Raw genomic sequence first — 67,224 nt, 5'->3', positions numbered from 1 at the left:
TTTGATGGTCTTTTACATTTGGGTAAAGACAAACTGCAGAAAATGTGCTCGATTCAGATGGGGGGTTAATATGTAAAAGATCTGATTGCTATATTACCATAAAAAGATCACTGTGAGGCAAAGCGCTGTATAATTCATACATTTTGTTTGCTTACCGTAATATACCTCACATGATCCTATAATAAGTACTCACATAGTATTTAGTATTAAACCCCTGACCTAAATGTTGGTTGGTGCTTTTGTGTCGCATGTCTTTGACCTTTCCCTCCATAGCCCCAGGGTTTAGTCCATAGATTCTGACCTTCTCCTAGTGGCTGAATAACAAGCGTATCCTCAAGCCACCCTTACGCACTGTGGACGTGTGGGAGCAAAAGGGGAATATATTAAGAATCGTGTGTCCATTTCTGGAAATCTTAATCTTTCTGATTTGTCTCCGGGGAAGTAATGAAGAATGTGCAATCCGCCAAATCTCCAATCCAATACGATGTTCTTTTAGTGTCTGGAAATATCAGGCTTTAACAGTTTAATCCTACAGTGCAGACAGTAAAAAAAGATGCAGTCAGTCTTGCTCTGGGGCTCCGCTGTCAATGATATTAAGTGACCTGCTAACTAAAAGTGGAAAGCAACCTCTGAAGTCCATACCACAGGAGTATTTCGATAAACAAAGCAGCCAAGTTTACGGAGCCAAGTGTTCAGGCAAATGAATGAACAGTGGAATCGAAAATACCTCAATGAACTCCACAAAAGATACTGTTTCCCCGTTTAACTTACACTAAAGCATGGGCTAAATCTGACTCCCCCAAATGCAAATGGAGGCATTGCCGCGGGGGGGATTGCACCGAGCACCTCTGCAAAAAGCGCATAAGGCACAAAGGGCAGAGTGTTCCATTAATTGTGTTGGTTCTCGCTCTTGCCCTTTAGAAAAGCCACTGGACTTAATTAAATTAGCGACGCACGCTCGGAGAAGGGGAGGACAGGAGTGCGAAGCCATTACGCGTCATCTAATGGGACCGAGAGGACTGGACTTAGCGCCTCACCTTTGGGAGGAAGACACTTTTGGATTTCCCGTGGAACTTACACAGTGGAATGTATTAAACTCAAACGATTATGCAAAGTACTTTATTTTTGTCATGGAACCATTTAAACGCTTATTTAAACACTATTGGGTGGAAGTTACGCGGTGGGACTTTAACGTGTTTAAAGTACCGTATTTTCTGAACTATATATCGCACTTTTTTCATACTTTGGCTGGGGGTGCGACTTATACTCAAGTGTGACTTATATATCAATTCCACGTTTGCTATTTTCAGCCACTAGAGGGTGCACTAGGCAACTAGGGTCACTGCAATGAAGAAAACAATAAAAGCTAATCGCAGGCTAAAAGCTAGCGCCTCCATGCCCTTGTGGTTGCCAAGGCTGGTGCGACTTATACCTCGGAACGACTTATATATGTTCTTTTCTTCTTCTTTATGCATTTTTTGGCTCGAGCGACGTATAGTCCCAAAAATACGGTAAACTGTTTTTCCGCCTGCAATGATAATACTTATATCATCCCCACAAACCCTCTGCATTCACGTGATAGAAACGCCGTTGCCAGATCCTTGTATACCGCTGCCCTCAGACCCTCTAGGCAGTGCTGAATATAAGCATGCTTTTTCCAGGTCACCTCTCATGCTCGCCTGGGCCAGCTGCGCCTTGCCTCCCACTGTTAACCCATGTGGGACAATTACAGTCAATCCGAGAGGAAAAGGAAGCCCGGGCGCGGGACGGTTAGCAGCCATGACACGCCGGCCCCATACATCATCGGGCAGATTCGGATCGCATTGGACGACAAAGCGGGGCGACTTGGCCGAAGATGACAGGCTGAATCGTGACGTACGCGCGAGTAAGCAATGTGCCAAACCTGCTGAGCGGAAATGGTGTAAAATATGACATTTATGAGAAAAGTTCAAGAGGAAGGCCCATGATTAGACATAATATAAGTCACGATTAGAAAATCCACAATGGCATCTACAATGAAATCATGTCCATCTTTGCATAAACAAGCCAATTACTTTCTATGTAGAGACTCCGACTTCCAGTTCCTTGATTACTAATGCAGGCCCCCTGGACATGGCACTCATCTGGCATCGCAGTCAACCGTGTATGCATACAGACCATACATGTAAGCTATGGCTACATATGTGTTGTTATTGGGTCCCATGTACAACATTGACTCACATATGGGACATTGTGTGTCTCCTGTGGTACGAGTCAGAACGTAATAATGTTGGTAAGTATTCTCAAAATGGCCCGAGGAAAGAGATTATTTTCTTGTTTTCGTGACATTTTTATCTGTTGTTTATTCGTATGGGAAAAACATTGGATTTCATGATGCAATTGTCATTCTGTTGTCAGGATGATTAAAGATGTAGAGAAGTACAGGCCAAACAAAGCATTTTGGAATTGCAATCAAGAGGCCTTAATGCAACAAAATGCAACTCTTTGGTATGTTTCAGATGGGGAACAAGACGAGACCACCATTTTGTGAAAAATTCCCACGCTTACAAGTAGCGTAAAAATTGACTCCAGACTCCAGAGTTGGGACATACCGTACTGCTTTGAATCTGATTGGTCTGAATGTTATTTTTGCATAATAAACACCAGCTCTCTCTCTGTTTCATTTTTTGCCGGTCCCCGTTGTGCAGATGGGCTAAATGGGTCACCGGTCTGGGACATGTGTCAGAGCCTCCTAACCCCGCCTGGGAGAAGAACTGCTGACGTCAACATCAAAGTAGCATTGACCTTATTTGTTCACTTTGTAACCGTACAGTACACAGCTGGGACTTTATGCAATTCTATTTTCGCCTGGGACGTGTTGGTAGCGTTCGTTTTCCGATGTAGGGCGTAGGAAAAGAGTGAAGAAAAGGGTTGAGGTTGGTGTAAAGTGTAAAGTCGGCAAAAGTTACTCAATACTTCTGCAGTGACCTTGTGGCAGGACCCTCCACAAGAACTCACTTCTGAGGGATAATTTCACACAGAAACATCCCATGCAAGAACACAGACTGGGAATTGAACCTGGGGCCACCTCCCTGTAAGGAAAGAGCGTTCTTTAGCGGACAAGATGGCCATTGTCCAGTAATAGCATGTGTATCTATCTGAAGTTTTAACATGTGCCGTAAAGGCCCATGGTGTAATTGTATTATGTATAGTTTCTCACTTATGAAATACGTGCTATAGGTCAATGTTGGGGCGAGTTGCACAGGACACAGATCAGAAGCTGGGACATAAACATCAGGCTAAATCTTCCAGAACTGTAGAAATATTCAATATATATTCAAATGCAAGACAGGTCAGCGGAAAAGAGAAGTGTTGAACTCGAGCTTGAGGAACACTCCCACAAAGCAAAGGTAGACCTTATTTGGTCACAAATTTAAATCGCTATATATAGTATCGGGTCATGGTGTACAGCCAAACCATCTCTGTAGTAAAGCCATAACCTTGGTTCCATAATAAATACTTAAATAGACTAATCCCAACACACTCGCTAATGCTAACATCCACTGCACCTGCTACAAACATAATTATTGCAAGGAAAGAATTACTTCTGCAGGCCTTCCATGTGCCTTTTAGAGTAGAATGAATCCCAACAGCTGTAATCAGAAGTACAAAGTTTTTTTTTAATGCATGTTAAGTAGCCCCCTCCTGGAACCGCCACCTTAACGTGGTGGAGGGATTTGAGCACCTGAATGATCCTAGAGCTCTGTTGTCGGGGGCTTCGTGCCCCTGGTAGGGTCTCCCAGGGCAAACAGGTCCTAGGTGACAGGTTAGACAAAGAGCGGTTCAGAAGCTCCTTATGAGAGAGCAACAGGCCTGAGAATCGTGAGGCCGTCCTTCTGTGGACCCACCACCTGCAGAAGAAGCCCTAGCAAACCCGGCAACGGACAAGTGGAAGAAAATGGATGGATGGATGGAAGTTAAGTAGCCATGTGCTTTAGGTGCATGCTGAGTCAGGCCTTCAAAGTAATGCAATGAAACTGTCAAGGCCTTTAGACGCCATTAGGAAAAAAATCCTGGGGAATACTTCATGTTTGTTCATGTGCAACTCACCTCAACATTAACATATTTCGGAAGTTGAGCAATTGTCCATGTCTTCGAATTACACACAGAACGTAAGCCAAACAGAAACAGTAACCACAATAAGAACATTTCCTGTCTACATAACATCCCTATAGACCAGTCTTGATCACTGTACACGTGTTACGAGCATGTCTTCACAGATTGGAACATCTTGTCCCGCACATGCGACCCACCCTGATATCTAAATCACCAGCAAACGTCTGAGTCACTTCCTCTCGATGCACAAAAGGCACAAAAGCGCTTTCTCTACGGATTCCATGTTTAACACAATCGGCATGCTAATACACAAGCGCCAAAAGTGTGGATGGAACGCATTAGCGGGCGTACACAAAGCTATTGAGACATCTGTAATTCGGATCAGCTCATAAGATCATTTGCACGTTCCCAGATGTGGAAGACGGAGGAGTTGGAGTGCACTTCCAGGTGACAAGCAGAATACATGGACAGGATTAGTACAGCTACAACACATTTTTACTAATTTCGAAAAACAAACTTGATTCCAGCTCCTCCGGATCAAACGCCCTTCTGAAAAGCCTTCTCCTGTGTGCCTTGCGAGATTATTCCAGCTAAGCTATCTCCCCCCCTCCGGCAACTTCACATCTCCAGATTATCTCCCAAAGCGTTCAAAGTGAGCGTCGTGGCTAATCTTCGGCGGAGAATGGGAATAGCCACGTAAGAAGCGCGCCACTTCTTCATCTGTTTCTTCACTAAACGCAGCGGAGTGGATGATTAGGCATGTCTCAGCCTCAAATTCCCAACAGAGGTGGACTTATAGGAGCGATCATGTTGTTAGAGCTCTTGGAAACGCTTAGGTCATTCGTTCGGAGCCCATCCAACAAGCGGAAACCAGCGCAAATAGATTCAATCGGTGCAATTTCGCAACACAAAGTCTACAAATGAGAAGAAGCGGACGCTAAAAATAGCAGCAACCACAACAACAAAGCTCTTGGATTTCTAGGTTTCCATATGCTACCTATACGGTTCATTAGTTTAGTAGGAGGGGACCTTTCATGGAAGTAGTGGCATATGGCGTTTTCACTGTCTGGATTTGTGGTGCGTGAGCCAAGGAAGGTTTCTGTGCAATCCAAATTCAGTCAATTAAAAATGTTCCAGTTCTAAAACACCTCAACAACAAGTTACACCCATATTAGTCCAGCGCTCAGGAGTCTTTCATAACTCGCCTGCACACTTAGCAGCAGCAGCATGTGCATGAATTACGTTACAGCAACGTTTTTCCTGCGGTCTGACCCCAACTGCTTCATGGGGCGTTTAAAGTCTGTAAAATAACAACTCCAACTCAGCTTGTGGTCAGCCTGTTTGAAACACAAAGGCTTTCGAGTTTTGACATTTGAGTGTAAACCGTTTTGAGAGCTTGGTTTTGGGCTCGAGAAGCTGATTCAAAACTTAAAACAGTCGAAACGAAAGCGCGCTCAAAGGGATGTTTCGGAGAGAAATCAATATCTTGTTGCGATGATCATCCTTCCGGTACATTATGTATACCGACCGATCAAAATGTATCGATTTTTTTCCATCTCTGTCTGCTGCTGTTTACATCTGTCTGGTCACGTGACACATGCTCTTTTGCTGGAGTCAAATTAAGGTCAATCCCATTCCCACTGGCATCTTATAACGGAGTTGAGGAAATAGTATGTAAGAAGTAAGTCAAGACGATAACAGCAAGGGAGAAGAGAATTTCATCCTATGTCTACACCTACGGATCTCTAAGTGACATCATACTTAGGCAGTTTGTATCAGCTTGTAATGCAACGGCACTGAAGCAAAGGACAGTTCAACTTGACATATGGCGCAATAAGCAAATGGCTGCGTAGAAAACATCCATTAAGGCAGTTAGTATAATGTGAATCTCTTGTTCAAAAAAGACTCCCGGGACGTTCGCTTACTCTGCCAGATGCTGCGACGTTTTAATAGATTTTCACAGCGGTTTTTTGAGGAGGGAGGAGACGGTCTTTCCCTGTAAATGATAGTCAAGATGCAGATCATTCCTGGTAAATGTGTGAAGAAAACAAAGAAGGAAAGAAAGCATTGTGGATTAGTGTTTTTGAAAAGTATTAGGTATTTCATTTACGCAGTGATTTGCATATGTTAATTTAACATTTTATCCAGGTTTGAGACTGCCCCAATGGCAACCCTGGCACATTGACTCTTAGCAGCTGATTAAAGTCCAATATCGGAAGCAAAGGAGGTGCATTTTCCCCCACAACATCGCACTGGACACTCTACAGGGCCATGCGTAAACTCTCCCCCCACCCCGCCACTTCGCGCCCGCTCTCCGCTCGCCTGATCCCGAACACATGACGAGCGCAAAACCCCATGGCAGGCAGCGCCGATGTGGAGAGGGAGTGGGGGGGTGGGGATGGGTGGGGTAGGGGGGAGAGGAGAGGAGCGCGTGCAGAGGAGGAGGCGGGGTGACGCGCCGGAGTGTTATGATTTGCTTGTTGCCTTGCGGTGCGTGGATGCTTTTGGATCGCTCGCTCCTGTCCTCCCGTTCACCTCCTCACCCCTCCCTCGCTACTTCTCTCTCTCACACTCTCTCTCTCTCTCTCTCTCTCCCTTCATCCAATTCTATCTCTTCAAGGTTACTCTATTGTTTTGCGCCCCTGCCTGATCCGTAGCACGCGTCTCTTCTTCCCTGTCGGAGGACCATGTGGGGGCTCTTGAGTGTGTAAGTGCTTCTTTTGTTGACGACTTCACTTTCACTATAGGGCAGTTCCTTTAGTGGTTTATTATGCACTTGCTGATTCTTGCTCTTTCTTCTTCTTCTTCTTCTTCTTCTTCTTCTTCTTCTTCTTCTTCTTCTTCTTCTTCTTCTGAGTTGCACGTGCTGCGTGTCAGAGCTGTGGGTGGGGGTATGTCGGGGGCTTTGCTCCATGTGGTCCAGGCGTGGGAGTTTGGAGCACGTGCATGCGGCGTTTATTGTTTAAGCGTGGCTTTTGTTGTAGACTTAACGCTGTATTCTGTAATCTTATTTCATTGTTAAAAAGTTGAGCGCATGGCTGTACTGTGTTTTTAACGCGGGAACTTGAATACATTGATTTATGGTAACTATTGACTCTTTTTATTTGGTGAAGCTGTGTATGAAATTGTAAGCTGGTTTTAATGTGTGTTTAATAGCATTGTCATATTTACAAACACTAGCAAGGGCGAGTTGCTAACACTGACAAAACAAGGCTATTGATCATATTTTCATCAGTCCATGCCACATCAAAAATAATGTAATTTATGACTTTAAAAAAACAAACAAACCTTCATTTTAATGTTTTTCGAAATTGTACAAAACATTTAAAAAAGGTTTTCACGGCAACAGCAGCTCAATTCATGTATCGTGTGTTATTGTAAAGTTGGCGTGCTCAATAAGCAACTGATGATTGATTAGCATTGTTGCGCTGGCTAGCACGCTAACACAATAATTACTCATGCTTGACTGCAGCGCACGTCATGCATAATGTATGGTGACATTTAGTCCGGTATAATTACTGCGTTGCCATGTGGTATTCTCCAGCCAATAAGCTTCGAGACTTAGATTACATTATTAAACAGTGGAGAGACGTTGTAATGTCAAATAGTGGAGGCACTGTGATTCCAATGCCATTCTCTTTATTTACCTCAGTTTGGACCTGGCCCAAATACAGGCTCGTGAGTTTTGACGTTATTTTGCAGCTTCCTTAGGTTAAGTAATGAGACTTGCAATTAACTCTTACCGCTTTTTGCATAAACACATCATTATTTCGCCCCATAATGAAGTATTTTTCATCTGGGCCCTTGCCGGCTTCAACAACATTAGTCATTCTCTTACTTTTGTGCCACTGGGCTGTAAAACACATGCAAATTTTGTGCTCGGGAGTGAAGATTAAAAAAAAAAGTCCTTCAATGATAAGTAGTTTTTATCCGCTTCAGGTCTGCGCGGCTGCCTCCCATGCTTCAGCGGGAGCAAAGTGTGTGAGGAGGATTACAACTGACACGGCCAATGAATAATACAAACAGTGTATATATGCCTTTATCTATTATGGAGAAGTTCACAAAGCGCCATCCGCGACACAAGAATCGATGGCGTGTTTACTGCCTGTTAGCGGCGGTAATTGAAACGTTAAGCTTGTAGCGTATCTCCCGCTCTTTGCGAGGCTTGGAAATCAGGGACGGCTTTTAGAACTTACAGTTGCGACAGGGCTTGGTAAACACACACCGGCATGAAATATTGAAAACGTAAAAAGCAGGAATGCACAGCAACTTCTGTAAGTGCAATGTCAATGAGTCATGGTTCGGTCGGATCATCGTACTGTATGTATTATCCAGCGAGAAGGGCACATGCAAAGTGTTGGCCCCATCTCGCTAAGTTATACTGGGAAAAATAGTCCACTCCCTGCCCAAAATCAAATCCCCATCTGGATTTAACCAACAGTTCTGATCTGGGGTTGCTGGAGCTGGTCAGGTCCGGGTTCAGTAACACTGTGTGGCCAAAGAGTCCAGATCTTAACCCCATTGAGAATCTTTGGGATGTGCTGGAGAAGGCTTTGTTCGCGCTCTCACACTGTCAATTAGAGCGTTTTTGTGGCTACCTTTATTTGGTCAGAGGTAGTTAACAGTTAATTCATTGCTGTCAATCTTTCGGCCAAAGCATTTTCCAAACGTTATAGAACTGTAATCGTTCTGTAACCCCTGCCCTTGTCTTTCAGTGGAAAAGATAAAGAGAGTTAAGGTGAGACACGGTGGGTGGATGTATTGATTTTCATGCAGTGGTTGAAGTGGAGATTTTTTGCTACTGTAGTTTCCACCCTTTACATCTTAGTTTTTATATCAAAGTATAAAAATGACAAATTTACCCTGTGCAATGCTTATTTTATGACGTTTTGTCTGAGATAGATGATGCTATAACCCAAATATGGTATTTTTCCTTCTGCGAGATACCCGGTAGAGAAAAGTGAAGAAATGTGTAGCTCCTGCACTTGGTACAAAACTTAATGGGACTATACGAGTTTAAAAGGTTAAAATTATGTATTTTCATCCCCCTACATGTTCCAGCAATGTCCTAATGTGTAGAATGAGACCTGACCTGTTCACCACAACTGCCTCTAAAATCCTGGACTGTCCGAAGTGCTGTCATGCACGAGCTTAATATAGAAGCTGCAGTTACGCATAAGACCTGAGGTGGCAGTAGTGAGCATAAAATGACCAACGTGCATCTAGCTCCTTTAAGGGCTGCCACTAAGCCCCACTAAGTAAGTCACTTAAGTAGACACCAACCTTTCCAGTCTTGAACTTAAGATTTTTTAGATTTTTTTCAGAGGGATTTTTCTACTTTAATATCTAACTCCCAGCATGATTTATTCAGCTTTGAACCCAAAAAATAAGGCAACAGTTGAGTTTTTTACAGATTTTTTCACGTATTATTAGCTTATTCAAGATCCACAATCCCCTCAGAGAAAATCTTTGTTCCTAAGATGTGAATAAAATAAAATCATAAGCTCAAATCTTGGTCTATCTGTTATGAAGTCGCTGAAATAGGCTTTTTTATGCACAAAATTCCTTATTTTTAGATGAAAACCTAAAACAACAGAAAACTTGCAATGCATTTTTTCCTCATATTTATATCAGTAATGTTGTGCAAGAGTTTCAGGTTGATATCTCTAAATTAAAATTTTTTCCCCGATTCACCTGCAGTGTCTCGCCTTAATCCAAACCATCTTCTTGAGTTGTGCACTTGGGGGGGGGGGGGGGGGGCTGTTACAAAATTCCTGGTCCACATTTAGGATTCTCCACGGATTTCTTATCTGGGCTGACAAGGAAAGAGGCGAGTGTTGGTGGATGTCTCGGGATGTGACAGATGGGTACCTGGAGCCGTGGCCACCGACTTAAGATGAAGTGAAAAGCAGCGCAAATGTGTGTGGGGGCAGAGGGTCGCTCGACGTGACACTAACCTGCGCATGGAGGGGCGCTCTTTGGGGGAGGCAGGAAGGCGTTTGGTGGGCATGGCTGTGAGGAGATGAAGAACTGAGTGGTTTGAGGATACAAAATTGCCACTGTGACAAAATTGCGAGTGCGGACTGTGCTTGCCAAATACAGAATCATCATATATTTTCCTTTTTGTTCAATCTTATTCTGAGGACAAAATATCTGTAATTAAGCTCATTCTGCAAGAAGGTCTTTGCTGTGGACAAACAATACCTTGTCCTATATTTACATGTTGCATAATGACTACAGAGGAAGAGACTGCACTTTGTTTGACAGTAATAATACATGGGCCAGGTTTGCAGCATCTGGTTGTTTTGTGAAATGCTGTTGCAAACTTTAATCATGTTCTTCCTTTCTGACTAACCCATACTTATACGTGACCTGCACTGCTTGGTAAAAAGTAGAACAAGTAAATAAAGAATGAAATAACGCTTGTTTCCAAGAAAAAACGGTGTACAATTACTGTTTTTGATTCAATGTTTAATGAATGTTTTGGCTTAGGAAGGAAGGGATGAGGAAAATCTGAAAGAAAAACAAAAACGTAAGACTTTTTTCCTCATAAATAGTAAGTGGATGAATTTTATTAAGTATAAACTTTCAAACTGCCTAAATAATGCATTGTCCCAGTGCGTGGTCGTTTTAGTTGCACTTAATGGAACCCTTTAAAAAAAAACACACACACTTTACTTGAGTCATTTTGCAAACATTGTTTTAATATTATTTCAGTCATAAATATTAATCCCTGTACGCGACCATAAAAGTACACTTACACATAAAAAAACTAATCCCATTTTCTTTTATAGACGCTTATCCATCATTCCTGTCTTTCTGTCTCATCTCTGTGCTCGGTTTTACCAGCCGTTTGTGCCATATTGTGCTCTCAGCGTGGACTCAAACTCGGAGGCCCCGGCACCCCGCGCTGCCAGTGTATCCAATCTTTTTCAAGCCTTGCCAAACTCTTACACACCGGCTATAAAATCCCATTCTCTCATGAGCTTTGGCATTTTGCGCTCCTCTGCTCGCCTGCTTTTGGACCCGCGCCCATTTTCAAGTCTTAAACCAACAACCAAGGAGAATAATACTTTTGGATCGAGGGATAGGAGATTAACTATTAGGCCTTGGGGTACTGGGTAAGGCGTGAATGGGCCGTTTTGTTCCACGAGTGACCAAACACGGCGGCGGAGTGTTTATCCGCACATTGACAAAAGCCCAGGGAGCCAGAGACACTTGGAGATGAGATGGAGCGTGAACTTGTCAAGTGGCCCGTTGTGTCCCACCAAGAATGGGCTGAGAGCGGCGGCCATCTTGATTTTGGCTGTTGTCTGTGGGTTGTTCTTTGAGCCAAGAATCCGGGACAATATAGGGACTTGTTGAATGAGGTGCGATGCTTGGATTTATGGCAGTGGATTTAGCTAATTAAAATAAGGTCTCGAAAAGAAGAACACATCTCGGTGTGTTCCTTGGTCGCAAAAGTTGAAGGAGTAGTCATTTGGAACAGGTACTAGATATGTTGAAGACTGTAGTCAAGAGTTCTTTAGGTGTCAACTATCTAGGGTTTTGTTCCTGTTGAGGACATTCCACCTCTCACACTCTCGAAAAGAAGAACACATCTCTATGTGTGTTCCTTGGTAGCAAAAGTTAAAAGAGTCGTCATTTGGAACAGGTACTTTATGTTCAAGACGGTAGACAAGAGTTTTTAAGGTGTCATCTATTTAGGGATTTGTTCCTGTTGAGGACATTTCACCTCTCACGCACCTGAAAAGAAGAACACATCTCTATCTGTATTCCTTTTCTAGTAGACAAGAGTTCTTAAGGTGTCATGTATTCGTGGTTTTGTTCCCGTTGAAGACATTTCACCTCTCACCTCACACTGCTTTGTTCGGAACCAATGATGTTTTGTAAACATATCTCGTTGGAGGCTTTTACATAATGGTACCACTCCCTTCCTTCTACACTAGATCGATATTTAGTATGCTGTTAAAAGTTCATTTGTTGCCTCTTCAAGTGAGAGGGCAAATGTCCTCAACAACCCAGTACAGACAAGGGAACATTTATATTGCGCCTTTCTACCTCTTTTAGGCATTCAAAGCGCTTTACATCAAGGAACCAGTCACCCATTCACTTTCTCATTGCCCAAGGACACAACAACTGTGTGCACCTGCGGGATTTGAACCACAAGACAACCCGCTCTACTATCTGCTCCACCATCGCCCCACAATGAAAACTGACACTTTGAGCTTACACAAAGCTTCTTATAACCAAGAAGCTTTGCCAAATCATGTCAGTTCTGGAGGTCAAACTATTCACAAACTTTATTGATCTACCTTTCTATAAACCTCGCCGTCCACACCAAAAACTTGTGTCAAGTGATCATTCTCCGCACATAATCACCAACCCTCGTATTATCTTTGCTCCTGCATCAGTATGCTATTGATCAACACTGTTGCCCTGTGTGCATGATGCCGCTGCATTAATTGGCTGCTTGATTATCCCAAAGTCAGAGTCACTGTCAGGGCAGTGGCAGAAATCAATGCCCGCGTCCCACACTTGGAATACACAAACTGTGAGCGCTGCCCGGGAGCATTTTGCAATCATGAGCAGAACACTTAGGCAGCTTTTTTTTTGTGTTAAACTATAGTAGCTCTGAGCACTAGCACTAAGCTCACCATTGTTCAAAAAATTGCAATAGTTGATGGCATCAGCAGCAGAAGTATTAAGACACAGCTCCTAAATTTCAGAAGTCTCATAGTCTAAATTTTCTTGCACCAATGATAAAATTACCATTGGTGTCATGACATCATAGTTCCGGGAAATCCGTGTTTTCCTAATTGTCGGTGGCAGGTTCCAGGTGCAGCGAGAAGTGATTTGTTAGCGCCGGCTCAAAGCATTCCACTGTGCACCCATTCATTATCAGGTTATGGCTGACTTCACAAATTGCGGCTCCGACTTGTTCAGCAGTTCTAATATAAATCAGGTCAGATCATAAAGGGGGGAAACACGCGGAAGGATGTGTCGGGCCGGCGGGGTGACAGTGAAGGAAAACTCGCGATGAGAAGGCTGACAAATTGGAGCATGGATTTTTGGTTTATGATCGACGTAAACAAAACTAATTGGGTTTGTCTTGTCTGAACAAAGTGGGAGAGCGAGATGGATGCCGGGTGTTGCGTGATGTGGAGTTCAAGGGGGGAAATTAGGGGGGAAATGTGTCAAGCTTGGAGATAATCAAAGTCGAGGGGTAGAGGCGGAAGAGTGAGCGATAGACTGAGGGAAGATCCATAAACTTTAAACCGGCTATAGGCTAGAATATTGCTGCAAGCCAGTTAACTTAGCAAGTGCTTCATTCATCTGGAATTGTCCTTGACCTGCACGGTATAGATGTTTCAAGTGTCCTCATCACTTTCAAAGCACTTCACAACCTGGCTGCACCAAACAATACATATCTGACCTCCTTCACAACGCTGCAATTTCAGTCCGTGTTCTTCTTGTGAGCCCAGCATTTCATCCGTATAAATCTATATATACGTATACATGTTTTCTATGTGGGATACAGTGACATAAGCTGCGATTGCGGGTGTAACAAATGATCCTGTTGCGGTCGGCTGCTCGCTTTAATCACCTCCCGTGTTTCCAAAGTTCAAGAAATGCTTATCCTTGCAACACGTGCCGCCGCCGTGATTAATCCCCACAGCACCGGACCACTTCATCAGCCTCCTCCTTTTGTTTGTTTCCAACGTGGACGTGGTCGAAAACAGGACCGGGAATGGATTGCGCGGAAAAAAGAAGATAAAAGAGAGAGAAAATGCAATGACGCGCAGAATTTTAAAGTTGGAAATGTGGCTCCGAAGACCAAATCAGGACAGAGAACTTTGGCCCCCAACCGACGCAACTTCAGAATCCCTTTCAATAACGTAATAGAATACCGCTAATGGCCTTATGGATCGGTTTGTTTTGGAATGCCACAACCTCCCTAAGTCCCTCTATTTGTAAAAGGGCCGTGGGCGGCGTATTGATCGCCCCCTTGAGGTCAGGATTTATCTGCGCAGAAGTTTTGAAGACAAGAGAGAGGTGTTGGCTCAGCCCGAGGGGACGGCAGTGGCTCAATAGCGAAGGCCAAACAGAGAGAGGGGAAAAAAGGGGGGAGGGCAGGCGGCCATGTTGGAGGCAAATGTCACCGGCTTTGAGACGCGGCGCTCCCCTGGGATGCTCGGCGGCGTGTCGTGCTAAAATGCTACACAGCTTCTGTCGATACAAACTAACAGCAGTAGACTATGAAGTGTTGTAAACTTGGAGGTTCTTGAGGACAGCGCAACAATAATAAATGGTGACCTTTCAAGTCAGTTTCTTGTTGTTTTTCGAGAAGTCTGATTAAGTTGAACATACACTACCTTGAGGAAAAATATCAAAATCCAATCGCCACCACAAAAATCAATGCATGTAAGATGTGACCAAAGGCTGGGATTCGAGAAAGTAGCCGGCGGTTAAGAGGCTTCTCTGTCGTCTCGGTTTGTATATGAGCAAGGACTAACTTTGAAGCTGCTGTCTTTGTTTTTCTTTTCAAAGCATTTCAACAAGAAGTGAGAAACTGGCAGATCAAATGAGGCCCGAAATCATTCGCAGAAAGCGTGCCCGTGTAAGCAAACGCACATAAACATTTGCGGGTTAGATTTTGTCCCAATTCGTTGCCAAAATACTGACATATAGAAGGTTGTCTTTGCGTCCATGTAGGACATAGGAGTACATACTTTAATGTTCTACTAGGGCTGCTCGATTATTGAACAAAAAATACGATTATTTGTTGCCTTAAAAAAAAGTCTTTATTTTATTCATATATTTATTAATAAAAAAAACTGCTATTTTCTGAACAGTCATAAAAGTACACATGATTTCAAGTGTGCCTCGATTTAGGAGAGGTCTCTGTTTCACACCTGCCCCCTGCTGGCCAGCCCTCACACCTGCGCAAGCAAACCGAGCAGCGCGGCCTGATGACATCATCACACAGCGCTGTTTGTTTTTATGTCAGGCAAAAGCATGAGCCGTGGCACGTGAAATGCGAAGGGGAAATAATGCCAGCGCAAGTCTGCTTTGCAAAAAAATTATTAAATAAAAAAAAATAATAATAAAAAAAATGTTTTGTTGTCCGATTATGCTAATTTTGTAATCGTTTAGTGGGGCGACAGTGGCACAGATGGTAGAGCGGGTCGTCTCATGATCGGAAGGTCGGGGGTTCGAATCCCACCTCCTGAAAGTGCACATTGTCGTTGTGTCCTTGGGCAAGACACTTCACCCTCCTTGCCTCCAGTGTCTGCGTACACTGGTGTATGAATGGGTGAGTGGATCCTTGCTGTAAAGCGCTTTGAGTGCCTAATGTAGGTGGAAAAGCGCTATATAAGTTGAGACCATTTACCATTTACCATTTAAAAATAGGAATTGTAATCGAATTTCGATTAATTGCACAGCCCCATGTTCTACCATAGTACCTCATTCTTACATACATTTAACTCCACTGCCCTTCCTTGGAAACGAGCCGTGGCCTCCTCGGTGTCGATAATGTCACACCTGCAGAAGTCCACTAATAATTAAAAGCATTAATGATCTAACTGAGATTTCATTTAAAATTTATCAATGCTTCTCACAGCGCCGCCCTGCCACCGCTGCTCCGACCTCTGACGCTCATACAAAATGCAAAAGTTTTGTTCAATCATACTTAAAAATTAAAGGTAAAAACAGAATGACATTTAAGTTTGGCATAGTTCGGTCCTTGCAAATTTTGCAAACGCGTGGGAAACGTAGCAAAGAAGGTAGTTTTACAAAGAAAGGGTTGAGTAAACTATTTTGAGACCCAAATACGACGTCAACTCTTCCTCCACAGGCCATAAATCAGAATACTTTTTTCACACTTGTTCCTCACGGGCTAAGGCAGGTACATTAACCACTGCATTACATTAAAGCACACACTCCGAGGAGCGCCCCACCGCTGAGGCAGGAGAAGGGGAGGTCGCCAATCCTGACTTTCTACTTATAAGTTATTCATGCGCGGCACAGCGGCACGGAGCACCTGGGAACACGTCCATTTTTTTCCCAGCAGGGCGTTCTGTGGCTGTAGCATAACAGTGTGGACGCCTCGGGGGCTCTAAATCGCAGTTGAACTTTAATTTGTGCTCATACTTACGGTATAAAGGTGATGAATTTGTCACAGCGCACGCAGCAGGTGACGGTCGCCGGGATGGAGGAGTTTCAGGATTTGTTGATTGAATGATTGTGGCGAGAGATGAGTTCAAAACAAAAGCAAGGGAAGCCTGTTGTAAAACCAATCATAGTACTGCAAATAACACAGCAACTACTATTAGCCACACAGCTTACTTATACATTATGTTGCCTCTTAATTAATGATAAGGAATTACTTGTAATGCAACAATGGCCACAGAGGTATTTTATGAACATATTTTGAAGCCACTCAACACATTCATTTGGTTTTCAATCTCTATTAGCTACAAGCCACTTCAGTGCCTTGGCTTACGTTAAAAGTCATTTACAAGCTAACCCAATATATAATTGATGTCATAATTGTCTTTTCTTTGCACATGCATGTACTCATTCACTACTACGCTGTTAGAGTCTATGGGGTCGGGGGATTGTGAACTACATAGATGTGAAGCAGCTAACACCCATGTACATAAAACTATACTCACTATTCTCGAGTAAATAATTCTTGAGTAAAAACAATACGTGTATGCTAGACTTTCTTTAGGAAACATATGTATGTGCGTAAAACAACAATGTACGACATATGTTGAGTGAGAGTGAGGGAGACGACCATAGAGACAGACGGCATCTCTGGAATCACCCATTTTTCTTTATTTATTTGACCTTTATTCAACCAGGAAAATCCCACGGAGATTAATCTCTTTATCAGGGGAGTCCTGGCCCCAGAGGGGAACCTATTGTATATGTTTTTATTGGTAGGGGAAACCAGAGTACCCGGAGGAAACCTACACAGACACGGGGAGAACATGCAAACTCCACACAGAAAGACCCCATCCTGGTGGGAATCGAACCCGGGACGTTTTTTTAATTTTATTTAATTATTCAAAAACTACTTTAACAAATGCTGAATTATGAATATAGTTTTCTACTAAATAAAGATGATAAATAACATGATGCCTCATGTTAGCATCGTGCTAACGCTAGCTAGCACTGGCTGCGACTGCCGTTTTTCGCTTCTACAGAGTAATCTGCTGTGAATAAACATCCATATGGACCCGATTTAGACTTGACTTTATTTATATGTGATAAATAAGTTCATATTTCGGCAGCAAACGGCTAAAAAGAGTGCAAAATGGTGTTTCCCAAAATATTCAGTTTTCAATGGCAGCGAGGCCACGCCCCCTTCTGTCTGTATATATACTCTCCCTTTACTGCATTGCTTGCTGTCAAGATCTTAAGTTCATCCCTTCTTTTGTCTTTATTGTGCGAGCAGCTTTTGACTTCACACTTCCCTGCATCATCGCGGCCTTATTACCCACAATGCAATCTGGCAGCTATACCTTCCCCCGCGCTCCATGTGAGAATATTTATAGATAATGCTACAGCCTGAAATAGCGTGGTTGTGTGAATATAAACTAGAATGACCGCCAGAGAGTCGACCCGAGAGGAGCGCGACACCTCAACACTGCCAGTAATTAGTGCTTTATACCCACAACTCAGGAAAACTGCGACTTCTAAATAAAGATGTTAATATGTCATGCAGCCCTGGAGGAGACACTACATGTTTACTATCAGACTCTTAATAGCGGACTAACATGTTTAGAAAAGCAATTGAATTAAAAAGCAATCTATTTCACGTACTGTATCTGTATTACACTAGTAGATATCTTTGTCTGAGATTCCCTGTGAACCGACAACACAAATAGAACAGATAGAGCTGTGTCTTGTTGATCCAAATTGCAGGCGATTTTGACAGCAAATGCTCAGATGATTTTGTCAAAGATGCTGACCGGAGTTTAGACCCACCCTCTGTGTTACATACTCACATTTACAGCAACAGACAGATATCTGATCTACTGTCAAAAACTGAGCTGCCTTTTTCCCAAGCACCACTCTGCCACAGCCAATAAACCTCACATCTACCGGCATATTTATGTAGCCTAAATCTGGGGATCTGTGCAGCTTTTTTAGATATTTACTGCCACTCTTTTCATCCTTTAAAAGTAAACATGAATAAATGAATGAATTAAAAACTAATGAAATGATAAAGACTAGTCTAGCTTTAATGTTAAAGTATGTCATGGTGTTGTGGCTGGTGTTGCTACTGTTGGGACATGACTCCCCGGTGACAGATTGAGGACATGCTAGGCTAACTGACAGCTAATGATGATGCCGGCCGACACCCGTGCATGTTGTCTGCGTGTGTGTCCGTGTGTGTGGATGGGTATCTTACTGATTCGGGCATGCCTGTAACTGTTTAGCCCAATTAGCATAAGCCCCGGTGATGTTGCGCCGGGTTTGGTGTTCGTACGGGTGACGGGAGACGACCTCTCGGTGCTGGTGGAGCGGCACGTTTTAGGCAGCGGGGGTGAGTAAGAGGGGAAGTGGAAACCTGACAAATCTATAATTGATGCGTGTAAAATTGCGAAAGTAAATAATTGAAATTCATATATGAGGCATGAAAATTAAATAGGCAAAAGTAATTATGAATGAATGTTTTATTAACTTCTTCGTAGGGAGGTTGGACGTCAGGTACGGGTCATATCGTCCCACATGGAGACTCCAATAATCCAGTTTCAGGGTAAATACTCCAATAAACCAGGACTACAAACCATCCATCCATCCATCCATCCATCCATCCATCCATCCATCCATCCATCCATCCATCCATCCATCCATCCATCCATTCATCCATCCATCGTCCACTTGTCCGTTGCCGGGGGGCAGCTGTAGTGGGTCCACAGAAGGACGGCCTCATGGTTCTAACCGGGCCTGTTGGTCTCTCATAAGGGGCTTCTGAACCGGTCTTTGTCTGACCCGTCACCTAGGACTTGCTTGCCATGCCCTACCAGGGGCACGAAGCCATTTGGGCGCTCAAACCCCTCCACCACGTTAAGGAATTACACAATTATACTTTCAATTTTACCTTAATGAGTTCCTTGGTTTGACATTTCTCATAAGAAGTTTATTATTTTACTTCCTTATTGGACATGGACAGAAAGAGACAGTTGCCATGCCAACCATGTCACACCAGTTGAGAGTGAGAATTACAGTACATGTAAACTTTACACAGAAGAGACCAAACCAGTAACCTTCTACTAAACAAACCAAAAAAATAAATAAAAAAACACCTTTCCTGACACTCTTTTGACAACACCTAAGCTCACTCCCTGACCTCACTTCTCTTGCTGCCCTTAATACTACTATCTCAAAACATCTACACATACACGTCACAATATTTCTGCTCCTCTCTCGACCTCGATTTGTGGCACTGACTCACCGACCGCAAACAACTGTCGCCTCCCTTTTTAGACACGCTGTGTACTTTTCCAAACGTACCTCAGGGATCGCCGCTTGAGTCCTATTTGCGACGACAGACCTGATTGCTCACGCCCCCACGCATCCACTGAACTGGACTGTTCCGATGAGTAGGAGCCCGTGTGTGTATAAACTTTCCGGGGCATGTATAAGCAAAACGGGTCGGTTATCTGAAACTAAACTGCGGCTTCGAATTTGCTTAGCGCTTCATTGGTTGCCGTTGGAATACATGAAGGGCATTGCCAGCTGAGTGGGTGATCTTCCAGAAATAACACAGGGCGAGTGCACAAGCATGAAGAGCTAGTGGAACGTGAGGATGAGGGTTTAAGCTGAAAAAATGCATCGGTGGAACATCTGCAATGTGTACTGTATGGGTGGCCTCGGAGTCCAAAGTATGGAAGCGAAATCTAGGACATTGTTCCTGAAGTCAAGCTGCCCTGACCTTTCAGTCTTTATTAAAGGCTAGAAGTTGTTTAAAATTGTACAGTCAGAACAAAGACGAATCCAAGTGTCTGGTTTCACAAGAACAATGTTGCATCAGTTGCCTTTCCAAAGAAATGATACAATCATTTGTTTCTGGCCTCACCTTTGCTTGACAAAATCTTACGTCTTCTCCATAAATCTTTCTACTCCCTATTCCCATCGCGCTTCACAATAGTGCAACACTCAAAGCTATGCATCAGGCTTAAGAATAAGACGTTTTTGGCGAGGGATACTTCATAGTTTGGCAGGAACGTCGCAACCACAAAATATGATTTGTATTTTCAAGTCCACTCCTACAAATCCCAGTTGGTTAAGCATGCTTCAAACTTCCAAAATATTCTGGGAAATTTTCAATGCTCGTTTAATACGGGGATATTGTGTACTTGCTTTTCGGGAATTTTTGACCACATTGCACAAGCCAGACAATCTCTCTCCATCTTTTAATCAGTTCGTCTTGTCCTCCTTTCAAAACCTCTTCCAGGCTTTCGTTGTGTATTAGTCTAACTGCGATTAGATCTTTTTGCGGAGGTCATTGCTTGGTGCTTGGAGAGACACTGGCTCAGAATAAGTCCTGTCTTTACTTTATCTTTCGCAGCCTCCTTCCTATCAGTATGTTTCAAAGGCTCTTCTGCGGGCCTGATCAAAACCAGCTCCTAAGTGACCTCAACCACAAGTTCAAAGGTCAGCTATGAGGGTACACGTGTTAAAGTGTTTGCAAGCTGTGAAGATGTTCAAGATGTTTCGGAAAGATGGATCAGAAAACGTTGTTTTGGGGGCTAAGCAATAGTTATGAGATTCTTCGGAAGGGAGATAAAATGTCTTACGACGTCATGCTAACAGAATGCATAGCCTATAGCTTTCAAGATAGTGATCAGTGACATAGGAGGGTTTAAAGAGACCATATATCCAAGCTGTAAAGCTGCCTAGGAACACTAATGCACTGTTTGAACTCTTTAAATGTATGTAATGAATGTATGTAGGCTTACTGAGATGAGAAGACTCCATCAGATTTTTGGGCAAAATCCCGTAAAGGCTATGGTAATGTATGTCAGTATGTCATGTCAACAACTGCATGGAATTTCAATCAAGAAACGTTCTTTTTACCCCATGAGCAACTATTACATTACAAAAATGGCAGATAGCAACTCGTGCTTCAAATCTACCTGTGTAACTCTCTAACTTTGATTATGTTCTCTGCATATCTGAGTGTTATTTTAAGTTAAGCCACACTCTTTCTAGCTTCTTCCTATCAATGGGGATTAAGGGATCATAATCCGGTATGTATCCCTACAAAGGCCCATAGTTTCTAGGATATGCTCCTCCAGTAGCGTTCGTTGAAAGGCGAGCTTTGAAGATCTGTGGGAAAAGGATGTTTATATGGCTGTGTCAAATGCCACAGTTGTGTTTTTCGTTTAACCAAAGAACCGAATTGCCATGCATTGTAAAACACAGCTCCCCTCCATCAATGGGACGATACCCATGGTGCGCTGGTCCAAAGGTCGCGGTCGTAACCCCGTCATGGTTTATCCCTCCACAGTCTCACCCAGAGAGAGAGAAGGAGGGACTGCTGCATTCCTCCCATTCCGCCTTGTTAAAAATAAAAAGCCTCTAAACTCTGAGAACAGGGCATATTTTACGAGCAGGCGCAAAAACAACATTTGGGTTGGAGAGTGGAGTCTGTGTCATTACTTTGTTCAGACCGAAGTTGCATATGTCTCATGCGGTAAACTCCTGACTTCTTGTGTCAAGTTTGGAGAAGAAAGCAACTAAAGTGTGGCCTTTGAAGCACATACATTCACATCTAAAGGCAAGGCAAGTATTAGTAGAGCACAGTTCATACACAAGGCAATTCAATGTACTTCACAGTTACATACAATTACAACAAGAGGGTAGATGAAATCAATCCATACCTGATACACCTGATTCTTCAATTTTAAAGGGAGAGACTTTGTGCAGGCCAAAGATTTCAATTTTGTCTGAGGTTAGCAAAAGAAAGTCCCAACAGAAATATGTATAGATTGAATAAGAGAGGTCCTAGGACTGATCCCTGGGGAACCCCACAGGACAAATCAAACTTGGACTGTGCAATCTATCGCCAAGTTATCATTAATTTCAATGACCTAATATACTGAAGAAGGTCTTTCTGAAATGTACTTCTTTTTTTAAGACAGCCTAAACTGGACAAGTCATTTTGTTTTTCCTTGCACAAAACATTTATTGATGCACACATAATCAGTCAAATCTGTTGTTTGTGCCTCAGCTATGCAAACCCCAACTGCATCATTATAAAGCTATTAATGTCCTCCACAAAACAACCACACTCCCAGTGCAGAGCAAATGTTTCCGCTGTTTTATTATGGCTATTAAAAACTTGAATTTGAAGCGTGTGTCATGGCAGCCTAGACAGAACATTACCAGGGGCTAGAGTAGGACAAGCAGTTCAAGGTGACAGGCGTTAAGACAACACTGCAGCGAAGGGCATATTTTAGCTGCTTGCTCTGAGGAAAAGTGGATGACTGAATTAAGTGGTTGGCAAATGTTCCTCTGTGAAACTTAAGAGAATTTCTGGATCATCTCCACTGGAAAATCTATAAATACATCACCATAAAAGCGTTCGGAAAGTTGGGTTTTTGAGAGTGTCAGCTGCCAAGGGATGAACAAGATGGAAAGTCTTCAGTTGTCCCTTCTGTGTTCCCGTAGGATGTTTAAGAAGGTCTCGTTAAAGAGGGGGTATTATGCTTTTTTAAATCAAATAGCACCAGTCTATAGCACACTACAACGATGACGAAACCTTCTGTTAGTCTGTAAATGCAGTAAATTAGAAAAACTGCCTTGTATAAAATTGCTCTCTCAAAATGGCTACCGAATGTCTTGAAATAGGCCTCTGTCTCTTTAAGAACCTCTGACCCTTTCTGCTGGGGAGCAGTGGTTGGTTACTTGGCTGGTGACGAAAGCTCGGAGGCGTCTCCAGGAGGTGGGGGCGTTCCTAGGAGGACTCAGGCAAACCTATTTCTAAAATGGCCGCCATCAGAGTTTTTACAGATTACTCAAAAATACGTGAATGTGCCAAGGCAACACTTCAGGCATGTTTTTAATGAGGGAATGACATAATAACATGATGTAAAGCTTGAAAAAGTCGATTTTGCATAATACCCCCCCTTTAAGGTAAAAAAACAACAACAACAATATCACCAACTTAGTTTTTGCTACAGTATAGTCAATTATATGATATTGTGATTTCTGCTTGGAAACTAGTAACTACACTAATCTACATAGAAACTCTTACGCTTTACCAAGTCACTGCTTACCAAGATGGAAACCTTTTCTCTGCTTCCAAAATGCTAGGCCCACTCTTTGTCTCATCCCAGTCCAACCACTAGACTAGACGTCTTGAACAACCAGTAATTGTTGCTTGACGGAGCCAGAACCACTTGGATTTGCCGAAGACGTCCGTTGACTTGCGCACAGCCCCCATGTCTCCCCACACTCAGGAATGCTTCGGGCATCTATACATCACGCCCTTGCGCCTGTTTAATGGCAAGTCACATCTCTTTAAGTGACATAGCAAAGGAGTTAAATTAACTCGGTGAAAAGGAGTCCATAGAAGTAAACAACTCTTTCACTTGTGACTTGAGGGTGCTTCGTTTGACCTCCAGAACACTTTATCTAATTGGAATCTCTATAAAACGCTCGAAGCCTTGTGAATGCTGTTCCCCAAGAGTCACTCAGAAAACTTGGCTTGTGGTCCAAAGTTTGGCTAGAAGGAGTAGTTGACCTATTTCAAGTACATCTTACTCAATCCAGAAGTCTAATAGCAACCGGTGCATGATTTTATTGTGGTGCAGACTTTCAAATGTAGCTTTATCCACCACAAGACTGAGATAATTCCCATCGTCTTGCAAAGTCTTGTTCTTCACTTCCCCTGCAAAGTACTCATTCCTCTGGGGCAAAATGTTAAGGATTATGTGGAGTCTATAGCCTCCAATGAGAAGGCAGACTCCAAAGCTCGTCTTGTAATTATTAGAACAGGGAGGACGGCTGGATATACCTACGTGGATGATTGTAGCTTTCGAATGCACTATATTTAGCCATAATATTAAACGGTGAGATATCCAGATCAAAGATGTCCATTGCGGCGTGTGGGTGTGCAAATAACTGACTTGCATCTCGGAGATTAATTTAAGCTGCTTTCCTGGTGGGACACATCAAAAACAGGGAGGGGGTCGGCTGTAGGGTGCTGAGGAGTGGAAAAAACAGGTGAAGTTTTCAAAGCAGGTGGAAGGAGGGTGCGTAGGGGGAGACGTTACACAGTTAGTAGTGGTGTATCGGGAAAAGTCGGCCAATACTGGTGGTGGAACAAAGTAACAATGTCATGTACTGTATAGGGCTGGGTACTGTTAAACGATGCAAGTCTGGTATCGAAATAAAGGGTTTAGGTCCTACTGGCATCGATAGAATCAAAGTATCGAAAGCTGGTACTGAATAAAGTCGAGTTTTGATGCTGTTGGTCATCATATTAAAAAGTGAAACACGAGTTGAAAAAGATTTGAAGAAAAGGGCGAAATTTGGGACAATACTGAACCCCCGCCCCAAAAAAAACAAACAAACAGGGGAACAAAAACGTGGAAAAGTTTAGGCATAAAATAGGGAAACAAATTGTTAGAAATTGGGGAAAAAATAAGGAATTTTTTTGTTTTTTCTGCCCTATTGTCTTTAAAGGAAGTTTATTGGTTGTTCCACCTCAAAAAAAATATATCAATGTAAGAGAATTTGAATAAATTAACCTTATAAATCTGTTGTATGGTTCTATATGACAAGTAATTTAGCATAGGTATCGAAAAAAGTATCGTTCAGCTATCAGTATCGAAAACCAAGTATCGTTAAAGTTCCGGTATCGGGAAAAAAACGAATGGTACCTAGCCCTAGATGTGTTAAACCAAACTAAATAACTAATATGACAAAAAGAGAGAAGTTTCGAGGAACTCCCATGTATAAAAGTCATTTCTTTATTACGGCATATGAAAGATAACTAATATTTTGTCCAGATGTATGTCCACAAAGTATATTCGTCTACTTTCGTCTACTTCTTTCAAGATCAAGATGACAAAAATCACTTTTGTAATTGGACAATACATGCGTGGAAACCACAAAACCAGACAATTTGTCTCTCTGGAAAATAACTTATTCCATTGGAGCACACTTTCTGCTTCTGTTTGTACTTTTGGTTAGTTTTGGCACCTTTTCCATGGACACAGATCTGCTTTAAAGGCTATTATTGTTTAAATTTCACAGTTCCTTTTTCGGTATCTTTTCATTTGGGACCCAACCTACAATTTGTGAATCTGTTTAGAACTGGATGAGTGAAGAGTTCTTCAAATTTTCATCTAAAATGGAAAAGTAGATGTCAGAAGAAGCGGATGCCTTTGGGGCCACAAAAAAAAAAAAAAAAAAATCCCCTCAAAAATCACAGCCTTTCCCTTTTGCCAAACCGACAAATGAGTTGCAGCCCAAGTTGTCGGTTGTCCCTTCCAGATCTCGGCCTCAATAACAGAGGAAGTGTAACGTAAGCCTGTTGTTTTAACTGCACTGTACAGCTGAGCGGATCAAGGCCAAGAGTGAAATCCACAGAGCATGATGCAGCTCCATGCCCAAAGACACCCATGCACACACACACACAAAAAAAAACATCTGACTACACGCTCACACGGCTGCAAACCCCGCCTCCTCCCCCTCCTGCCATTGGCCCGTGGGCGGATTTGAATAGAGGTGGGCGGGGTTTCGAGTGTGGAGCAGAGAAGGGGGGTGGGGGGGGGGGCTCTATCTCTCTCCTCCTCGCTCGGCCGGGTCAGGATGGAAAAGCTTGCACACAGGCAGGGCAGCGAATATGTCAGGAGAGGTGATGATACAGGGACGCTGCGTCTGAAGTTGGTTTGCTTTCGTGGCTTCCTACTCAACCTCCCTCGCTGGCTTCCTGCACTTTTTTGGGGGAAATCGGGACACGGCCAAAGATAGCTCGCCTCTCTCCGCTGACCGGTTCTCTCTTCCTCTTCTTTTTTTTTTTCACTTTGTTTGTGGATAATGGGATTTTAATCATGTGGAAGGTAAGAGTTAGCACAGAGTCATTTCTCTGGATATACTATGTGAATGCTGTTGTTTTACTATATTGTATATTATCATTTACATAGTTTACTAAGACTCCACAAGGGGGGGATTCCCAAAAATGCATGGATCAGAGGGAGGTTGTGATGACTGGAATCACTGCCTCCTGGTATGATAATGATAGCTTGCTAACCAATGATATTTGTTCAAACATTTATGTCCGAACATAACTTTTCCCCCCATAAAATGCAAACATGAATTTGTGAAAATATGCTACTGCTTGCAAAGACTTTTCATTCACTTTTTTATTTAAACAATATTGCATTTGAGGTTTTGATGGTCAAGCATCCGTTATTGTTTCATAATGTCACAGCCAAAAATGATGCATTTAGTATGCAAGTGTGTGTGAGGGGGTGGGGTTAGGTCGCGTGCTTTTGGTGTGACCCAATTTTGACAATGTGCTGTGTTTTTTTTTTTGGTTAGCCACAAATAGATTAAGGGGACAATGCCTTCACAGATGCTTGAATAGTCTATTAGCTTTGGGAGTTACATGGAAACCAGTTGGTAGACGTTCGAAACTCAATAATTAAAATTCTTGAGATAAAATCCTCAATTCTTGCACATTCCAAACCCGGAATTTCTTGCATCTTCTTCCGACTTATATATAGCAGAAAGTAGTTTGTGTGTGAACATGTGTGATCTCCCCGGAGGTCAGATTATAACTGCGTTTCCCGTCCGCTCCAGCGCTTTTCTTTTTTTTCTTTTTTTTATGTGTGTTCCGTGCACATTTGCGCTCGCATACGCCTGGGCTACATGTGTGCTGAGGCATGTGAGACAGCCGGCTGCCACTGGCTCGGAGCTGCTCTGCCGGATCCGTCTCACCTGCCATAGGTCAAAGGAGCGCAGGAGGAAATCCATGTCGCGAGCTCCAACAAAAGGAAACAATAACAGGGGAGAGGACTCAGAGGTGCTGAGGAAGAGGTCATCGTAAATTCATTGTTGTATTGAGAAAGTTTATTGGTTTACTCCATTAAGGTGACCCCGTACTAGAAGGCTGGTTTTCTCGACACTTGGGCTCAATCCGAAACCATCAAATTGTAGCCTCTAAGCACTAACACTAGCAACTAACTCCTTAACCTTTCATGGGGTCAACTGTTAGACCTCTATGCAGTTAGGGAACTAGACCTTCAGCAGCATTTGAACAATCCGTCCGTCCTTAAACAGGGGAAAGGGAAGTGACATCACCAACAGCTGCTTTTCTTCTTCTTTAAAGTTATTGGTGGAGTGCAGGCCAAACAAAAGTGCATGTCGCCCCCTACTGTACAGTGTCCAACAACAACATAGTGTCCAAACAAAGAGAAAAATAAATCCAAATGTTCCAAACATTTCCCTTTAGTGTTATTTTATTTCAACAGCTGTTTCATAAAGCTACAGTAGCAAATGATCCATGTGGCTTAAGTTTCTACTAAATGAAAACAAAAGCATTTAATCTGTTTCCTGAGTTTACTCTTTAACACTGACATGTGACTGAGCTGTGGGGACGACAACATGGATTTATCACTTTTATAAAGTTTGGCTTGTGCAGAATCTTAATTTTTAATCATTATTATTTTTATTATTAAATGTGCTCCTGTCAATCAACAGTGGTTGCGCATGAATCACTCAAGGGTGGGGGCGAGGGGGGTGGGGTTTTTTGGCGCAGTGGCTTGTGGGATGGCACATAGCTCCTAATCACTGGTTAGTTAGCATCAGAGGTCCCTATGCTAAAGTGGCTATGATAGTTAGCATCAAGGCTCCTTTTCCTAACTACTTCCTAACTGACTTACCAATTCGGAGGCAACTTGCCATGGCGGACGCTGACGCACATCCGGTTTGGCGTAAGAGCTCTTAGCAATCTGCCCGTTTCGGAACCAGCCATAGGCTCCAACTCTGTGCCATTTGGAGAACTTTACTCCCACCATTTGGCAGCTTTAAGAGCGTTTTAAAACAGCTTGAGGATATAACCATAACGAATTGCATTGGAATGTACTTTTTGGACATTGGTTAGTTGTTGATCACCAACTTAGGCGTGAGGCAGACTCATGCCTAACATTAACAGTCACAGAGATGATGTTACTATGGCAACACAAACAAGCTTTAGTGTCTGTGCTCGCAAATGATTAACACATGATTAGATCATCTTGGTAAATGTTTTATAAAGTAAGCGTTACACAAGGGCTTAGTTATGCTGTCAGCATATAGATACAGACGGCATCTCTGGAATCGCCCATATTTGGAAAACAATTTGGAGAAAAACTATTAATTATTATCTAAACTTTCTCTAATTATTAAAAAACTAGCAAACGCTGAATTATGAATATAGTTTTCTACTAAATAAAGATACAAAGACGTGGGGAGGAGCAAAGTGGTTCAACAGCACATATTTACATAAATAACAGAGAATGCTAACATTATGCTTCATGTTAGCATCGTGCTAATGCTAACGTTAGCTAGCTCTTGCTACGACTGCCGTTATTTCGCTTCTACGGAACAATCTGCTGTGAATAAACATCCATATGGACCCGATTTAGACTTGACTTTATTTGTATGTGATAAATATGTTTATATTTCACCAGAAAATGGCTAAAAAGAGTGAAGAATTATGTTTCCCAAAAGATTCTGTTTTCCCCCTCGGCTAGGCCACGCCCCCTTCTATGACGCAATGCCGTCTGTGTCTATGTAGGGGTTATGTCTTGGATGTCACAGCATAGCAACAGGCTGGTGCCAGAAGATGAACGAGTGGCAATTCTATGTTGTTACTATTTGGGGTTTTTTGACTCTCATTTGGGAATGATAAGAGTTCTGTTAAGTATGAAAATGCTGTTAGCACATGATACCCTCTTTACAGAAGAGTCGTCCACATGAGTTACATTGAGAAAAGAGTGTTTTAAGTGTTTAGCCCAGAAGCAGCAGAGGCAGTGGGGTTTGTTTGCTCCATGTAGTATTTGGCTACATCTTGCGTCTTTGTTCCAAACAGCGCTGTCTTTCGCAGGTGAATGGCTTTTGTTTGCACTCGTCACAGTCGTCCGGCCGACGTGTCTCTTCCTGCTTATACGCGCCGATGCCATTGTCAGCCTGGGTGGGCTCTGAACCATCCCCGCCTATGATCTCTGTTCTGTCCAACCTGTGGGAACCAAGGCTGGACGAATATAGTAACGGCCGTGACAGCGGTATTGTCATGGGGTTTCCTGTTGCAGAGACAAGCAAAATCGGGAGGGTCTGTTTAGAAGACCTTGGGAACGCCAACGGCTTTAATCAGGTTACAATTAGGAACAGGAAACTTGGTCTGTTGTTTTGTCCTGTGTCAATTAGAAGTTTGTCTTGTAAGATAGTACAGCAACAGCAACAAAAATGTCAACACAGCTAAAGTATTCCATAACCTTTTGAGAGTTAATGAAAGCAACAAATCACAACAGTTTGAACTATGGCAACAAAATCTCAACACAGTTTAAGTCACTGCATTAAGTTTATGTAGGCTCTCAGTGATCCAGGAGTTCAGGAAACCTTTACCATACGATGCCATCTGAAACGGTGATTGTCAACTGGTGGGTCAGGGCCCAAAAGTTCAGTTTTGTTACTGCTGTGAGTCAAAATGAAGAAAGTTCTGCTTGACTTACTTTTCCTCTATTCTTCTTTTCGTCTATTTCTATTGTTATTTTCTTAACGAAGAAGATACTGACAACGGAATATATACTGCTGTCTTCAGACTGTCCTCGACTTCAGATGCCTTCAGTCGGAGCTGCTAATTGCCTTTTAAACATCTTCCACAAAGGCCCACGTCCCACTGTGCTAACCCCGCCCCTTTCTCCCCGCTCATTCACCCGTCCAGTAGAGTTCACTTCATTCACTCCGGTGCTTTATTTAATCTCCGACGGGGTTCGATGACAAGTGTGAGGTTGCCATGGCGACCCCAGGAACGGCGACAATAAGCACAATCGGCTCAGACTTGGCAGCTTGCGTTGTCCCGCGGAGAGGATAAGTGGTCAGGGCAGGTCTTAAAAGTGCGTGTCCCAACCGAAGTTTAAGAATTTTATTCATGCACATGTCAGAGTCTCCCCCTATTGTACATGTCTTTAGTTAGTGGGGAAACCAGAGCACCTGAAGGACTATGGTTTCATGAGATTGCCAAACTTGGCATTGGGTTATAGCTTCATGAGACCTATCCATGGGGTTAAAACAACATTACCCTCTTTCATAAGTGCTTTGCCAAGTCAATAGTGGTAAAACCCTCAGACTTTGCTTTAGCGACGGATAAAAATAGCAAACTAGAAAGAGTGGACTGGCCCACTGCTCTATAATTTGTAACCATAGCTTGAAGCCTCTTGCAACCTGAACGCACTAATGTTAAGATTATACGTAAAGCTAAACATTGGCAAATACTTTTCATTCTTCAGGATGATTGCTAAACAGTTTGACATGCAGAGTCCCCTTTTCCGTGCCATTCGATACCAATCTTGCCCTTGACAGTATCGCTCATTGAGTCGACCGTCCTCCCAAAACCTCAAGAAAGATATCTCAAACCACGAAGGAATGTTGACCCATCTTTTGGGGGTTTCATTCGTGAGAGGCGAGGATTATGCCGCAGCCATCTTTGACGATATCTGGTCTTTTTTTTCTACCACTAAAAGAGGCGTCCCAGCAGATCCGTGCGCAGCAGACCGCAGAAACTATTAAGTACCAACGAGAGTGCACAATAAGTGGCATCTTGGCTTAAACGCTTACCATCAGCGCACCGCTTTTGACTGGGGGCAAGACTGGAACCCTTTTTTTTCTACATCTAAACAATGAAGTACAAGCGCAGATACGTTCGTCATGGCATTGCCTTATCGCAGTTTGGTGTAATCCTGCTCATTTGTCTTTCGTTTCTACTGCTGATCTATATCTCCTGGGTTTTACTGCGTGATAGAGGGAACAAGAAACGGTATTCAACAGTTGTAGTCCATGATCAATCACCAGAGATGTTTGGCGCATCGATTTGCTCGCATGTTGGTCGCTGAAAGGATTTTTCCTGCTTTATGATTCAAAACCCACTGTGTTCTCTTTGCACAGACGTTATTCGATGGAAGTTACTTGGAGGAGTCTTTCCTCCTGGACCCGCATCGTGACACCCGATGTAGATCTTGATAAGACACGTCCCACCGAAGTGTCCGAAGCACTTCTTGTAATCTTTCCACATTCCTCTCCCATTCAAGATACACAAACACTCTCACCGATCGGCCTGTCCCCGCGGCCATATGTTAGCTGTTAGGGCATACCGCAGATCTATGGAGAGGGGCCGGGGGAGGTCAGCGCAGCGTTTCCAGCTAATCAGCGCTGACACCTTCAGAGGGCTTTCCATTTGTCCGTTTGTTGTCATTGCGGGTGTTGCGGACATTTGGTCACTCATTCAAAGTGGAGCGAACCAGTGTTAATTTTGACAACATATTTTAATTTAGTTTTAGTCTTTTGACGAAAATGTAATTCGATTTTAGTCTAATTTTAAACAAAAAAAATATCTTCAATTTTAGTCTAGTTCTACTAAAATTGCAAGTGAATTTAGTCGACTAAATTTAAGACGAATTTAGTCAACTTTGCATTGATAATATTCATTATAATCATATTTAATCTTGTTCCTCTGCTTCATGGAGCTGCTCCACATGAACAAAGCTCAGAGCTGATCCTTTGGCTGTGAATTTACATGATATGAGGCTCTTTCAGACGGTCAGTGGAAGTTTGGATGATTTTAGTCTCTCCCTTTCATTTTTATTTAGTCTTATTTTAGTCGACTAAAATATCTGGACATTTTAGTCATAGTTTTAGTCTCATGAAAAACGTTTTATTTAGTTTTAGTCCAATTTTAGTCGTGAAAAATAACACTTTGACTAGAATTAAGACTAAATATTTTAGTTGACGAAATTAACACTGGAGCAAACAAGTGGTTTTTGAACTTTTGTTGGTGATAGAAATGTTTCGTACAGCTTTTGAAACTATTGAAACTCATGGCAAAGGTGGATGTACTGTCTCATAGCAATAGTTGTAAGTAGCAGAAGCTGTATGGAGTTTAAATATAAGCATATGTTCTATAGTACTAATGAGATCCTCATAGTGCCAGCAATATCAGAAGTGACAGTGCACATATTTGGTCAAGTCATTAACTTCTTTTTGGGATGTGCTGCCTATGCATCAACAAATACAAAAAAAAACTTGTGCACAGCAGTAAGGAAAAATAAGCCGTGGCACATTTTGTATTTCAATATGCTGAGCTTTCAAAGTGACATCCCGAGAAATTGGATTGTATTATTTGTCATCTGCCTTTGTACCGCGGCGTGAGGAGTCGCCACACACTTCGCCACGCTCGCTTTGTGCCCGTCCAGACGCCGCGCCGCGCTAATCTGCTTCCTGCCACGCTGACCGCGACCAATCGCCGGCTTTCATGTTTGGACGTGGCCAGTCACGGCTAACCGGATTGGCCGCTCATTGTCAGGGATGCCGGGGGGAGACGGGGTGGCAGCTGACGTTTTCTGTTTTTGCGTGGGAAGGGGAGGGGGTTAGGAGGGCCTGTCTGGGTCGGCGGCAGCGTAACCCAGATTAGTGGAATTAGATGTGATGTTTTGGGGTGGGGGATTATGCAGGGGGGGGCAATAACATGGCTGGTGGCGCTGTCAAGGGCGTATTCCATCAGAGTGCATTGTCACAGTTTCAGCATATTGAACATCATTGCCTTACTCTCTCAAATGACCTTTAACCGATTTTGCATATAGACAAGATAAAGTCTGATGGGGGTACGTCTAATACCAGGGCTGTCGACAAACTTGCTGGGGCCCGGGGCAGGTAGGTTTCACGTGGCCCCTTCCATGAGATACGTTTATGACATTAGATTCTCTGGTGGGCCTGTATCCAAATATTACATAATTTTTTGTATCCAGTGGTGGCACACTCAGAGCATGATCTTTCCTACTTTTTTTCCCATTGGCACCAAAAAAGAACACCGACCCATCAAACAACGGATATTTCTTTCATGCAGTTCAACATAATTCAATATAAATAATCAGTTACGCCAAACTAACTTTCTAATCACTCTAATACCATGAACATTTTACCACAATTAGCTAACGCTGTTCCAAATATGTGCGAAGGATGCTTTCGTGACGAGATCAAAGAGATTTAATGTGATATTCCCCGGAGTGCGCAATTATCCGTGCAGTTTGGATTGGATAATGAAATGTTTTCTACATGAAAGTGCCCCCCTGAGACGGCGTGCAGATGATGCTTGTTGACGCATGTGTTGAGTGGAGTTAGCTCTTAGCATGTACCCTCTGCGCAGTCATCTCAATGCAGCCGCAAGGGACGAACGTGCACACTCACACACACAGTTTATTTATTTACTACTGCAGCTGTTGTATCTACTGCTTAGGGATGGAGAAACAAAAATCTAAATCAACTCAATGGAACAGGTTGTAATACTTCCCCTTGACCTACTGTATGTTCATGAATAGCAGGTTACTGGAAAGGTCTTGATCTTTGGAAGTTCTAACAGGTTTTCAAAGCCCATAATCCATCACCAGACCTGTTCCGCGCTCAAAAGTGTGTTCCTCACTTCACCATGGATTTGCTAGCATGCTGTTGGATGAAAGTGGAAGCTTGTTTTCACTGTTTTTGAGCATGTAATTACCTCTACCATCTGACCAAATGCATATCCTCTTTCGTTTTTTCCCTCCTTCCTATCCGGGATTTGAACACATTTGGTGCACCTGCTGGCTACTTCTTAAAATACATTCCAAAGGATTCATCACGCACTCTCTCACAGCACTGGGAGTGACTAAAATGGTTACTTGCTCTACATATAAAGTCCATAAAGCTGCACGGATTTGTATCTCGGCACTCACATCGTCTTTTGGAAATCTGCAAATCTCGTCATCATTTTTTGGACCTGGGCATGTAAACCGCGACCCTGAAAATGCGACTCGTGCTCTGCTGCTCCGCCAGGTCAAAGGCTAATCCATGCTAATGCTACAACGAAAGCAGATTATCGTGTTTTTTTTTTTCTTTTGTCGGAACATCTCTCGAGGCCGTGTAGGGTCTTTTAAAAGATTGGAAACATTGGGATAAACATGGTGTTACAAATATTTAGAAAGTTGGATGAAACGTTATGGGACGATATGCTTGAAGGCAACATTTGTCATTGATCTTATTATACTGTTTGTACGATTGGCATTTTTCACTTATAAGATATTGTACAAGGTGAAGTCAACCTGGATAGACTCCAAACTGATACAAATTGATAAATATGTTGGCAATCATGGCAGTAGAGTATGGGAGACCGGCGAAGGATGTAGCAGGGTAAAGCAACAGACAGAAGAGGCGGTGAAGGGGTGGAGGTGGGTCGCAGCACATCTGGGAAGCTGACGAAAACTTAAACGCAGGGCCGTGGGCGATGATTGGCTGCGATGAAGGCGTGGCTCTGCGCTGGTAGGCTGAGGTGGCAGACGCGATCATTAGCTATAGGTAGGTGGTGCTGAAATTAGTCTTCCAGGTTGAATTTGCACCTACACTTCAGTACAAGTTGTACAAATAAACTACAGTTATTTAAAGCAGAACTAAGTAACTCATGCCCCTAGAGGCCATAAGTGCCACTGCTGGTGTCGTAGCATGTTAAGTTTTTTTACTCATTAATTGTCCGTGAGAGTAAATACTACACTGCCAGAAAAGACAAAGTGAGAGTGGGACATTGTTTATCCAATTACACAATGGAGATCATTTCTTTCACTCAAACTTGGCTGTAAATATCGTTTAAGTAGCGCTAGCCCACAGTTAGCTTTGCCTGTTAGCCTGTTAGCTTCGTGATTCCATTAGTGTGTATTGGGGCCTCCTACCCGGTGGCAGGGAAGTTGCAATTGTGGTTTTCTGGACAGAGACACCAGGGGGAGATGAGACCCCCCCAATCATCACATTAACACTTGTATTACCCCCATAGGGACTACGGAAAGGATTTAACTTAGTACTGCTTTAAATTTGTCTCAAAAGAAAAAAAAGTGCTTAATTCCAAAAGGCATTGAAGGATGCTAAAAGTATAGCTAACTACTATTGTTACTCCCTATATTTATCTCAGGTCTTTTATATAAAAGTAATATCAAGTCATAAGGACAGCACTCTCATTCTCTTTGCACTGTGAAGAGGCCAGTGATTTGTTATGAAAATCAAGACACAGCGACTATGTGGAAAACATTACAGTACAGTCATCAAGAATCGAAATACTCTCCTTGAACATCAAGGTACTTTCCTCTGAATTCTCACTCCCCCAGATCTGACTAAGTCGTTCCTCAGCATCCCCGCCGCCTGTGTCAAATCAGAGCGGCGCATCACATCCTCAATGGGAGAACAGTGTGTTTGTGATTATAGCCCAGGTCACAGCGGATGACCTACTTCTCAGCTCTGCTCCGGAGAGTGCCACAGCCGCTCGCATCACATCTCCAACCAGAGATGGCGCCCAAATATACATCTGCAAATGGCTTTTTCATACTTACATTTTTATTTTTGTGCTTTTGTGGTTAGTTTAGAACCCTCAAATTTGAAAAATGTCAGCTTTTATTATATATTTTTTTGGCTGAAATCAGTGCTAGTAAAAGAAATAAATAGAAGTATCCCCAGCCTGCCTATAGTATTATGTAAAGGCGCGGGAACACTCTTTTCCCATTTGCCCACACCGCATTCCTCTCTATTGCTTTTGTCGTGCTCGCCTCGGATTCAGAAAATAGTTGGTAAAAAGGGGTCTGCTATGAAATTTTTAGCAGCTTAAACTGTAAGTGGAAAAGAAAGCCACAACCTCCTTGGACACAAAGCTGATGAAAAATGCAGGAGCGAAGGGCGCTAAGTTAATACAAATGTGGAGCAAAATATAAACAGGGAGTAAGACGGATTATGATTGGTTTTGTCTGGGATTATGGCTGTTTTTGTACTTTGGTGCTGTATGTGAAAGGCTGTCCAAATGAGTTCTTCAATAGACTGTATAAAGTTGCAAAAGTACACATTTTATTTGTGTTATTTGTGTTGAGTCCGGGTTCTGACAATTTGCTAAATGTCTCTCCCCACTTTTTACCCGCCTTGCTGAAGAAACTGTGAATGATTTTATTTCATTGGACAATAGGTAGCCAGCCATACTGTGCATTTGAAATCATCACACAACTGCCTCATAAACCAGGGGTTTCAGCAACGTCAGGCCCAGGGGCAAAATCTGGCCCTCCTACTGATATCCTCTGACCCCCGAAATGATTTTGAGAAATGTGACCAAAAAAAACAAGAAAAGAGCATCAAAAACACAATTAAAAGGGATCAAGAGACACAAAAAAGAAAGAAAAAAGAGCCAAAAAAAAAGCCACAACAAATATGTGCCAAAAAAGCAACAAAAACACAAAAAAACACAAAACACTACAAAAACAAGACCTAAAAACGACAAAAACAAGACATAAAAATTACGAAAACAAAACATATAAACTACAAAAACAAGACAAAATACTACAAAAACAAGACATTAAACCTACAAAAACAAGACCTAAAAACTACGAAAACAAGACATTAAAACTACAAAAACAAGACATTAAAACTACAAAAACAAGGCATACAGCACTACGAAAACAAGACATAAAAACGATGAAAACAAGACCTAAAAACTACAAAAACAAGGCATACAGCACTATGAAAACAAGACATATAAACTACAAAAACAAGACATTAAAACTACCAAAACAAGACATTAAAACTACAAAAACAAGGCATACAGCACTACAAAAACAAGACATTAAAACTACAAAAACACGACATAAAAACTACAAAAACAAGACCTAAAAACTACGAAAACAAGACATTCAAACTACAAAAACAAGGCATACAGCATTACAAAAACAAGACATTAAAACTACAAAAACAAAGCATACAACACTACAAAAACAAGACATAAAAACTACAAAAACAAGACATAAAAACTACAAAAACAAGACCTAAAAACTACCAAAACAAGACATTAAAACTACAAAAACAAGGCATACAGCACTACAAAAACAAGACATTAAAACTACAAAAACACGACATAAAAACTACAAAAACAAGACCTAAAAACTACGAAAACAAGACATTCAAACTACAAAAACAAGGCATACAACACTACAAAAACAAGACATTAAAACTACAAAAACAAGGCATACAGCAGTATGAAAACAAGACATAAAAACTACAAAAACAAGACCTAAAAACTACAAAAACAAGACATATAAACTACAAAAACAAGACAAAAAAGACACGAAAACACGTCAAAAATGTGAGAAAAACGCAGCGACAATGCAACAAAAAGGTCACGATCAGTTTTGTCAGTCTTAGCTTTCAAACGAAGCGTTATATAGCCTTTAGACTATGAGCTCCAGTCGAGAAGCTTTTTCATTTGTGTAGAAAATATGCTCGGTCAAGGTGGGAGTTAAGAGGTTAAACTTGCCTTCCCCTGTCATAGACTCATGATCGTGTGAATATATACGGTACTGCTGTACAACAGGGTGATGAAGGTTGAACCAGCAACTGTAAACAATGCCAGGAAGAGCTTACAGAGCATAGAGTTAGAGTATGAAGATTGCACCATGGCTCTTTCGGTAATCAAACCCACAAACCTATTGTTAGGATGACTCGAGGCCGACCCCCTTCATTGATGCACACAGAATAGCAATTACTTTTCACTCAAACCTTTTTCTCCCTCCATTCTAATCTGCTTTTGCCTTCCCCTCTCGTCTCCCGTCCACAGATGGTTCAACAGTGTCACCTATGGATCTCTTCCCGCCACTTCACCCTCTCTCCTCTCCCTCCCCTGCCCGTGCACACTATTATCTCCACCTCGCCTCCTCTCCCCGCCACTATACGTCTGTATTTTTGCATGTTTGTCAATGTCACCCTTTCCTCTCGTCACTTTGTGTTGCCTGAAGGAAGCTGTCAAGATGGCGCCCGTCACGGCTCCGTCACTGTCAGCCCGTACGCGCCGAGTCGCTCCAAAATTGGTGAAATATAGGCTGTTAATTTGCATTTTTTCCTGCCAGCTGCAATGGGAAGTGGCAAAACTTTTGGGGAGGCATTTTGGTCGCTGAGACGATGCATGCCAGGTCTATAAGCGATTTGATTTGAGAAGTGGCTTGTGGTGGATGGGTGCACGGCAGAGGAGTGTTTATGTTGTGTGTTAAAGTCTCAGCTAATCACCTGCGCTGGCCTCGTCTCCTACTAAGTGCACGGCTAATGATTCCTAATTACCCCGAGAGAATTGATTTATCTAATAAGAGAGGCGCGAGAGATTTGATCGCAGCTGGAGGTGGCTGGTAGCACATAAAAGTACTGTTTGTTTTAGGATCTGTTCTTGACTTGAGTAATATTTTGGTTGGGAAATGATCAGTTCACTTCATTATATTTGGTAGAGAAATATCACACTTTCTTCTCCACTGCATTTCTAATAAAGTAAACAGCGAATTTGGCCAGGTGTTTTGTGCACTCTTTGAAAACTAGGTGGCACTGTGCAGATGTTCTGTCAAATGCCAGTGACTCATAATAAGAAACAAGAAGAAGGAGGGTTTGTCCCCACAGTGAGGCCGTATGTTTTTGAGTTATTTTGACCTATTTCATTCAATCATTTCATTTATTTATTCATTTGAGCAGAAAAGTATTTTAAAGATTGTCACAGAATGAATTAATACTTATTCGGACCATAAACAAAACATAAAAACACAAACTTATATGAACTCGAAATACAACCTGCCATGATTGAGGCAGTTGTGAGCTCAGTATCAAATGTGCAGCTCAATACATTTACAGCTTAGGACAAACAATTTTGTTTTTGCACATGTTAGATAAGGCTGTCCGAAAAGGACTGGGGGGAAGTAAACACTTATTTAGTCCCACCCCTTTTAAGTACTCTCAGTATCTCGTTCTATTTTACTTATGAGGCTTCCTCATTTGAGCCCTGTGATGTAAATCCAAGTTGACAGGGATACATTGTGAATACTGCCCAACAACCAACATCTGGTTTACAACAGCTGAACATGAAAGTCATATTATCTTCAGATACATACTTAGAGAATATCCGTTCTTTGTATTGTTACTTAAACTGTCTGATATTTGGACATCGTTTGAGATCTACATGTAATTTAGGAGGTGGAGTAGGAAGAAAAAACCTACCCCTTATCTCTCATGCATGGCAACATCACATAAACTTTCTGCATACACTCAAGAAACAGATGAGTCTGTGCTTGTGCATTAAGATGAATCATTTATGATCGTACAAAAATGTCATAAAGGGTTTATCGTTTACAGTTGTACAAAATAAATACACCATATGGTACTTAAGCTTTATACATCTCTTTTTCACTCATATGCAACAACACACTTCAGTATTGCTCAGCCCTGCTACACCAAATATACCCATGTGTACAAGCACTGTATAATCATAGAGAAATACTGTCTGCCTATAGTCATTTACTTACAGGTACAGTATGCTTTGTACAATATACATATGTAATCCATGAACAGTTAACTTAGGAAATATGTGTTTTTGTTTATAGTCATGAAAAATTAGAATAAATGAGCTGACCTTGTTTTAAGGTCATACAAAATGAATTCGAAACACACTAACTGTTAATTCTCAATGACACATGAGGGTCTTAACTTTCTTTATAATACTTCAATATTCACATCCAGGCAACCACAAAAAACACAAGTATGTGCCTGTCTATGAATGTAATAGTAATTATAATTGTCTTTTAATAGTAATATTTGACACTGTACTTCACTTCCCCCACTGGTCACAGCATACTTTTAGGCCTGTCTGTCTGTTGTGAGTTTGAGTCCTGCTGAATGTCTCTCCCCTTTCATATTCTCACCGAATCAAGCTACATCATTGAAAAACGAATGATTGAAAATAATAATATAATACTGTGTGTTGGCAGGCTAATAAGGTTATGAGCTGGGTTCGGGTGTGTTAGTGAATCAGTACAAAGGATTAATTTAGATAACTGTAGAAGTCTAGTTGGATGTTACAGAGAGATTTCTTTTTATGTATAATATTCATGACCCCCTAACACACTTTCATGAGCTGCAGATCCAGCTTCTCACTGCTAACATTCTCAGACAAGATTTTCTATATTTCTGCTTCTCCACAAGTCTCTTTATTTGTCTTCAAATTTGGATTTCAAATATTGGCTGCACTTGGCTCTGAACTTTTTAATCTTCCCTCCCCGCAGCCGTCTATTTGTCTTTGCTCAGTTCGCAGCAGGGCACATTCATTTTTATCCGCGTAAAAAAAAAAACATATCAAAGGGAGAGGGCTCGTCAAGTGGCGTATCCGGCGAACTCGCTTAAGCGGAGGGCGATGGGGATTCATGCGTGAGGACGGGAGGGAGGGAGGGGGCGGGGGAGTGGGGGGGGAGTGCAGCGAGGGCCCAAGCTCAGCAAACAGTGACATCTGGTGAAAAAAAAGGGTGACTTTCCTGAATGAAGCCTGATTTTCAATGGTAAAATTTGTGATATAACCTTAGATGCTTCAATAAAACACCTATTATGCCGATCTTAAAATAATTCCCACTTCTAACATTTTACCTTCCACATTCTAAAACATCTGTGCTTTCCGACAGCCCTGATTCATTTGCAGTAAGAGACACTTGACCTGTATTGTATCATTTATCTGAAATAGCATCCCCCCCCCACCCCGAGCAGGCACTTAGTACCACTGCAATCAATATGAAACATACATCCAAGCAAGTATGCATAATGTACTAATGTAATTGGTGTCCTTGAGTGTGAACTTGTTAGTTCTATGGTGGCCTATATAAGCAAAGTGCCTTCTACTGTGTGTCCGGATGAAACATTACCCTTGATAGCTTTCTATTCAATCACTGAAGTGGATGTATTAGTGACCAGCTTTGTGCTGTTTATAATTAAGGACAGGGGTATTATAGGTCTATAGGCGAAAAGATTTGCATCTACGGACACAGTAGCTCACAATTCAAACAAAGTCATTAAAGATGCAACTTTTTCTATCTTTCTAATCTAAAGTAAAGGCACTATGCTGACCACTCATACAGCCACGGGGTCTACAAGGTCAAATAAGCACAAATATTAACTTTTTTTTCCTAATAAAAAGTTACATAATGCAGCTTTAAGCAACTGTTTGTTTTTATGAAGCTTTTTTTGGAGCTATGAAGAAGCTATTGCTTAAGAGTCCTCATCTTGTCCATCCTTGTCCAACAGCAAGTCTTGTCTTTTCGCAGTCTGCCTAGTGTGTGCTGTTTGAAAAGAAAAATCTTTCTAAGCATTGGTTCAAGGCACGACTTTGCTTTGAAATATCAAATTTTATTCAAATTTTTCCACTCTGAATGTTGCACTTGACACTCGCCTTTCGTCCTCAAGTTAATTCGCTCCATCGAGGAATGCTTTAATCCCTCCCCAGAAAGCATTTCCGACGGGAGAGACGAGAGAAAAACTAAAGCAGAACAATGCGTGACCAGCTTATTGGGTGGATAAACTAATAGAGATGATTGGTTTAGAGACAAAGGCATGCTGTGATTGACTGACAGTGACACAGGCTTTTCAGAAATTCATGCCACATCTGTCTGCTCTCCCCGCAGGTAGCTGACCGGCTCTCCTGGTTTTCCCTGACTGTGCGCCTGGCTCCACCCGGCCTCTTGTTCTGATTCAGCATGGACGCGCTGGAGTCCGAACTGACCTGCCCTATCTGCTTGGAGCTCTTCGAAGACCCACTCTTGCTCCCTTGCGCCCACAGCCTCTGCTTCGGCTGCGCCCACCGAATCCTCGTCTCCCACTGCGCCACCAACGAATCCGTGCACCAGATCAGCGCTTTCCAGTGCCCCACCTGCAGGTATGTCATCTCCCTGAGTCCGCAGAGAGGACTGGAGGGACTGAAAAGGAACGTGACGCTGCAGAACATCATCGACAGAGTGCAGAGGGCGTCGTCTTCCACGGGGTTGCAGCTCGCCCTGCCAGCCCCCCACAGCGGGCCCAACTCCCCCACAGAGGAAGGGAGCAACCGTTTGGCGCTAGTCCCGGTCAGCGCCGCCATGTCGAGCCCCGGCACGCCCCCGGAGCCGGTGCAGTGCCAGTTCTGCGAGCAGGACCCGCCCCAGGAGGCGGTGAAGACGTGCGTGACCTGCGAGGTGTCGTACTGCGAGGAGTGCCTCCGGGCGACGCACCCCAACAAGAAGCCGTTCACCGGGCACAGACTGATCGAGCCCATGCCCGACTGCCACCTCCGGGGCCTGCAGTGTCTGGAGCACGAGGAGGAGAAGGTGAACATGTACTGTGTGACCGACGACCAGCTCATCTGCTCGCTGTGTAAGCTGGTGGGGAGGCACAGGGATCACCAGGTGGCAGCACTGAGCGACCGCTATGAGAAACTAAAGGTGAGTTTATGTTGTGACTGGATGTTTTCATTCGGAGATATGTCTTACAGTGATAGATACAGACAACATGGCTGCCAGAGGGGGAAAACAAACTCTTTCACCTTCTGCTGCACCACGACTTTACAAATGCTGAATTATGGATGTATTTTCCACCAAATAAAGATACAAAGACACGGAGAGGTGCAAACAGCCCATCAATACAAATAAATAACAGATAATGTTTACGTTAGCTTCATGCTAACCGCTAGCTTTGAGTGTCAGTCTTTCACTCCTACTGGAAAATCTGCCGAATTTTCTCATCCAAGAATGAAACAAAACATTCATGTCTCATATAATACGCCTATACAGTACATACATGTGAATATATACATTCTGTTGTATGACTCCTCTTTTGTGCAGGACCAGGTCTTACATATATGACCACAAACACTTGCAATAAGCACGGTTTTCTACTTCTACTGGAAAATCTGCTTAATTTTCTCATCTAAGACTGAGACAAAACATTCACTGATATGGACCTGATTTGAACTCAGCTTTATTCGTGTGTGCTAAATATCCTTTAGACTGCCAGAAAACAACTAAAGAGTGATGCATTGTGATTTCCATAACAGAGGTTTTATGAAATTTCATTCAATCATCAGTCATCATGCAGGAATCGCTTATAAAAACAAACTTGCTAATGTCATTATGCAGACTTGCCACTCATTTGGCGTCTGTTGCCGTGCTGTTGCTATGCTGCGACATCACCCGCATTCCCACGACTTGATCAAACAAACAGTAAAAGTTGAAATTAGCAGTGATGGATGTCAAAAAGAGAAGGGGGAGCCAAGTTTTATTCAGAATTGCGAATCAATTTGCAACTAGCTTTAACTTTAAACCCATTAAAACAAGTTTGTCTAACCAGGAACTCATTTGCATATTCCCTTAAACAGATCTTCTACCCAGGCTTTCATAAAGAAAAAACTCCCGGCTTCAGCGCCTTGTTTTTGCTAACGATACTTTAATTGCGTATTAGATTACACACTCTCCCTCAAACAACAAATAATGAAAGTGTAATTGTATTCAGCATAGCTCTGGTGAAATGATCATTACCCAGGTATCTAACTCCATTATCAGTGCCATTGTATCATATGCTCATTATCTCTGCTGAATAATTAAGTCATTAGGATAGTGGCGGTGCCAGCGGTGCCCGAGGGTTTTCCCACATGCACATGGAGAATATGGGATGGATCAGAGGCAGGGTATGGTTTGCGGGTTAACAAGTGCCAAATGCCCACTGGGTGGACCTGGGCTAATTGAGCGTGGCTGATTGGAATGACTGCTAACGGGGGAGAGGGGGCTATACGTCTCTGATAGATCTGTATGTAGGAAAAGTGTTTGGTCCAGGAAGCGTGTTCTGAACTTCTCGATGTCAGTATGTCGGTAGATTATTGTTATGGAAATATTAGGTTACACACTTTCCATATCTTATAAAGGTGCAATACGTCTGTATGTTCAGCATTCTACCAAAGTTGTTAGTTGCTGATGAAGCCTCCTTAAAGGAACAGGCCAGCGTTTTTCCATACTGACATATGTTTTTACCTGAGCTTAGACGAGTTGATACGTACCTGTCTGGTCTTTGTGCGTGCCCGTGGAAGAGTGTGGTCGCTTGTAACTTCACTCCGTTTGAAGCTATATGAATACATTGGGAGAGCCCAAATGCCAACAACATCTTTGGTCTGTTTGCGTGACTGAAGCCACACAGTAAGATATGTTCTTACCTGAGCTTAGACGAGTTGATTTGTACCTGTCTGGTCTTTGTGCGTGCCCGTGGAAGAGCGTGGCAGCTTCCAACTTCACCACTGTTTGGAGCCATAGGGATACATTGGGAAAGACCTAATGCTAACAAGATTTTCGGTCGTTTTGCGTGACTGAGGGCACGCACAAAGACCAGACAGGTACGTATCAACTCGTCTAAGCTCAGGCAAGAACATATTTAAGTATGTAAAAACGGTGGCCTGTTCCTTTAACATGAAAACAAGTGACAATGAGGCGACTTTTGTTGACGATTCGAACACAGTCTGTGGAGCGCTCGCCGCTGTGCCGTGTCCACATCTGATTTCTTTTCAAATCAAGTGCCCTGTTTCTAAAAGTTGTCAAAAACTGAGTTGTGATTACAGTGATGACAATTTTTCCGAAAGGTGTTTGTTTAAGAATTCTCAAGCGCGCCAAAATAACCCCATAAAACAGCACTGATGATTTCCCCTGTGATTGGGGCACATAAACACACCCTTTCCTCTGCATCATGTATCAGGGGATCTTTCTCCTCTACGACAGAGTGTTGACTGAGCTGTGTTAACAGCGGCTAAACGAAAGCGTCAAACACTTTACCCTCCATTTTGTGTTTCGTTTTTTTTTTTTCCTGCAGGGCTGGATACACAGTGTGAAGTGTGTTATAATATTTCCATGGAGGAATGGCTTAACTTCACTTATACACTACAACAAACGTAATCACTGCAAATAGAAACAAATTAGAGTGGGCCACAAGAGGCATGCGTGGAGGGGCATATTTAACACTAGAGTACATTGGATTTAAATAGTGTACCTTTTATAGGCCACAGGAGCAAGAAGTTATAAAAAAGAAATAGAAATAGAAAAGTAATACTGACTGGTTACATTTTTTGGGCCTAGTAAAATGCTTCAATCACTACTACTACTACTACTACAACTATGTGCAACACATTAGTCAAAGTCTTTAGTTTCAATACCAAAGTGAAAGAAAGTATTTGCTGTACACTGCTATTGCACTTTGAAACGAGCTGGACGATCAACTCCCATATGGTTACGACCTAATATATAATGTATGCCTTTCGATCAATGATACATTTAAAAACAAGTCTCCGTCTCCCTCTCATCTGCATCCACGACGGCTCATGCGAGATATGTTAGCGCGCCTGCTCCTCTTGCAGTCAGATCGCAGTGATTAGCGCCAAAATGCTACAGGTCAGCGCATCCGCTAATTAGCATGCTACGCTATCCCCCATTCATCCAACGGAAAGCGACTGCAATACCGGTCTGTGATCAGGAAGTTAGCGTAGCATGACGGCTAATTACAAAATAACAAGCACGAACAAAGGAAGAGCCTTGAAGTTTTCATTCATTTTAACAAGGTTTCATATAATAAGCCTATACAGTACACACATGTGAATTTATGCATTTTGTTCTCTTTTGTGCAGGACCAGGTCTTACATATATGACCGCAAATACTTGTCCTATAGCACATTTAGCAAATATATGACGTGCAAGGCGTACCTGGACACAAATAGCACAGAGAAAAGTTGTATGTCGTCGACGTGGGAGCAGATGGCCGTCCGAAGCATGAATGACTGCTTCATTACTCCTTCACATTTGTTGCGTGTACTCCTTACGCTACTAAAAATAAATCCGCAAACAACTTCGACTGTGAGAAGAAGAAAGCAGGCTGTGTATGTTTTTCATACACTTTCGAGGCGATGCAGGGGATAGCACTGACTCAAGCATTGGCAACAATTCACCACAGCTTTGGTATTGTTTCAAAATGGTGTCTATATAATTTCAGCCACTATTTGACTTTGAATGAACTGATGACCTTTTAGTATTATTCTATGCGACCCTGAGACCACCTACAGTAGAACCCCGCTGGATCACTCCGTGTGTCTGAATATAGATACAGACGGCATCTCGTCATAGAAGGGGGCGTGGCTTCGCCGAAGGGGAAAATACAATCTTTAAGGAAACACAATTTTCCACTCTTTTTAGCCATTTTCTGGTGAATATGAACTTTTTTACCACACATAAATACAGTCAAGTGTAAATCGGGCCCATATGGATATGTTCTCACAGCAGATTGTTCAGTAGAAGTGAAAAAACGGCAGTCGTAGCTAGTGCTAGCTTAGATGCTAACATGAAGCATCATGTTAGCATTCTCCTTTATTTATGTATTTATGGGACCACTTTGCTCCTCTCCATGTCTTTATATCTTTATTTAGTAGAAAACTACATTCATAATTCAGCGCTTGGTAAATTAGTTTTTGAATAATTAAAGAGAGTTTAGATTTTTCTCCAAATTGTTTTCCCCCTTAACTGTTTTCAAACGTGACCATATATGGGCGATTCCCGAGATGCCGTCTGTATCTATAAGCTGGGTCAAAACCCCATTAACCCCACGCTGACCTTTATTGTGTCGAGGCGAGGGATTAACCACTCCGGCAATATTACACAAACCGATCCGCCATTTTGAAAACAATCCTCTCTGCACAGCTACGGGAATAAGCTATTAGCGTCTCACATCCTTGTGTTTTATTCAAAAGAGCTTTTATAGTTATCGTGATAAATCAGATGTGATGCTTTAAACGCACTTCCTCCGTCTTCTCCACTTCTCCCGGATTTGAAATGTGACGCCCTAAGGTTTTTTTTTTCTGTTTGGGAAAAAAAAAAAAGAAGACGCCACATTATTTATTGTTTTATATCTTTGCACAAAACAAAGTAAAAGCTGAAGAAGTAATGCGAAGTGACATAAGCAGTGATGATGCCTTCCATTGCCACCGCGTTGAGGACTAAAGAACAAGGTTGGAAAGCTTTTAGATGGAAAATGCGCCGCGCTTTGTACAAACTGAAATGTGTTTGTGCAAATTGGATGAAACTTACTGAAAACAATACATTTGGAACAATTAAGCGGGTAATCAACGGATGATTTACTGCCATTTCTCAGTCTGTGGGCTTTTCATGTTGGAGATTTTTGTGCACTGCAAGTTACAAAGCGAGGATACACACCACCAGCCAGGCCTAACCCTATCTGAAATAATAATGCGGAAAGCCAGTGAGCTGGTTCTGAGTTGAAAAAATAATGGTTTCTCGGAACAGGGCTCCAACATAGATCTCTGCTGTGAAGAGTATTTCCCTGTCTTTTCCAGTACTTGTGAAGGCGCCATGCAAAAATAGCTGTTTGCCAATTTGGCCTTTTATTCAGACTACAGTGTGTTCTTCTTTCACTGAGGAACAAATACAGATGAGTCATTGTTTATCGCAACTAGCGCTGGCCCCAGTGACCGGCCTCAGTCCTACATCGATTCATATTGACTGTTGGAGTCTATGTCCTCATTATTTGCACATAAATCTTTGCTGCAGACTGAATGTGGTAGATATAGAAAAGGCATAGGGGAAAGATATAGAAGGCGCTGTGTCTCCACATCGTTTTTTTTTTTTATTGAACTAGTTTTGGTTTTAAAGCGTATTTAAAGAAATGTCCATGTATGGAAAACACGTTTAAAGTGCATATGACACATTAGACACAATTTCTGCTAAAACATGGTTAACACAATTAAAATTTTGCTAAAGACTGTACACAGTTTTCTTTAGTTTGGCCATTTTTGTGATGTTTGTAGGTTCACTTACCTATTAAACACCCACAGGAAGTGACGTAGAAGAAGGTAAATCATTTTAAACTGTTGCCGTGCAACCATGTTGAGCCAATGGGAAATGGGATTTATTTTATTTTTTTATTACTGAAATGTTGCACATACATTTCATGAGGTAATTTGTGCAAAATACATCAAACTTGCCAAGAGGAAGGGAAATAATAAAAAAAAAAAATCAAATCTACATTTTTCAATAGTTTTAGCAGCCTTTCTGTTAGTACATGGCTCAACGCGTTTTACATACATATCAAGTTCTTTTTGAAAAACATCCAATACAACTTTTTTTTAGCTTTAACCTTGTAACAATGTTGTTCCCTCATAAATACATACCTGGAGTTCATACAGAGTTCTGAGTTATCCTTTCATCTTTGGTTGTTTCTTCTTCTACTGCTGAAATCTTGATTTTCCAGATATTATTACATCATAGAGGAAGCACAAAACTGTCCTTTCTACTGTTTAAGTGCACAATCCACCACTGGACCCGTCCTGTACAGCTCTGCGCTAAAAGTGGGTTCATCACGATTTGCTAGCATGCCGTTAGATCACAGTGAAAGCTCGTTTTCACCGCTTTAAACCGCTCCAGCAGAGTCCCTCACATGCATAACACAAAACAACACTGATTATCCCATCCTGCCTGAGGCTCCTCATCATAAGAGCTAAAATATGCTAACACTCTGTAGCGCATCAGCATTACCGCCATATTGTATTTTGCTGCTGATTTTGGATTGCGGTTGATAACGTGAATATTTGCTCAAGTCGATCGAGCTTACCGTCTATCTGAAAACTCATCAAATCAGCTTAGCGTGCGGGCTCTTGGGACGGAGATTAACTTCACAGAGAATCCCTTTATTTATTTATTCTGAAATGTAGTTCTAAAGAAACGGTTTGATATACAGTTGCAAGCCTGAAGAGACGACGCGATATTTCAAACCTTTTAATTTCGCTTTCCCGCGGGAATTCCCTTGCCGGCGATTTGTAAATATGTTTTTCGTGTTTTAATCAATATTTCATGTTGCTTTATGCATGTGACGCTCCAACCGGCCCGACATTAAGCTCGATTTTTGTCTCCGCTGCTGCTGATGATGATGATAATACGATTGGCCGCGTCACGTTTCTAGCCCCCCCCCTCCATGTTGACATTTCAGCTTTTGTGTGTCATCTGCGTATTAAGGCCAAACATTAAGCCCCCAGCGCTACAATGTAAACATCAGTCCTACAATCTACCATCCTTTCTTTAGTATGCTTAGTTTGCAAAAGTGATAGAAGTGAGAATTCCCTGGTATTTCGATATTGGGATCATCTCGGACTGTCCCGGTTTTAAACGTGCCTTATGATGCATTCCTCGCTTGACCGCAATACTGAGGAAGACAGCTTGTGATGAAATGCCAAAGGGGGTGGGGGGATGCTGCGAGTGAGTAAGGAAAAGGGAGGAGGAAAAGGAAAAGTAGGTAGGAGGAGTCAGAGGGACATCACAACTGTCACCTGTTTGCCAGTTCGTTAGCTCGGAGCGCGGCGGTCTCTCTCTCTCGCGGAGCTTTGCTGAAGCCTAATTTGCCGCTCGGGTAGGTTCGCGCATGGCTGGGCGCTCAGTGCAGCGGCTGTCCCAGAATCGGATAGAGTAGGGTCCTGCGGTGGCATTCTGAAACGGGATAGGGGCAGCATGAGGAGGCAGCACAGGGGCACAGAGGGCTACCCCCCGCGAGAGGTAGGTCCGGATCGAGAGGCTTTTTTTTTGGGAACACGTTTTTTTTTTGTCCGTTAACTTACAGACTCACATTGTGACCATAATTTTTTTTTTTTTTTTCTATCTCTACAGCAAGCCCTGGACTCCAATCTGAGCAATCTGATCAAACGCAACAACGAGCTGGAGAACCTCATGGGCAAACTCATCCAAACTTGCCAACACGTCGAGGTAAGTTGTTTCGCCTCCTCGTCTTGTTTTGAAACCCCCCTGCTGATTTGGCATCGGTCACTAAACCGCTGACCCGTGCGCTAAGTGGCATGACTCGTTCGCTGACACTTGTGTTCAGCATGTAGCTCTGGTTAGCACTTCACGCTACGCTAAACATGCATCACACATGGACCAAGGCAATATGTCTTCTTATAAATATGGTCACTGGTTGTAATCCTCGCCATGTTGGATTCTACGACAAGCATTACGCATGATATTCTAATCTTCTTATGATGTGGGACATGTCTGGTTGAATATTATCGAAAATAAGTATTCAAACAAAACATATGGTCGCATTCTGTTCTGATTATTTTGTCCAGAGTCTTAAAATCTAACCACCATATTGAGTCTTTTGAAAATTGGAGTTTTGACTTTGTATATAGTCGCGTGTACATGCCTTGAACATCAACCCAGATGTTTCCGCCGGCGGCTCACAGTTCACTAAGAAGCTTTAAATAAAACAATGCCAGAGGGTCAAAAGGCATTCAAGCAGAATCATCTTTACAAACCCGGTTAACATTAGTGCGGTTTCTTTTTGAAGCATGTCAGATATGTAGTGCCACCATATCTACGTAGGATATTTTATAGTTAACTTATAGATTACAAATTACACTAAAGTCCCATGTCTGTACTGAGACACCTTCAGAATGGATTAAAGGGACTTCTGTTTAAGCACAGCATGTCCAGGTCTTTCATATATGTTTCTTCAGTACATGACAGGGACAGAATAACTCTCGAGACAAGACGAAAGTTAACATTACCCATACGTGACCCAATTCCATGGCTCCGACTGCAGTGGAGCTCTTGAAAATTGCCCAGTCATGCCATGTCCAGGACAGTCACAACACCCGGTCAGCGTCTATCTATTGTCTATTGGTAAGAGGTCACCGCAGGTTTGTTCTTCATGCAAATCTACGTCCTGAATTATTAACCCAGATAGTGACGCAAGTTGACAGGGTACATTTGGCTCAAACTTTTTACTAAAAGCTGAGTTTTCCTTCGGGCTTCTGTGTGTTTTCGTGATGGTCTAATTTGGTTAATGTCGCTGCCAGGATCCACTTTGTCACAGTGATCACGTGGAGGCTGCCCACGAACGACTTCAGACACCCCAGATCTATCAAACCCCATGGTTTCTAAAACTGTCGCCTTCGCTTATGGAATTCTGTGGGAGAGACGACCCTTTCCTCAACAAACATAGCATTTTACAGGTGTCGTCGAGCCTTCTCCGAAATACAGATGAGCTGCAGCTATAACTAAAGGCTTGTGTGCCAGCTGTCCAAATGATGTGCGTGAATTAATTAGCAGCACTGAGCAGCAGACACATCGCTATAGAAACACCACATCGGATTTGAGATATTCTGCTCAGTCTGTCTGGGAGATAGTTTAAGGTTGACACAAGGTTGGCACATCATTCCGGCTTGTAAAACATTATATAAAACATATTCTTAGCACCGTGGCAGTTTGAAGACATGAAGAAAAAAAAAAGACACTTGTCACAGTGAAGCGTCTTTGCTTCCCTGTCCAAAATGTTGCACAGTCAAGCACTTCGCAACAAGGTGTATCAGGCAATGGGAAATGATTGGGATTGTAAGCCAAGCGGTGGTCTCATAAGAGGCTGAGTGTGGAGCCGGCACACACCGCAAAGGCCTCGGTGAATTAATTACAGATAAGTAAAGGAAAGTAAAGGGACCGTTTTTCTGTGGAAGGACCTTCATGCCGCTACGACAAACTGGAGGACGGTAGTCGCAATCTCATAACTGTACGTCTGATCGTTGTGGTTCAAACTACTTATTGGAGTGCTTTTTTGAATAACTAACTATTATTTTGACTTTTACTTGAGTCATACTGTATTTGAAGTAGTTGTTTGCTTGAGGACAGGGAGTAAATGTGTAAGAGACAAGAGCTTCGACGCAGGAAAATGAACACATTTCTTGCATTATGCATCTTATTTCTCCAAATTTCAGCAAGAACCTGTTTCATTTCTTTGAACCTCTTAACCCCCGCCTGAACCGAGCATATTTTCTCCAGTTTCGGCTTTACCCGAATCTCAAAGCTTCTTGGAAAAACAGTGTCAAATGGCCATGACAATTAGCCGAGAAAAAGGGATGAAAACGAAGCAACAGAGCAACAAAAACAGGACGACAAAAACGCAACAAAAAGATCAATTTCGTAGGTCGTTGCTTTCAGATGAGGCGTTACTAGAGGCTGTGAACTTTTAGATTTGGGTAAAGCTGAACTGGAGAAGATACACTTGGTTAAAAGGACTATACAGAGTTTAAAAATGTTCAAATTAACTATTTTCCTCCCTCTACATGTTTCAACAATGCCCTAACACTCAAAAAGGTGTTAATTCGGGTCTGAAGTGCTGTCATGCGCGAGCTTAATATAAAAGGTGCAGTTACACGTATGACCTGAGCCCCTTTAAAGGTACAGGCCATTGTTTTTTCATACTGAGATATGTTCTTACCTGAGTTTAGACAAGTTGATGTGTACCTGTCTGGTCTTTGTGCGTGCCCCCAGTCACGCAAAACAACGAAAGATGTTGTTAGCATTTGGCCTCTACCAGTGTATTCCTATAGCTCCGAATGGGGGTGAAGTTGGAAGCGACCACGCTCTTCCACGGGCAGGTACGTATCAATTCGTCTAACCTCATGTAAGAACATATCTCAGTATGGGAAAACGGTGGCCTGTTCCTTTAAGGTCAGGGGTTGAGAGGTTAAAGCAGTGCTGCTCTTACTTGCCTAAATATTTGAGCTACTCTGCCTGTACCTGCACTGAGGCAGCTCTGATAGAAAAGAAGCCAAATGCTTTCCTCTCTCCCTTAAGTGTTCGCCCGCAGACAATAGTCCGGCTGATGGATGTGAACAGCCTCCCTGTCCCTGAGTGGAGATCATATACCCCCCTCTAAGGGCCGTCTCGCCTGCCCATCCATCTCTTTGTTTACCTAATACCTGAGTCTTTATGTCTTCTTCTCCAGGTGAATGCTTCGCGCCAGGAGGGCAAGCTCTTGGAGGAGTGCGACCTGCTGATTGACATCATTCAGCAGCGGAAGCAAATAATCGGCAGCAAGATCAAGGAAGGGAAGGTAAGACGGACAGTGATGGACAAAAGCGAAACGAGAAACCATTTATTTCGGCGGCACCGGCGCTAGTGGCGGTTCAGAGCACATCGCGCTGTCTGCAACTCCACTTTCCGAAAGGCATTACCGGGGCAGCCGTGGGACATTTGTTTTTTTTTTCTTTACGAAGGCAGGGAGTTTATTTGGAAAGATCAGGGACTGGGCAGCCATCTTGGACCTGCTTTTAAAGTCATTAGCTTGTTGTCTTGAATTTGTCATTGAGTTGAGGAAGGAGGCTGAATCAGGTTTTGGAGAAAGTCGGGGGAACATATTTTGGTTTGGGGGTGCTGAGAGAAAAGATTGCCCCCAAAAACGCTTTTTCTGTGAACATTTCCTATTTATTAATATTGTAATTAACTATCCACCAGGGGGAGCTGCAGTACCCTCAGCACCCTAGGTTCCCATGGCCCTGCTCTTGTGGCCATTTGGGGAATTTTAGCATTTAGCTCATTTAGCTTTGTAGCTTCATTAGCTTTGTTAGCTTACATTACTTACATTGGTTGTGTAGATGTTTTAAGCATAATAATGGAATTTTCAGCTCGAGATTATGTTTACTTGGAGCTGATTCAGAACAAATATGTATTGACAACTTTTCCACTAAAGGAAATGCCATGGAGGAGATTTGAAAATGCTTCTCTTCAAAGATTTTCCAATTGTCTTCAAAATTACAGCTTCAGGACAAGAAGGAACCAAATCAAATTTTCTTCTCTGCCAAGCTCCAAGTGGCCGTTTAGAATGTTTCAATTTGTACAATTCCTGACCCCATCTGTTGTTCCACTCCCACAAGCGCAACGACTTCCACTGTCCATATTTTAAAAAAGGAGAAAAGCACAGTCTGCCCATTCAAAGAAGACCTCAAAGCGCACCATAGAGCCTGTTAGCTTGTGAACTCTTTATTTTCTTTTAATTCACTGGATTGTAGTAACTCAAAAGCTCCCACACCTTCTGTCCATCATCGTTTTCACCTTTTCCGTGTTCCGCCGGACACGAGATTACCGCGTTTTGGGTTCTTGGCAAGAAATGCAGTTGATAAAATGTCCTTTGACCCAAATCCAGCTGCTGACCTCAATCTGTCTCTTAAAATCTCGGCTCATGGGGCGCGCCAATAAACGGGTGGGGACACGAAATCCTGGTTACACGCGAGAAATGGAATGAAATATTATTCGTCATGTCATAAAAATCCTCGCAGCCTGACTCATTCTACGACCGGTTCCGTATTTCCATGGTCTATTTCGCCTCTCACAATCACTATGTCCAGTTTTTAAAGGTTTTTCTGAAAGCGGTAGCGCCAGAATAATGAACTATTCTGTTTGTTTAAGTGTGATGTGCTCATTGGCATTTGCTGCACGGAGCGTCCTCTGCTCTTCATCATAATTACAGAACAGGAATAAAAACATGACTATATGAATCCGTCAGCTCCACTGCCTGACCTTTAGAGCTGCTGCTAGCTTACACAATAAAAAGATCTTTATTATGTGGCTTCATTTTTAGCCCTGGCTGCTCCATATACAAGCACCAATTCTAGAAATGGCCTGATCGATCAAAACTTTATGGCCAAGACCAATTTTCAACACATTGATTCCGAAGTTGTTTGCCGTCTTTTATGCTTGTTAGCCACTCTGTCTGTCAGTGGTCGTAATGTTGAGGCTAATCGGTGTGCTGTGCTCTTGTCCCAGACTCAAAGGCTGAGGAAGCTGGCCCAGCAGATCACCAACTGTAAACAGTGCATCGAGAGGTCCACGGCGCTCATCACCCAGGCCGACCAGACGCTGAAGGAGACGGATCACGCTCGCTTCCTGCAGACGGCCAAGAGCATCAACGAAAGGTAGCGCGACGTACCGGGGCAATCCAAGCTAGACTCAAAGATACACTCCTGTCTAAACACCAAATCTATTACTACAGAGAAATAATTGCTGTTCCAAGCAAGTGGTAACTGGGATTTTTCCCACTTGAAAATTACGACTGGCGACCTCCTAGCAATCCAGTTTAATGGACTTGCAAACAAAACGGCTAACGCTACAACAGTTGGCTAACAAGATGCTAAACTGAAAGATATCATTCAAAACATGGTAAAAAGAAAACACTGAGGGCTGTGACCAATAACCACGTTCAAATCACTGATGAAGTGTTTTTTTTTAACATTTTATCATTAGCTACACTTCTCCACTGGAGGCCGCCATTGCTGCCTTCATCTCGTATCTGAACTCGAACCACTCTGATCATCTCCGAGTTTAAGTAATTGCCACTTTGAGCAGAGGTCGGAAATTTCACAGTTACTAGATGCCTGGAATACTTCGTTAATGGATTTTTCTTAACAATACATCGGCCACAGGTGATATCAAAGCCTAGTATTAAATTATGAATCAATGTATGTATCTGACTTTAAATTAAAATTAGCATATAAACATGGCCTCCGAGCTGAATGCTAAATCATATTCAGTCAATGGCCACTAAACATCATCTTATAATAAGAGAATGATAAAGAAACCACAGTAATGATATAAATGTCCCGAAACAGACCTGCATCATGTCACGCCATACTTTAACATAGGGCCTGGCTTCTCCATTGATTTACATGGGGGTTGAATTCAAACAGGTCCGGGAAGTTGCTAGCGAACAGATGCACACATTTTGTAGGAGCACTGTGTCAGAAATGGCACGAATTCCATTTTAATTGTGACTCTTGTGGCAGGGTTTCCATGGCAACTGCATCAACCCAGGTGCTGATTCCTGAGATAACTCTCACGGACACTTTCGACAACTTCGCCTTGGACTTCACCAGAGAGAAGAAGCTGTTGGAGAGTCTGGATTACCTCACGGGTACATGAACATGCTTTTTACTTTGCATATTAGCACAATCAACAATTTACTTTGGTTTGGCCGTCGAAAAACAAACTCTCTGCCGATGTTTCTTTCCTTATTTCGTTTATCTGTTTTGGGAAGAATGACCGTACATTTGCAAGACAGATCCGAATGGAGTTTCTACCATGTCCTCGTTTGCCAGATCCCATCCCAATGTCCCCCCCATGAATCATGCTCCCAGACCAAAAACAAAACAGGGCATTATGGGTAGTGGATGTAGATAGCTTGTGAAAATGGCTGGCTTGTATTCATGCTGCTCAATGCACAAGGGCTTCGCTGGAGGGCCTCTCCTCCAACTGAATCAGCCTGAATTGTTCCAGTATTCAAGCACTCATCCTGACAGCAGGCAGGGCACAAAGGCACAGAGAGCATCATGGGAAGTGGCTTTATAGGCCACCTTGCATTTAGTTAGGCACTCGACAGTAATGCAGCTCGAAAAGCCAACACAAATGTATGGTAATGCAGCTCAAGTTGTGAAATACAAACAGTTTGCGATGCATATTTACAAGCGTGCCTCTTTGCGGATATCATTTGACTTCTCATTGGCTTTGGCGCCCCGAATGCCTAACCTACCAGTCATCCGGAAAGAACATCCTCCATTTTGTGTTTAATCAAGCTTTGAGTTGAAAAATGTCCATCTGCAAGGTTAATTGGCGCTAGCGTTTTCTCTGGAGAGTCATCAACTCTCCCCCCCGCCGCCTGTATGAAGTGGCTGCCTGAAGCTGATTCACATGTTTGTGTCATGGCAGCTCCCACCGCCCCGTCTATCCGGGAGGAGCTGTGCACAGCGTCCTACGACACCATCACGGTACACTGGACCTCTGACGACGAGTTCACGGTGGTGTCCTACGAGCTGCAGTACGCCATCTTCACGGGGCAGGCCAACATAGCGAGTAAGTATCAGCTACAGAAAGCACACATTTATACTGGAAGGCTAAGCAGTGTTCGGATTTGGTCCATTGTTAGCTTATACTGAAATGAGCAGAACAACATATTTTAATTTCAGTTTCCTCTAGGCAGTATACTAAACATTAACAGCCATTACATTAATTCTGCTACGATTAGGGCCCTAAGCGTAAATCCCTGTACCTGATATTTTCTCCGATAATAGAATGAAATAGTTTTAGTCAGATTTCAATTATTATGTCGGTCAAATACAAAAACTATGGCCTAAAACACATTGAGCAGCAGTTTGTGCACAACACGTTTGTTAAATGTGACATCACACGCACAATAATAAACTACTTCCGGGTCTAAACTGTTGAGAGATTGACAAACACTGCAAAAAACGCAACTTTATCTGAATAAAAGGCCAAAAACTGTTTTACACCTAACTAGAATCAGAGGTCAGCACTTCGTCAAAAGGCAAAATGGAGATATTTTTATATTCAAAACAAGCCTTCATTGTGTATGGGGAAAATAATTTAATAATTAATGCCAGAAAAGTATTACTTAAGAAAATCCAGAGTAAATGTATTATTTCTGTGTGATCGGGTCTTTAAAAAGAGCCTTGTAGTCGGCTCTACTACGTGTTTAATCGGTAAAATCCCATTATAATGAATGCAACTAAAGCTCTGTTGGACCCGGAAATAGAGTGATGACCTCATCGCTTAACAATACTGATGTTGTGTTTTGTGATATTGATGTTTTAATGAGGCTCTTGTCTATGTCATAGGCAAGAGTTTTTGTTATGTGATTGTGCAAACAAAACTAAATACATTTAGGTTTAAGTGAACAGGGCGTATGATCAAATATGGCACCTGCCTTTATCATGCTGTATTTTCACTTATTTCACTACATCCTCCAAAACCAACACATATATCCTCACTTAGCACAATTATTCACCAATAACATGTGTGAGTTTCATCAACTTACCATGGCTAGTTTTCAAGTTATGTAATTTAGCCAGACTCTTTTTCAGACTTCAAAAAAACAGGAACAGAAAACAGGAAGTTGAGCGACTGGTCTCTGCTGATTGGTCAAATGCCTCAGTAGTGGGATCTGTGATGTAGGGTGATCTCTTCTGAGGACTTCATGCTTCTTTACCTTTTGTGATGTGCAGCAGGGAGGCCATGTATAAAGCAGCAAAATAGTCACTTGCCCTATAAAGGGGTAATGAGATCTTTCTGTATATTGGTTTTCTGCACATGACCATTTGGCTCCCCTTTGGTACAGGATCGGAGGTTATTTTGTTGAGTGGATGTGCTTTATATTGAAGTAATCGCAAACGGCTGGCTGCAAATCTCACATCTTACACGCAATGTCCTCGGCTGCCAGTCAGACATGCTCTCAACAGGGATCAAACGCTCCGGCATGCTAACTTACATCCACTGACATGTTGTTTTGTTAGTGTCTGTTTGCTACATGCACACAAGGGCCCGGGACATCAAGCACAGTCGAGTGAGCAACAACTAACGCCGAGGAAAATGGGGTCAGGGCTTTTGGACATCTCCCCCGCGCCCTTTCAATCACACTGGCTTTCATCCGTCGCTTCTCGAGTCTCTCACATTCAAATAGCTGTATCCTGGAGCAGTAGCGCACACATCCACTTTTAGCTCCTCTCTTCTCCCTCCACGGGCCGCACCTTTGAGCGCCGTTTGAGCGTTTATTTTCTGACTTTTTAGCACCAAAGCCATTAAACATGTAGCCTGAGCGATGTCTTATTCGCCTTTCTTTTCAAACCCGTATTTATACCATCCCCGGGTTCTTGTATTTTTAACAATGCCTTCATCCTTGGACCTTTTAGCACTTTTGCCGGTGTCAGGGGTGTTTGCTGTTGGCTTTAACGTAAGCGCTCAGAGTGGCTTATTTAAAAAGAAACGTTGCACAGAAAAGCAAGGCCTGAAAGAACTCAAACTATACTGTGATCATGTATCTGGGCAGCATTCGCCTTTCCATAGTCACATACAGTAAATACTAAGTCGTCACCCTTATCCCTCTTTGGTACCATATCATTTCATCGACAACAGCTGATGGCTATTTGTGGAAGACAGTTAAACGCTGTATATGCATTCGAGGGTGGTCTCACCAGGAGGGAAGTCAGTCGACCATTTTTTTTTCGACTTTGGGCAATGTTGCCAAGAAACAAAAGACGGTGATACACAGAGGACAGGAGTGTATAATACAGGTTTGCAGCCAAATGAAGCGTGAAGGATTTTCTCTGGTGTCATTTCGCAGCTCCTCACCTGGTTCTCCCGCCTCGGGCAGCTCCGACAAAACCAATACATTTAATACACTCCGCAAAGACTCTGACGTCTCTGCACAGTTTGGAAAAAAGAAGGAAAGTCCCTTGAGCGCAGGAAGTGTTGGAAAATGCCTTTAATTGAAAATAGTGCTCTATCCTCGGTTGCAGTCGCTATTCCATTGACGATATTGTTTTGTTTGATGCCAGTTGCCCCTCCTGCTGCAACCCTTTTCATTCACCCTGACTTGGAACAGGCATTGAGAGTTTACAAAATTCTATGGAGGGTATGCAAATGATGTCATAGCATACACTCGATAAAACCAATTGTCACTGGATACTAGCAAAATAATATAGCTCTGTCCAAAATAGCTTTTTAAAGCAGAACTAACTAACTTGTTTACCTTAATAAGTCCTTTTCATTGTCCCTCTGGGGGTAATACAAGTGTTGATGGGATGACTGGGGGTCTTTCATCTCCCTCTGGTGTCTCTGGCAAGAAAACCACAATTGCAACTTCTTGCCTACGGGTCCGAGTCACCAATACACACTAATGGAACCATGAAGAAGAAGCTAACAGGCTGACGAGCAAAGCTAACAATAGGCAAACACCACTTAAACAGTATTTACAGCCAAGTTTGAGTGAAAAAATCTCCATTGTGTAATTGTATGTACAATATCCCTCTCCCCCTTTGTTTTTTCTGTCAGCGTTGTATTTACTCTCACGGACAATTGATGAGTAAAAAAACGCAGCATGCTAGACACCTGCAGTGGTGCTTATGGCCTCTACTTAGTTCTGCTTTAACCTTGAAATAGATAATTGCAGAGTAATGAGAAATCCAATAGGAACTAGTGGGATGAAAATTCGGACACAGCCATTATCTTTAAACCTTCATATTTTAGTTTAAGTCTGTGGTAAATTCCTTTCATTGACCATAAAGACACAACATGTACAGTGGAAGGAAAAAGTATGTGAACCCTTTGGAATTTCTCCTGTGAATGTCCTGAACCCTCTCCTCAGAAGCAGAGTTGTAATTTTAATTGCCGTTCGCAGGCCTTTGCAACTCGTTAGAAAGCTGGATGATCGTTCCAAACATCAAGCAGAACCACTACACTGTCCACGGCCTGCAGAGCGGCACCAAGTACATCTTCGTGGTGAAGGCCATTAACCAGGCAGGCAGCCGGAGCAGCGAGCCGGGGACGCTCAAGACCAACAGTAAGTGCAAAAGGAAAAAGAAAAAAGAAGCCTGAATTAGCAGCTCAATATAGGAACGACCTTTACGTAGAATACACGGGTTTCCTATTATCGGGAAGGAGATGGAGTGGAAGGGAGTTAGTGGTTTGTGTAAATAGCATTGCCCTTTGGAAATCCTAGACTTGTGTGAATGCTTCTCTAAGGCTGATGGAGTAAGGGAATGTACATATGTTGTTGTTTTTTTTACTTATTACTCTTACTAATTTGAACAGGTTAACTCTTTAGCCCTTATATAAGCCCTTATAGGACCTGCTGATATGGTCTGGGCATTTGGATGCAAGGTGACACAAGGGGGCGCCGTTCCTACCTTCTCAGTGTAAATATGATACTTTCTCCATAGTTAGACTTTAGGTCAGACAACATGAGTGACAGTGACATGACACTAAATACAGTTTGGCTTTGTTTCTCGTAAAAAAGGCTGAGGCCTCATTGCTCTTAAGTCACTGAGCAACAGGTGAGGAAGGAAGTCATGGAGCGTCTGCTTTAGATAGAACTTTATACATGTGAATTGTAAAACTAAACTTTTTTTTTTTAATCACACAATTGATGCTTATGAAGGTTGGAAAAATATCTGTTGAGGAGTCATGTTTGTCCCAGTTCCTCGGAGCCATGGTGGGTCATGTGGACCATGATCGATGTGGAGTGTAGTAGATCTACTTTTACTTTGGAGAAAACAGTTACTATTGTAACTGTTGAAGAAAAGAACCTCATGAGCTTCTTCTTTAACATCTGTCCACATCAGTCCCGCTGCACCACGACTCAGAGGAACTGGGACAAACATGACTCTCCAGCGGATACGAATGACATGGGTTCGTTATTGTAGAATGAGAGCAATTAATGGTTAACAGAGATTTCACCTATTACTATGGAATACTGGAATTTCAATCTTTTATTGTTACATCCAGCAGAAGTGTAATGTTCTAAAGCAGAATCTCCATGACTTCCTTCTTCACTTCTCGGTCGGTGACTGACTGAAGAGGAATGAGGCCTCAGCCTTTTAACAGGAAAGAAAGGGTCACTATGTTGCGTCATGTTACTGTCACTGACGGTGTCTGACCTACAGTGTAATGCTGAAGCCAATCAAATGACAGTGACTTAGAGTAGGTTGGGCTCAAATGGTCACCAAATGGCAAGATCTAAGCTCTGAGACAGAAAATAATAAACCCACAGCTTAATGGGTTGAACAAAAAAGGGTCTGAACATTCGTCAGTAAGGGAAGATGACATTTCTACATAAATAATATTTCCCTTCAGGTCAGCCTTTCAAGTTGGACCCCAAGTCGGCCCACAAGAAACTGAAGGTGTCCCATGACAACCTGACCGTGGAGCGGGACGAGACCACCTCCAAGAAGGGCCACAGTCAGGACCGCTTCACCAGCCAGAGCAGCTACGGCGTGGTGGGCAACGTCTACATCGACAGCGGGCGCCACTACTGGGAGGCTCTGATCGGGGGGAGCACATGGTAAGATGTCACGGGAAAAGAGCAATGGGGGAAGGGGTGGCTAAAGCTGGCAAAGGAAGGCGGCTTTCCCAAGATGACATGTTTCGCTGTTCGTTTTTTAGGTACGCTGTGGGCATCGCCTACAAGTCCGCCCCCAAGCACGAGTGGATCGGGAAGAACTCGGCCTCGTGGGTCCTCTGCCGCTGCAACAACGCCTGGGTGGTGCGGCACAACAGCAAAGAGCTGGCCATCGAGCCCTCGCCCCACCTGCGCCGCGTCGGGGTTCTCCTGGACTATGACGCCGGCTACGTCAGCTTCTACGACGCGGTGGGCTCGCAGCACCTCCACACTTTCAACGTGTCCTTCGTCCAGCCCGTGTGCCCCGTGTTCAACGTGTGGAACAAGTGTCTGACCATCCTCACCGGCCTGCCCATCCCAGACCACCTCGAGATCATTGAGCCCCACGACTGAAGAAAGAGAAGAAGAAGAAAAAAAACGCAGAATTTGTTCATTGTTTACAGAAATTGCTCAGTTCACTGTCAGTGGTCATCATGTTCTGCTTGAGAGGGAGAAAATTTGATTAAACATAGCTCATTTCACAAAGCTAGCCCAGCGGTGGTAAAAAGAGGTACTTTTACTTTACTTCTATGTCTGTACTTTCGACTGCACTTGAAAGTACATCCTTCTTTTTGCTATGAAATTCTTTGCTCATATACTTTTACTTAAAGGGGGGTATTATGCTAAATGAACTTGTTTTAGAGCTTTTTGCCTTCTCTCATCAAAAACATAACTGCGGCTGATTTTCGAGCCTCTAGCGCATGTTTGAGTAATCTTTGGGTCTTCTCCCGCTCCAAAAAAGCTCCTCGTCATTGCTTCACGACAGCCACACGGACAGAGCAAGGGAATTTTTAAAAACTGTTTATTGAAACAGCTGCACAGCGAAGGGGAGCTTATTTTAGTGAAACTACTGGTTTTAATGGGTTTGCATTCACGTGACATCACAACAGCCGAACTGAAGATTCGATGGTCACCATGGTAACTGTCGAACTGCAGATGTTTTTGTCCTGGCTTTTGGCTAATGTCTCTTTGTCGTTACCAAGACAATCGACGTGAAACCAAAACTGCCTCAAAGGTCATTGTCTCCTCTGTCAGCACATACAAATTAAGGTACTTTTTTTTTTTCCTCTGAAAGGTGCCTGGAAGCAGTGACAGTATTCAAAACCATTTGCATGAAGACATTTGGTCAGACGAAAGGGTTTCCTGCCATACAAATAATAAGGCAGGTTTGTGAATCCAATCACTATCAAATACTGATGAGGAACAACAATTTTGGGAGATCTTTCAAAAACTGTCTTATACAGACACCATCTCTGGAATCGCCCATATATGGTCATGTTTGAAAACAGTAAAGGGGGAAAACAATTTGGAGAAAAATCTAAACTTTCTCTAATTATTAAAAAAATACTTTAACGAATGCTGAATTATGAATATCGTTTTCTACTAAATAAAGAGACAAAGACATGGGGAGGAGCAAAGTGGTTCAACAGCCCATAAACACATTAATAATGGAGAATGCTAACATGATGCTACAACGCTAGCTAGCACTAGCTAAGACTACTGCTTTTTCGTTCTACTGAACAATCTGCTGTGAATAAACATCCATATGGACCCGAGTTAGACTTCACTTATTTTTTATGTGATAAATAAGTTTATATTTCACCAGAAAATGGCAGTGGAAAATGGTGTTTCCCAAAAGATTCTGTTTTCCCCCCTCGGCGAGGCCACGCCCCCTTCTATGACGAGATGCCGTCTGTATCTGTATAGTTGTATTGACACCTGCCCTCCACCTGACATTATGACATCATCACATTGTAGAACGTGAACTTATTACCATTTTCTAACCTACAAAGTGCAAGACAGTGATAAAGATGTGTTTAGACATTATTATCTGATACCTGAGAAAAGCATTATACCCCTCTTTGAATAAAAATTCTTATTCCACTGCTGAGCAATCAAAACGCTTTCGTCAGTCATCCTAAACCAGCAAATCCATACAGCATTTTTCTTTGTACGTCCAAGATTTTAGCATGTGAACTGAACTGCATAGTATTTTATTGTTTCATGAAGATATTTAGATGTATGTTTTCTAATATAGGGGGCAGAGTATTATTATGAGAGGCACTTTGGAAACAAGGAAAGAAGCCACGAATCAGTACGCATTATTCAAAACTGCACTTTGAAAATAAAATAAAAAGCATTTGTACGAGCAGACCATATTAATTTGTTGCTAAAATGAAATGGGAAACTGTATATTTTGTAAATGCATTCCTTTCCTTATGAGTCTTTTGTTAATAAAACGGAAACCAAAGTAGCCATTTCTGTCTATGAAGATGTCTTTACAGAAAATAACTTAATAAATATTTTTGAAACATGAGAAAAGAGGAATTAAGAAATTAACGGGAGACTTTCCAGTTAAAGTAGTTTTGTTCTTTGCACATTGTTTATAGTTTTTTTTGTAGAGAATGCCTGATATATTTTGCTGCAATGAACATTTCATTACGGGATCGTGTCGTCGGCGGCTTATTGGTTATTGTGTTTGTTCATTGTGGTAAATGTTTTCGCATATATTTAATACAACTTATTAAAATGTACATCTGGCGACTTCTCTTATATGAGCCTTGGCCATGTTTTGAGGTTGTTTTATGTTGTTGTTGAAAAGACTTTGAAACCCCATCGCAACCGAGTGCATTTTCTCCAGTTCAGCTTTACCCAAATCTGTAAGGTTACAGTGAATAGGCCAGAGTAACGCTCCATTGAAAGCTAAGATCTACAAAACTCGTGTAAATGAGTGATTTTACTTTTTTTTCATCGTTTTAGTCACATTTTCATCACTTTTTTGTCTTGTTTTTGCCACTTTTTCCTTGCTTTTTCATCGTGTTTTTGCCACTTTTCCCTCCCTTTTTTATCATGTTTTTGCCACTTTTTCATTGCTTTTTTGCCATGTTTTTGATTCTTTTAGGGACGCAGTTTAATGGCTTTTTTGGCTGTGTTTTCATATTTATTTTAGTCACATTTTCATCGCTTTTTCTTCATGTTTTTGCCACTTTTTCATTGCCGTTTTTGTCACATTTTTGTGACTTTTGGGGACGCTGTTTAATGTTTTTTTTGCTGTGTTTTCATGTTCATCTTCACATTGTCATTGCTTGTCTTGTTTTTGTCACTTTTGGGGACCCTGCTTAATGGCTTTTTTGGCTTTTTTGCCACTTTTTCATCACTTTTTTTTTCATGTTTTTGTCACTTTTGGGGACCCTGCTTAATGGCTTTTTTGTTGCGTTTTCATATTCGTTTAAGTCAAATTTTCCAAGCTTTTTTTTCATGTTTTCGCCACTTTTTCATTGCCTTTTTTGTCACGTTTTTGTGACTTTTGGGGACTCTGTTTAATGTTTTTCTTTTTTGCTGTGTTTTCATATTTGTCTTAGTCACATTTTCATCGCTTTTTCTGTCATGTTTTTGTGACTTTAGGGGACACTGTTTAATAGCTTTCTTGTTGCGTTTTCACATTCGCTTTTCCTCACAGTCAAATTTCCCTCACTTTTTTGTCATGTTTTTGTCGCTCTTTTGTCACATTTTCATCCTCGTTTTCATCACTATTTTGAACTGGAGAAAATGTGTTCGGTTCAGGTGGCAGTTACGATGTCAATGAAGTCACAGCGACGCAAGAAATAACACTCACTCATAATTCTACCACTTTTCCGGACCCCTCCTCTACACCTGCTTTATATGCTAAACATGAAAAAAAGAAAAAAAAAATCTCAATAACGTCAAGTGCTTTAGCTAAATGAATAAAACCAGGCTGTTGACGCAAAGGTCGCAACCCCTAAAGTTTATACGTGAAGAGTGTAAATAAGAGTTGCTTTGTTACCGGGTACAGTCTGCATCGTCTGAGTTATTCCATTGTGCAAGATTCACATTAATGTTCTTGTTCTGATCATACGCCGTGTGTTCATTCTGGCTGGACATTTATTTTTATTTGTGGGAAACGAGTGCTTGCAAAACGTGTCGTGTGGGGAATGAGAACGTCCAACAATAAAAGATTTTCGTTTGGAAGTTGCACTGTGGTTTTTAAATGCTGTTCTTTTGAAATAAGAAGTTGACGAGTGCTGATTCAGTTTGAAACCTCTTCACCCCCCCTGGCTTCACCGAGCCGACAAAAAAGTGATGAAAAGGCAACAGAAAACCACCGAAAACAGCAACGACAACACGAGAAAAAAAATTCAATCAGTTTTGTTGGTCTTAGCTTTCAAGTGAGGTGTTGCACTGGCCTATAGTCGAGAAGCTCAAGTCGAGGAGCTTTTAGGCTATATCCACACCAAGACAAAACACTTATATTTTCAGAAACTTCCTGTGTAAGCTTGAAGCCAGTTTAGTAAATGTGTGTGTCCACATGGGTTGACTCAGGTCTGTGAAAACGACGCAATTCATCCCCCTGGCCTGTGTGAGGCGCTGTGACGCTAACACAGACAAGAGAACAAGATGTAAAGAGTGCATGTGTAAACTTTTGGGGAATGTAAGCAGTGAAAATGAAACTGATTCAAGGATTTAGGATCTACAGAAGAGACGAGGAGGAGAGTTTATTCTTCAGACGTAGCGGGACTAAAGCAGAAAAACCTGTCAGTGACTTTTACTGTCAGTGCAAAAACACAGACTGACTCAGTGTTTTTCTACTTGTCACCTGTGGCTTGTGGACTGCAGTGGAGCAAAGAGGAGCGGAGTCAAACCATCATAGATCCATGAGTAAAACTCACTATAAGGTCAGTAGATTATGGATAACAGACACTACTCTGGCTGTGATGTAATTGTTTTAGTAAAAGTTGTGGAGACGTAACAACGGCGCCACGTAAACAGCGTTTTGAGATCTTTACACGCCGGGCTTGTATGGACGATACACTGGATCTTTGCGTTTGGTCCTCAGCTTGTCTTCATATGGTCAGGGCCTTAGATTTGGGTAAAGCTGAACAGGAGAAAATGTGCTCAGGTTCAGGCCGGGGGGGTTAAGAGGTTAATTCAATCACATTCATAGCCTAAGCTGTTTTTTTCCCACACAGTGTTGACCTAGACTCCACCTTGGGAACGTCCTGCTTCTTCAAAAATAAACCCCAAATTCTGACCTTTTCCTCAAAGTTAATACAATTCAAGCAAGTGTGACATTTCCCCCCCCCCCCTAAAAAGATCAATATTTTTTACTTAATGCCCCTTGGGGATTCTGCTGCAGACGACAAACTATTGTATTAACCTTTCTTGTGCAGAGGGGGGGGCTCTGTTTTGCTATAGCTCAACCTTGGC

The 67,224-nt window shown here is 42.4% G+C and overlaps 1 protein-coding gene and 1 long non-coding RNA gene across 4 annotated transcripts; one reads left to right on the top strand and one right to left on the bottom strand.

The window, feature by feature from the left end:
- The first annotated feature begins 6,664 nt into the window (after positions 1–6,664).
- Positions 6,665–62,357, top strand: LOC306982060 (E3 ubiquitin-protein ligase Midline-1-like). 2 transcript variants are annotated; one of them, XM_079581835.1, is made up of 10 exons: positions 6,665–6,802; positions 41,850–42,641; positions 49,893–49,988; positions 53,005–53,112; positions 54,822–54,970; positions 55,838–55,965; positions 56,757–56,900; positions 60,241–60,402; positions 61,695–61,902; positions 62,004–62,357. In XM_079581835.1, exons 2-10 carry the CDS (start codon positions 41,922–41,924, stop codon positions 62,350–62,352), a joined length of 2,064 nt encoding a protein of 687 aa, XP_079437961.1. In that variant the 5' UTR covers positions 6,665–6,802; positions 41,850–41,921; the 3' UTR covers positions 62,353–62,357. The 2 variants fall into 2 exon arrangements, with proteins under 2 accessions (XP_079437961.1, XP_079437960.1); XM_079581834.1 differs by lacking the exon at positions 6,665–6,802 and adding an exon at positions 25,956–26,192.
- Positions 36,666–37,509, bottom strand: LOC306982091. Of its 2 annotated transcripts, none has more exons than XR_013794167.1 (4): positions 37,434–37,509; positions 37,159–37,365; positions 36,989–37,046; positions 36,666–36,898 (listed from the first exon to the last, which is right to left on the bottom strand). It is a non-coding gene; the product is annotated as an uncharacterized lncRNA (long non-coding RNA). The 2 variants fall into 2 exon arrangements; XR_013794168.1 differs by having other exon boundaries at positions 37,011–37,046.
- Positions 62,358–67,224: the final 4,867 nt, after the last annotated feature.

The sequence above is a fragment of the Gobius niger genome (genome assembly GCF_951799975.1).
Source record: "Gobius niger genome assembly, chromosome: 23".
Lineage (NCBI taxonomy): Eukaryota > Metazoa > Chordata > Actinopteri > Gobiiformes > Gobiidae > Gobius > Gobius niger.
Note: the sequence above shows the minus strand (reverse complement) of the source record. Positions and strands in the feature narration are given on the sequence as shown.

Coding starts and splice junctions, on each gene's coding strand:
- LOC306982060 (XM_079581835.1), top strand. CDS start 41,922: ATGGACGCGCTGGAGTCCGAACTGACCTGCCCTATCTGCTTGGAGCTC. Junction 49,989..53,004: donor AAACTTGCCAACACGTCGAG/GTAAGTTGTTTC, acceptor CTTCTTCTCCAG/GTGAATGCTTCGCGCCAGGA. Junction 53,113..54,821: donor GCAAGATCAAGGAAGGGAAG/GTAAGACGGACA, acceptor CTCTTGTCCCAG/ACTCAAAGGCTGAGGAAGCT.